The sequence below is a fragment of the Lytechinus pictus genome, chromosome 11 (assembly GCF_037042905.1).
Source record: "Lytechinus pictus isolate F3 Inbred chromosome 11, Lp3.0, whole genome shotgun sequence".
NCBI lineage: Eukaryota > Metazoa > Echinodermata > Echinoidea > Temnopleuroida > Toxopneustidae > Lytechinus > Lytechinus pictus.
In genome coordinates, this window is record NC_087255.1 from 7,811,210 (window position 1) to 7,868,497 (window position 57,288).

Here is a 57,288-nt window from a genome sequence, read left to right on the forward strand (position 1 = left end):
ATTATTAAGATATTCAGGTGCCAATTGATTTAGAGTTTTGTATACATATAAACAGACTTTAAATTGAATACGTTGGAATAGAGGTAGCCAGTGGAGTTCCTTAAGTAGGGGTGTAGTATGAGTTCGGATCCAAAGCCAAAAATTAATTGAGCGGCACGATTCTGGATAACCTCAAGTTTTCTTCTATCCCTAGCTGACAAAACAGTATATAAACTATTGCAGTAGAAAGAATAAGTGCTCGCACAACATGTCTTAAGATCAATGAATCTACGAATCCTCCACAAATTGCTGAGATGATAATTACAATTACTGATTTACTTGAGCAGACAGTGTGAACATGTTATCAATGCATACTCCAAGAACAGTAGTTTTTGTGGAGATGGGGATGCATTGACCATTAACATTAGGTCCTAAGCTGGATATGTGATATTGATTGCAGATGGCGGGCAGAAGAACAGAGAGCTATGAATTCAGTTTTGCTATTTATTTAGCTGGAGATAGTTAGATGACATCCACCTTATTATTTCTGAAATACAAAGAGAGGTTTTCTCAAGTGTTCATGCTGGATTAAAGATAATAGGTCAATTTTATAAAACATTCATTTTCTTATTTAAGCATGGGCCTGCCCATTGTGGGCCCAAACTCTCAAAAAGGAAATAAAATTAAAGTGAATGAAGACATAATTGGACTACGTACGTTATTCAACATAATAACGAAACTTGGATTGAGAGGTGTTGTGATGAGTGCTGAAAGAAAGCTCATATCTCTGGGTTCAATAGACCATATCGGATGAATACAATACGATTCGGTACTTTTTACATCATACTCATTTAAAGTGTCATTAAATTTTTTGCGGGACATGCTGTATTACTAGTGGTATTATTAAATTGAACTTATAGGCCCGTATTCTGATTTCTGAAGTCAGGTTTAACTTAGACCATGGTCTAACTCTGTGTTAAAATTATGGGAAGTTTACTGTGCTATTTCCTGATTCATGATGGTTAAGACAATCATCTATTTATACTTCCAAGACAATTATGAATGATTTGAGAGCCAAATGAGCTGAAATATGATACCTCTACTGTTAGTGATTTACAATTGGCTATCCATACTTAAACCACAACTTTAAACCTGAGTTTAAGTTAAACCCGACTTCAAAATACGGGCCATAGTCTGCTATAGATCGCTGTTTCTTTTGCTTGCTTTCTTTGCTCTCTTGTAAGTTTGTCTATGTATAATGCTGATGATAAATTAATGTCTTTATAAAAATAAAGTTGAAAATTGCTGATCATTAGTCTAGCCGCGTGTAATTTTGTTTTACAGGTTTCCCCACATGAATCATATATCCCGGTCATATATCAACAATTTTTAGATCCATTATGTCTCTGCAGACGCATTGGGTATGTTACATACAAAGGAATACTCCGGGCTGACAATAAATGTAAATCTGAAAAATATAGTAAAATTAACCAAGCAAAATGCTGAAATTTCATCAAAATCTGAAAACAAATAAGGAAGTTAATGAATTTAAAGTTTGGCAATATTTATGAAAACAGTTATGTGCACATTGTCATGAATATTCATTAGGTGGGCTGATGATGTCATGTCCCCACTTTCCTTTTTCCTATTTATTACATGAAATCATAATCATGTGCGTATAATATTTCTCCCTTATAATAAAATAAGTAGCAACAATGAATATCTAATGCACTACATCAGTTGTCAATTTATTATTTTTTAATTCTTGGAGGACAAAATTTTAAAACATAATTCCTTATAATAGGATACAAAGAGCAAGTGGGGTGTGACACCATTAATTTGCTCATTGCACGATATTCATGAAGACATGCAGAGAACTGTTTCACCGAAATAATGCAAATCCTTAAAATGTAACTTGTCCGTCTTTGATCAATATTTCAGTGTTCTGTTTGTCTGACTGCTCTCTGTTCGAATCATATTATTCATAGCCTGGAGTACCCGTTTAACAAGGGAGAAAAAAACATTTGCACAAAACGCTTCTTCTTGATGTCATATTTCCTGTCCAAATTATTTGTTTTTTACTAAAACTTAGGTTCCTTTCTTAATGTCAAATTTTGTATTTATCAAATTATTTTAGATATAGAATAATTTTCCATTCTCACTTAGGATCTTTAAAATGCTTTTGCAAACAAATTAAGTCAGATTTGATGGAGGTAGGACACCACCCGATTACTTACTAATGAACACGTTTCTTTTTATTCTAATAAAATTCCAACAACAACACCAACCACAGAAATATTGCGACCAACCACAAGTTTTATTGTTGCTCAACTATTCAACCTTTTGTTTCCAAAAAGGGTTTAGATCCATAAAAGTAATTCTTGGAGAGTTGTTTAAAAAAATTAGAAGACCGGTATATTTTTAAAAAGACTCGGTTTCACATTTACATGGTACAGTGTTGTGTCAGGACAAATTTGGTGAGCATAAACATGTTGCATTATGGGAGAAATAGAAAGAAAAAAGTTTTCCTCGAAATGATCTAAAGTGGATCTTACCCTTTTGCAAACAAACTTGAATGGATCTATCCTTTTAGCAAATGAAGATTTTTTATTTTGAAATTTTCCTTTCACTTAATGGGAATGTCAACTTTTATTGATATGAGATTGTTGAGTTAATAACATTTTAACCTAAGACCCCCCCCCCCCGAAGAAAAAAATATAATTAGATGAAAAATAGTTCTAACCCCTTTTGCAAATGAGCTCTTCAAATGCTGATGAAATTCTCTCCTCATCTTTCATATTTTCACCCTGTTGCTCTAAACCCATAAATTCTACCTTTACATGTTTAAAGGACAAGTCCATCCCAACAAAAAGTTGATTTGAATAAAAAGAAAAAAATCCAACAAGCTAACACCGAAAATTTCACCAAAATCGGATGTAAAATAAAAAAGTTATGACATTTTCAAGTTTCGCTTAATTTCACATAATAGTTATATCCACATCCTGGTTGGTATGCAAATGAGGGAACTGATGACATCACCCACTCACTTTTTCTTTTCTATTCATTATATGAAATATGAAATGTTATCATTTTCTCCTGATTATCCTGTGAAAAAAAGTTTTATTTCTCCCTGAACATGTGGAATTACCGTTGTTTAACACTATATGATTTAGTCAAGTTGGTTCTTATTGTCAAATCTGTAAAAATTGAAAAATTGTATAATTCAAACATAAATAAAAACAAAATAAATAGTGAGTGAGGGACATCATCGATTCTCTCATTTGCATGTGACTAGTAAACTATTTTGTGAAAAATAAGCGTAATTTAAATGTCATAACTTTCTTATTTTACATCCGATTTTGATGAAATTTTCAGCATTACGCTTGTCTGATTTGCTCTGTTGATTCAAATCAACATTTTTCTGAGGAGTACTTGACCTTTAAATTTTGGGTCATGACTATTATGAAACTGATGACAAATCTCTTTTATCTGCTCTCCCGATTTCTTCTATTCTCATTCCCTTGGTCTTCTCATCATAGCAAATGAGTTCATGATTAAGAAAAATAATGAAACATAATTGTATTAGTTTTTGCAAGTACAATACATGTATAACATTTTTATTAACATTTAAAAAATAATGTTCTTATTTTGTCTTATGCTTAGCTTGTTTGCTTATAGTTTTGGTTACCCTTTGTTACATTAATTTGAGTTGATTATCCATCCATCAATGAAGAGAGTTGACATTCGTCATGTAAAAATGGAATATCATAATCTTTGTTTTCCATGCGACTGTTCCAACATTTTTGTTATTTAGTTCAGATATAACATTTTTATTAAAATTTAAAAAATAATGTTCTTATTTTGTCTCATGCTTAGCTTGTTTGCTTATAGTTTTGGTTACCCTTTGTTACATTAATTTGAGTTGATTATCCATCCATCAATGAAGAGAGTTGACATTCGTCATGTAAAAATGGAATATCATAATCTTTGTTTTCCATGCGACTGTTCCAACATTTTTGTTATTTAGTTCAGATATAAAATTTTTATCAAAATTTAAAAAATAATGTTCTTATTTTGTCTCATGCTTAGCTTGTTTGCTTATAGTTTTGGTTACCCTTTGTTACATTAATTTGAGTTGATTATCCATCCATCAATGAAGAGAGTTAACATTCGTCATGTAAAAAATGGAATATCATAATCTTTGTTTTCCATGCGACTGTTCCAACATTTTTGTTATTTAGTTCAGATTTTTCCTTTGTTTTGTTCCGGTATTGTTTCTTTCAGTGTTATTGCTTTCTTCCCCCCTCCGTCAAATTCGTTATTTCTTTCATTTTTTTTGTTCTCTCTCTTCCATCAAATGTGTTGTTTCTTTCAATTTTCTTGCTTTCCCTCCCCACCATAAAATTTCTTGTTCCAGAGTTTTCAGATTCTCTTCCTCTAATGTCTCCATGCTTCGCTTATTGGTTCTTTCTTTATAGTTTTCCTGACACGTTAAAGTTGTCCTGGTTGGCTTTATCTTACCAAGTTTGCATTTTTTAAAAGATTTTTCATCAACAATTTCCTTTTCTTGATGAGGGCAGTTAATATCTCATTAGACTCATGATAGAACCAATTTCAGTTCCCACTACTTCCATGATCCTCTATACCTTCAGCCAACTCCAGCAACTTCCACCACTGCTTCTTCATTATTCTCTCCTCTCATCTGTAGGTTGATTCGACCATAATCTGCTTCCATGACATTGGGATGCACTGCTTCTGCGATACCTTGACCCTCTACGTCCTGCATCCCATTGCCTACGGCTATATCTCTAAGTTCCTGTTCATGGGGAACTTCTTCTCTAAGTATGTTCTCTCCACCATTACCTTCCTCCTCTACAGGCTCTCCTACTAGTTGGTCCATTAGTCTGTCTCCTTCCTGGTTCACGATGCCGTCTCCTCCTTGTCCTTCAATTCCCTCTTCATCTATTTCTTCCCCAGCTTCAACACCCCCTTCCTCAATTTGTCCCTCCTCGTGGACGTCATCTTCCAGTCCTTGATGTTCTCTGTCGCCCTCTTCACCTTCTGCTTGATGGCCACCTTCTTCATCCTCATCCTGGACTTCATCTTCCAGTCCTTGATGTTCTCTGACGCCCTCTTCACCTTCTGCTCGATGGCCACCTTCTTCCATCTCCTCCTCCTGGACGCCATCTTCCAGTCCTTGATGTTCTCTATCACCCTCTTCACCTTCTGCTTGATGACCACCTTCTTCAACCTCCTCCTCTTGGACATCATCTTCCAGTCCTTGATGTTCTCTGCAGTCCTGTTCACCTTCTGCTTCATGACCACCTTCTTCTCCCTCCTCTCCCTGGGATTCATCTTCATCAACACCTTTCCCTTCCTCCTGCTCCTCGTCTGTATCATCCTCTATCAACTCTCCTGCAAGCCGAGCGACTGTCTTGTGCTTCTCTTTGATATCAACTACGCCAGGAAGCACTTCTCCCAAGTCAGCTGGCCTATCCTTTGGATCTCCCTCACAGCACATGTCACCCAATTTTCGTAGGTCATCATCCTTGATGAATCTACCGATGCAATCCAGGATGTATCCTACAGAAAAGATATCAGAAGCCACTGACGCCTCACCGCCATTTAAGACCTCTGGTGCTGTATGGACGAAGTATACCCTCTCATTGGTAGACATGTTAGATCCTGAGAAATGCGGATAGGACATTGTGCTTATCATACCCAGGTCAATGATCACTCCAACCCAGCGATTCTGCCTGAACTCCAGAAGAACGTTGTCATCCTTCAGGTCATTGTGCAGGAGAGAACGGTCATGCAGGTCCATCATACCTCGAATGATGTCCTCACCGATGGCTACCAAGTTCCACTCTATCATCTTTGGCTCAGGATCGCACCCTTTCTCTGGAAAGATGGCATAGTAGAGAGGATAGGGTTTGCCTTGGATCTTGTCTCCGATGAATTCCGTGACGAGGCATTGATCTCCATTCATCAACACGATTCCCAAGAATCGAGGAAAGAACGGCGAGTCGGACATCACCAGACCCGCTCTGGCTTCCTTATCGAAGCGGATGTTTCGTCGTTCCCTTTGAAGATCCTGTTGTTCTGCAGCAAGGTTTTGTGTGACTAGCGCCCTCTTAACGGCCACAGGGTCCTTCTCTCCGTTAAGACGCCCAATCATTACCTCGCCAAAGCCACCCGTGCCAACCACACCCAGCCTGACCTGGCCCGATGATTGGTTGAAGGACATTAAGTCGTTGCTTGATAATTCTTTAGGTGTATATAAGTAAAGACAGGCAGAGACGACACGGGCTATTGTGATCCTCCTCTCACGCATGATCTCGATATCAGTGATCGTCTGCAGACTGAAAGAGTTTGATGACGTAACAATGTGTGATTTATTTGCCATTCATCCTTAGAATATAGTATCAAACATATTACATTAAAAAGAATCTTCAAAATCAAGAGGTGAATTGCAAAATTGTTAAGAAAAATACAGATACGTTCGTAGTTCATTGGAAAATTAGTAAATACGAAATATGTTTTAAACACAGATAAGAGAAAGTTTGCACATTATTAAGTAAATTATGCAAAATATCAGTAGTAGTCAGTATGACGACTTCAAATGCAAGGGTTTATGTGTTTGAAAAGTCTGAGTTAATGGGTATTATAGTAACAGGAATCACTTACTGGTCATTGATCTTATTGAGCTGACTGATCTCTTCATTCTTTAGATCAATTTCCTGTTTCATCAGACTAAGTTTTTCGATGACAGCTCTGTTGATCCGCTCCACGTACTCCCTCTTCCTCTCCGCTTCCTTCATCTTCTTCTCCATCTCCATCATCCTCTTCTCTACCTTGTCTTTATCCCTCTCCGCCTTCCCCTTCAGTCTCTCTGCCTTTGCCTTCTCTCCCTCAACCTTCTTCTTCTGCTTCTCTGCTTCCTTTCTTCCCTTTTCCATCTCCTTATGCTTCTGAGCCATCTCCTTGACCACCTTCTTCGTTGCGTCACTTGTTTCATTGAGCTTGCTTATCTGGATTTCCAGGGTGGCCTTTTCCTTCTGCAAAGAGCTGTACGGGATACCATTGGCAATATAACATGACATAAACAAGAACACAAAGAAGTAAACACAGGAAATAAAACTGTTGAAAAGGGAGCAAATCAAGACCTTTCTCCAGTATTTTGGGAAAATACATTGCAAAAAGCCGACGACACTAGTTTTATTTCACTCTGTACATTGTAAAAAAGCCCCGTAATTTTACAGGGAAAAAAAGATTTTGCAGAAAGCAATAACAGAATCATTTTGTGAATTCATAAAACATGAATTTTTTACAATTTAACAGAACATGTCTGTTTAAAAAGGGGAAAAGGAAATTTGTAAGATTCCATACACCAAATACCAATTTCCTGTAAGATTACGCAATCTGGTAAGATTACAGGTGTTCTCGAGACTCTGCTGCAGGAACTGCTTTTATTTTAAGGATAAATTTTCTAACAGTGTATAAATGGTATCAAATTGGTTTAAGATATTTTTAATTTAGAATTTTGAATAAGCTACCTTCTTACATTCACAATGCCACGTCTGTTAGTCAGTCTAAGACCCTACTCAATATTTAATAAATGATTTGTTGTGGGTCGGTCAATCGGAGGTGCACACCAGTTTTGATTATTAGTATTAGTTGTATTAGCTTTGTTATTTTCCCATTCCACTTTTTTTCTCCCTCGTATAAACTATAAACAGAACACGGTGCGCTTAGAAACACCCGTAGTAAGCGCCTTATAAATGTTAGGTATTATTATTATCATTAACCATGAGGAAGTGTCATCAAAATATTTTTCTGCCTTCATGTATAATTCCGTTACTTATTGACAAATTTCCCTAAAACCTTCACCAATATTTTTTTCACTAATTTCTCTCCTTTATCAAAATCAATTTATTGTCAGGGAGAACTTCCCCTTAAATAACTGAAATTCGTTTCATGAACATGATGAAACGCGCCTCTAAAATTAAGAAAGAGACGTGGTGTTTACCGTATGGTGGAATTCTGCTTGGCGAATTCGTCTGCGAAATGGGTCTCACAATCTGCAAATTGGTCATGCTGAAACAAAGGAACAGGGATTGAATATGAAGAAGATGAATAATCATGATAATAAAGTGGAAAAGAATTACTTTGTGATTCAAGGGACGGTGGTTTATTAGAAATAGAACAAAACTAGAACAGTCAGGGAGAAGACGAGAAAGATAAAAGATTTCAAAGCTGGCCGATTGTTGAGAGAGAGAGTGTGTGTGTGTGTGAGAGAGGGAAGAGAGTGAGAGAGGGGGAGAGGGGGGGGGGAGAGCGAGGGGGGTAGGGAGAGGGAAAGTTATTTAGAATGAAGTGAGAAAATTAATCATAAAAGTATGGTTAAATGTTTATTTTATACGAATGAAAGCAAGATTTTATTTTTAACTAACGGATGGAGCAAAAATGTACCTCATCAGAGGCCACGCCCACTTCGTTGTTATTCTTGACGACACCGCACAAGCAAAATCGGCGCCACCATTTTCTCTGATGTTTCTTACATGCCTTGAAAACACGATCCTTTCTCAGTTCACTCAACTGGTCTTCAAGGGTCTACGTCGATGACAGAATAAAAAGATGAAAGAATGGATGGAATGATAGATAAATTGATGAATGAATGGAAGAATGAATGATTAAATAAATTAATTTATAAATAAAAGTAATGATGGAAAGAAGAAAGGTAGAAATAAATGAGGGAATGAAAAAAAGGTTAAGGAAATGAAGGAAGAAAATGAATAAATTGGAGAATTGTTTAATGAAGAAACTAATGAATTAATAGTGAATTGATGCATGAATGAAACGATAAATGAGTAAAGTTATTGGCAAATGATTGAACGGGGTAAAGGAAGTTATACTCATTATTATAAACAATTTGATGAGTTGATAAAAATGAATGAACGGATTTACGATGTATGGAAGAATGGATGGACAGATGGACAAATATGAAAGTGATGGTAGAAAATTTTGACTTTAATGTACAAAGGACAATATCCAATTAGAATGGAATAGAAAACGATTTACACGATTTTCTGCATTGATATTGAATGTAAAAAATGTTTAAAATTGTTACAAATACCATTAGATTATTGATTTTCTTTCTCTAGTCACAATTTGTAGAATTATAACATAAACTAGATGTGTTTACAAACTAATTGACAAACTTGATAAATGAATAATAGCTTCATTTGGAATCGATTGAAATAAATAGAACACCTTGAGTGTTTCCTGTGTGTGATCCTTTTCCTTCTGGATCTGAGCGATCTTGGCCTTCATCTGGCGGACATCATCCTGCTTCTCCTCCCAAGCAGACAAGAGTCCCTTCGCCAGAACTCCCGCGGAGATGTCCTCTGTGGAACCGGTCAGGGATTTGGCTGCATCGAAGAGAGCTTTGAAGTCCTAGTGAAAAATGAAAAGGAAAATATTATACGATCCAGGAAACGGGTCTACCAATCAAAATGCAGAGTGATAAGAAAATAGGTAGGCCTACTTATTTTGGAAATCAGCCTACCTTGGCGAAGGTTAATATCGAACTAGTCTGAATATTTTCAGGTATTTTTTTTATAGGTGTACATTTTTTTAAGCATAGTACTTCTTATAATTTCATCGAAATTGAATGATAATATATGATATTTCCAATATTCAATTCATTTTCACAAAATAGTGATATGCGCCGCACATTGACGATAATGCGAATTCACTATTTTCCGTATTTTATTATTCAAAATGTAAAAATTGTCCTTGTTTTCTTCCAAAAATGTAAAACTTGATTTGATTAAAATTTGAACATGTTAAGTAGCCAGTAATATGCATCAGCAAAGAGCTTCTTTACTAAAATCTATTTAAATTAATCTCGGCCCTATTTGAAATCACAAAGGTCTACAAAATACAATTTGAATATGTTTGTAAAGCCACTGAGCGTGTGACATAATCGTTTGTCTTTCTTACAAGCAAGCAATTAACTTTACTGTTTTACATCAGTGTTATACCTGTTTGATATTTATGTATTTGCTATTTACAAAAAAATTAATAGCATCAAAAAGCCAATATTTGTGGTATTTGGGGATTATTTAACAATAAATATGTCATGAACAACAATATATTATTCTGTCACGTGAAAGTTGAAATTGTCAGAGAGGCAAACTGACCCTCGATTAATTTAGACACACATACAAAATTTGATTCTATGTTTTGATATTTTGTTTTAGTTTGTTTACCTTGAGTTGTGCATTTGCTGCTGTTAGCTGTTGCTCAAGGTTCTGTTTCTTACTCTCCCCGGCCTTTACACACACACAAAGAAAAATAAAATAAAAAGAAAAGTTACCTTCATTGTTCTTGTATTGTATTGTACTTTTCAAATTTATTCTGTTTCTATCGCTATAATGCAAAATGTAAAGTAAGGAAATGTTTTTTTTTTAATTAGTATTAGTTCTGTTAAGGTCCATAGTTCTGAAACCTGTTGTGATTTTTATCATCATAGTAAATAAACTTATCATTGTCATCGGTGCCAATGACGCCATCGTGGTCAATTAAAATCATCAGCAGGAGTAGATGCAGTTCTCATCATCATTATTATTATTATCATCATCATCATCATCACCTCCAGCATCATCATCATAATCATCAACACCATCATCTCCATATTTATAATAATGATAATAACCATTATCACCATTAACATCATCTTAATCGTCATCATCATCATCATCATCATTATCATCATACTCATCATCTTCATTATCTTCATTATTTAGTGCAATCAATCAATAACGTATCCATCTGTTGTACACTCGCAATCTCTCTTTATGACAATCTGTCTTTTTTTACTATCTCAATTCACCTCGTTGCTTTTCTCCTTTCTCTCTCCCTCTTTCCCCTCATTTCTCTCTCTTTGATTTTCGCTCAATTTCTCTCTCTTTCTAATTTCCATTGTAACTCTCTCTGTCCTTTGCTTTGAGTAAACAACTATTATTTCATTATAACATTTTTAATCAGGATTATTACGGGAAAGAAAACAAACGAGTCTTGCCATTCAGATGTTAATTTTTAATTAATCTGTACGATTTTTTAACAACATTTTACAACAAATGCATGTACTATCAGTATCAGTATCAATTTATTATTTAATTTAATTTATATCGTGATATAAGTGTATTTAAGATGTAGAATTCGTGTAAATTCAGTTGTTCTTTGTTTGATTTTGATTGTATTTTTTATGTAAATGATTGTAAAGGGTAATGCAATTCGGCTTTTCAGCCGCTATAGACACCCTTGTTGAATTAAACCGTTTTAAATAAATAAAAATAAAAAAATTATCATCATCATCATCAACATAATAGTCATCATCTTCATATTCATAATTACCATAATAACCATTATCATTACCATCACCGTCATCATCATCATCATCACCACCATTATCATCATCTTATTCATTGTAACCATCATCATCACCACCACCACCATCATCTTCATCATCATCATCATCATCATCATCATCACCACCACCACCACCACCATCATCATCATCATCATCATCATCACCACCACCACCACCATCATCATCATCATCATCATCATCATCATCATCACCATCTTTATCATCATCATCAACATCAACAAATGAGGATCGTGGCTGTCTATTTCTTCTTCTACTCCCATTCCTCTAATGATATCAAGATCTCCATCTTCATCCCTTCTCTTCTTTTCTTATCTCGATCACATCCATTATCAACAGCCATTATGCACCATCATCATGACATGTTTTATGTTTTTTTAACATTTATTTATCGGTAAATTATTTATTTTGATTACTATCTATTCTACAGTGAATTGTAATTATATAGAAGATTATATTTTCCTACCTCCATTACAATCCCGTCATCACCGTTGTCCTGGACAGTTGGGGCAACTTGATTGGTTGCCATAGCACCCGCATCACTGGCCCCTTCTACCAAAGCAGCATCCATCTCAGTTGCCATCTCAGCGGCGTGCTGTTCGTCTTGAGTGGCGGCTGGCTGGCGGCGAGGTCTGTTGAATCTACGCTGCGGGATGTCTTGCTGATCTGTTTCCTTGGTTAACTCAAGAATTTCTGGATTCTCCATAGTTCTAAAAACATTTTTTATTAAAACAAATAACAAATAAAGCCAAATAATTAGGGACAAACTCTTAGGAAAGCATTAGACGACATAATCCCAAGACTTTGACAAGATAATTTTTAAGAATAATCAAAGACAAGTTATAACTTTACTCATGAGAGAGCAATTTTGATTGCATGGACCTTTAAATATCGCAATAATTGATGAGTTTTAACCATCATTATAAATACTTTTTATCACGATTAAGCAAAAAATTATATAATATATAAATTACAACATTATCGTTCACTATACCTAATAATTCATAACGATCACTCACATCCACACACTCGATACGGAAAAGCAACGGGTTTTCATCCTCTCTACAACTTAAAGCATTTGCTGTACGTTCATAATGACACGCATTCACCATTAAATTAATTTTCAATTTTTTTCATTTCGTTCAGAAAAAATATAAATAACAATGTAACTATAAATACAACAAATGACCTCACCTTTAGTTTCCGATGGTTTGTTGAACAAGTTCTTCGAAATTCCGGAAAATTCGCAAACTAGAGCAACCGTATAGAACACGTATAGAAGATCAAACACATGTGAAGAATTGCATCTCTCATGTATATGTACGCAAGGCCGGCCAGGAGAAAGTTTGGCGCACGTTACTAAGCAATGACGTCATAGTCAAAACTTTTAACCAATCACCGCGCGCAGACTGGTTGCTTTTATTATCAGGGCATGCGCAGTCTCACTTACTGCTACCGCGTGGTGGCGCAATTCCGTATTAGTGGAGCAGAAATTTTTAGAGGGACCATCGACATCAAAACAGACCTATTTACATTTTATTATACCATGATTACTGTCTTCTGTTAGTTTTCGTTGATAATTACGTAACAGGGACGTCAAAATATATGTTTAGGGTGCAAACAACCTGAAGGAAAGTTGATATTTTCCCAAAAGAAATAATTAACAGCATCCTTCTTTCAATAATGTTTTCCTTTTCCTCTTTTTTTTTCTTACTTGAAAAGTCATAGGGCGATCTATTCCTTGAAGGATGGATCCAAGGCACGATGCCCCCTTAACCAATTATAAGGTTTGTTTTGCTTGCCTTTTCGGGGAGGGGGTGGGAGGCAATCGCCAGCGGTGTTGTGTGTTTATTTGTTTTACTTAGCAGATCTTTTTTGTACATCATTACATACCGCCCTCCGCCATTCCTATTGGTCAACCCTGGATTGCTATGGCATCCTGCCCCCGGAGAAAGGGCCCCGGAAAGCGCCCCTCCCCCATTAAATAAATATAATGAAAAGAAAGACCAAAAAATAAAAACGAAAAGACCAAAAAATAAAAACGAAAAGACCAACAACCAGAACATTCCATGCCTGATTTATTTTTTTTTCATTCATTATTATAACATATATATTAGGGTAGGGGCGGCTCCAGGCCTTGCCCTCCTAGGACACCCTTTATATTATTTTTTTGGTGGTTTGGCTGTTTTTCAATCTATTGGGGCAATTGCTCTTATGGTGGTGACTAATTTTCTTCCCTTTTTCATGGCAACAGAATTGTAATGACCTACACCACTGGATCTTTAGCCTGCAAACATTCTATTAGTACATAACAAGTGTTAGATTTTTCATTTTTATTTTGCAAACTTACGCTTGATTACAAATTATTGCTAATAATAAAAAAGTATAAAGTGAACAGGGGCAGATCGAGCTTTGGCCAATCGGGGGGGGGGGGGTAATTGCTTTCAGCCATATTTTCCCCGATCGGTAGCTTAAAACCTGACCTTTGTTGAGGTTTTTTTTTTTTTTTGGGGGGGGGGTGGGTGTGTCCTTCATAAAGACACGAGTTTTAACTATACAGCATAACTTTATTCTTACAAAAAAGATAAGATATGCCTAAAAGCCTTAATTAATAATGCGAGCGCGAAGCGCGGGCTCCAATTTTTTTTAATATTTCATGTATTCAGACCTGAAAATTGAATAATGTGAGCAACCTTTGTAATCATGTTCAATATATGCGTATCTAACTAAACAATTTATGTGAGCGGGAGGCGGAAGCTTGAATTTCTGTATACAATGACCTGAAATGGGACCTTTATGGGACAGTGACTCTACTGACTCAGGTAGAGGGTACACTCGCAACCCCCAAAAATACACGAGCAAAGCGCGAGCTGGAAACCTTTGATATTGCGACCTGAAAACTTGATATTCTGAGAAAAATAAGAAAGTTATGACATTTTAAAGTTTCGCTAAATTTCACAAAACAGTTATATTTATATCCTTGTAGGTATGAAAATGAGGAGACTGATGACATCACTCACTCACTATTTCTTTTGTATTTTATTATATGAAATATGAAATTTTCAAGTTTTCTCCCTGTTGTCTTGTTAAACAGCGATTAATTCCTCCCTGAACATGTGTAATTAGCATTGTTTAATACTATATGTTTCAATCAAGTTGGTCACCTCAAGGGGGTTCACCTCTGTTTTAATGGCATTTTTACATTACAAATTTTAATTTTGATTCTCAAAGTTCTTTTTTCTTTTGCACTTTTCTGGTTCCATATACTTTTAACAGGTCGAAATTGTTAGAATAGGGGCGGATCGCCAAATAGCATTTTGTCTTAATATCGTTATCATGTTAACTGCAGTATTGTTAACATAGTTAACGTTTTAACTATTCTTGAAATCATTAAGTATACACGTATAGGGCTTATCACGCGAAACGAACATTCACCTTTTAAAGACCATTAGTGTATTCTTTTACACTCTCATAACAAACTATTCAAATGTGAATAGAATCTATTCAAATTTGAATCGAAAAACTCATCCGAGGGACACTTACCAGATTCTATTCAAAATGAATAGAAAAATCTTGTCAAAAAAATTAGACCGAAATCTAGTCAAAATTTGAATCGAAAACTCATCAGTTTTTGACTAGTATACTGTTAATTAATGAATAGTTCATCGAATCAATCGACTGAATAGTTAACCTATTCATTTTGAATAGAAAAACTCTTTGTTTTGACAAGTTATAGATTCATTTAATGAATAGATTTTTGATTCATTTTGTTGAAAACTATTTACCTCATACGGTGGACAAACCCAGTAAAGAGTCCATTACAATGCTTGCTATGTTTTAAACTTCAATTTTTAATGCCATTAATCAACATCATCAATACAATCATAATGTAAATGTTATGAAGTTCATCAGCTCACACACAAACAAAATCTATTGGCATATAGCCAAAACATATGCAGCACATATCAACAAGGATAATATTAATCAATGATAATATCAATAATGAAATAATAAGACATAATATATATATATATATACAGTGCGTATTAAAAAAAAACAGGACAGTTTTGAAAATTCTTTAATTTTTTTTCTTCAAATTATGATATTTATATTTTGATGTTAAAATATGCTCTGAAATATTATCTTTGAAATGCCATTTAAAGAAATAATTTTTGTTCATGCTTGAGCAAACACGGGACGTTTTTAGCGCCAAAATGGCAGAATATGAGTAGTATGATGATCAGATTTCTTGCTAATCAGCAGACTTCCTCTTAACTTTTTCATTATCTGTGCCATAACTTTCGATTATGCGGTCAAACTTTATTTACAAATTTATTTATTTACTCGAGTTATTTTTTTTCATTTAAACTTCTTTTACCTTTGAATTTTCCTTCATAAGTAAGAAAAGAAGACCTTTTGCCAACCCATACAAGAAGATTTGCATTATTAATTGCGAAAACCTTTACTTATTCAAATCAAAGAAACAAATTATGTTATGGTACCCTTAAAAGACATGAATCCATTTTTCAAGGGGTTATTGATTTCTTGACCAAGTTTAATTATGTGCTTGACAGGATAACTAGGAAAGGATACATATCTTTCAATGGCAATGGTGTATTGAGTCAATTTTGAAGGAGCTAGGTATGGCAGATTGGGTAAAATGTATTAAAAAATTGTAAGCGAGCGGGGTGTGCAAGCAAAAATGTCCACCTTTTTATTAAACTATCCAATTTTGAGACAGATTCTGAAATAATATTCAGAAAATAATATCATATTTCACTTTCTATATTTCCTTTTATTTCCTTTCCACTTTTTTTCTTGGTCATTATTATTATTATTATTATTATTTTTTTTTTTTTTGGGGGGGGACATCCCCGAGCCCCCGCCCATCTGTATGGCACTGTTTAAAGGCACCATAACGTTTGTAGCACACAATGAAAGGATTTGAAAAAAAACACGCTTTCCCATACTTCGTTTGAAAAAAAAAAATGTTTTTGCTTAAAGAAGGAATATTCAAAGCTAAAAGAGAACATATTTAAAAAAAAATTAAAAAAATTAAAGCAAGTAAAGATTTGAAAATGAATTTTGACCGCATAATTAGAAAATTATGGCAGAGATAATGAAAAAGTTGAGAGGAGGTCTGCTGATTAGCAAGAAGTCCGATCATCATATTTTCATTTTATGCCATTTTTGCGCAAGCCTCCTTTTAAAAACCCAGACAAAAACATTCCGTGTTCGGTAAAGCATGAACAAAACTAATTTTTTTAATGGCATTTGAAAGATAAGACTTCAGAGCACCTATTAACACCAAAACATAGACATCACAATTTGAAACAAATGAAAATTTTAGACTTTTCTAGTGTGTCCGTTTTTTTATACGCACTGTATAAAGAGCAGCACTCTCGTTCTGGTGATGCCAAATTCAAATGTTAAAGTACACAATGAAAGAAAATTATAGCTACGGATAATTCATGTCTAAAAGTACCCTAATATCTTGTAGATAGCCTGAAGATTTCGGTAAATGTCATACCAGGTGCTAAAACAATTTAAATGAAATCGAAATTTTTATTAAGTACCAGAACATCGGAAGAAATACGGCAATGTTCTAATGATGCCACAGAAGGGAGTATACCAACCCAAGCAGACGATGTCTATAGCTTATGGATACATTTTCAGTGCTCTTAATTCTCTGAAAATAGGTTTATTTTATTGCAAACTTGGGTTTTTGCCTATGCCATTAGAAAGAAGTTTCACAGACCGTGGAAAGTAAAATGTACTGCTCAAAAACGTTCACTGCAAGGATAAATTACCTTTCTGAAAAGGTACAAATTCCACTTTCGCATTTAAAAGTCCCACAATACAATACGGTTGTATACTATAATGGTCACACCGCCATGGCCGCTGTACATGCAGTTTTCACCTAGTTACCTATGTCGAGAGCAAAGTCAGCGAATGCCGTCAATTATCCCTGTTCATCGGCCTGTTCAACACAAAAGTGAAATATCAGGGGTCTGTCTAAGTTTCTCTTTGCATTTGTTTCCCTTACACCTATGACAAACTAATTATACAGGATAAAACGTTGCTTTGAAATTGTGTACGTTATAGTAGGACGTCGTCTGCTTGGGGAAATTTGCTCCTTTCTGTGACGTCACACATTTCAACTGTGTTCGACAGGATTGGGCGTAGATCGGAACCCAGTGTTCACTATACATTTGAATCAGTATTATTTTTATACCTGATAATTTTCGAAGAGAAAATGCTTACCAATTGTGTCACTATGGTTACCCCCTAGTAATTTTGTTGCCAATTGATGCAGTTTTAAGTCTTCAGACTGCTATTTTAATGCCACATACAGATGAGTAAATAATTCATAATGGGGAATTAAACCCAGAAATCTACCTGTGACTATCAGAAGAGTACTTATATATACATAAATTAGTAAAAGTTTGAGCAAAATCAGATGAACAATTCAGGAGTTAAGGTCTTTAGAAGTTTGACACAACAACTACAGACACTTCGAAGATGATTTTAGACTAGTCATCCACTACTCAACTATCCCTTTAAAGTGCATCACATATTCATCAAAATTGTGACACACATCAACTTTAAAAAATTGTGATTTCCTACATTCATTCAAACATATATACATTTCTGCTCTGAAGTATTAAAAGGCTGAATCCGGTCCAGATTAAGTTAATTTCAGGAGAAAGAGTAACTATTTTCAAATAGATCAGTGAAAATTTGATTAAAATCGGATTAGAAATCAGGAAGTTATTAAATTTTGCAAATTTCGATGAAACATTTCTTGAAACATCAATATGAATATGCAAATGAGTGAGTTGATGTCATAGCCTCATAACTCGCCATATATTTTGTACAAACAAAATCTGAAAAATTAACCTTTTTAGCTATATCATGTGAAAGTCTCCCTCATAACAAAATATATTAGTTAACAATATTCTGCAACTATTTAGAGAGGAATTAAGGTGAGTTTAATATTCTCAAAGCTGAAATGTGAAATTTTTGTCATTTATTTGTAAAAAATGAATGGAAAATTGTCAGGCGATGATGTCATCAAGTCACTTATTTGCATATTCATATACAATCGTTGAAGAAGTTTCAAGAACTTCAAAATGTAATAACTTCCTTAATTTTAATCTAATTTACATCATTTTTTACTGCTGTGCTTGAAAATTTTTACCCTATTAAAATGAGCGTGAACCTGAAATGGATTTGGCCTTTAAATGTCCATAACATGTCTAACATACCGGTACATAGTTGGTGTACATAAAAACAAATTGTTGCTACTTTATTTCAACACATATACACTTTTGCTGTTGAAAACCACAACTGATAGGGCATGGACAGCACTTTTCTCAAACACTTATACTTTGAGATAATTCAATATGATGCATTCTCAATGGAACAATTCAGATTCAATATCATGGATAACCTAAAACAATTGTACCATTATATCTGTATCCTTCGCAAAAAAACACAGGTTGATCTCGTTCCTGTCAATTGGTATTAGCGAAATTCAGTGGATAAGGCTAAAATCTTAGGTGTGATTACCCAATCAAACCTGAAATGGGACTCCCACGTTTCTGAATTGTTAAAACGGTGTAAAAAAAAAAAACTGTACATGTTAAGATGCCTAAAGAAGTACCACTTACCTCTAGATGATTTCATCACAGTGTACACTGGGTAAAGAGTTGGAAATTTAGTTTTAAGAGTCAAAGAATTAGCTATCTAGGTTTGTGGGAGACACTTTTACTACGTCTGTGGGAGATGTTTTACTACATTTGTGTGAGTTGCTACATTTGTGGGCTGTACAAGGACTCATGCAGTACTTAGATTTATGCCATATGATTAATTACATTTGGTTTTCAAGGAAGTTTCGAAGGAGGGTTACTGCTGGAACTGATGAATCCCTTCCCTTCCCCTCCCCAAGCTTAAACATACACTTCTGAAGAAAATCCCAGACATGTTGACATTCCCAAGGGAACTCAACATCAAGTATGTAGATGAGCTTGAAGCATCTGTCTACTCCCTGAAGGAGATCAGAACAAGGGATGGTACATTGTTCCACGATGACAAACACTTGTTCTGGAAGCAGCATCCTATTGCCTAGGGCTAGGACAAACGGTTGTGCATGCCTGTTTTCCTCCAGGAATTGTGGGATGTTTGTTCCAATCTGCAATAACAAAAGCACAAAAAAAAAAAAAAAAAAAAAACAAGAGTAAATTACAATTGTACACTGACAGAAATAAGACTTTAAAAGTTTAATGGCTAAAACATTTGCATTCAAGATTTACTGCCAATAAGATGAAAACTCAATCAAAACGTTTAGATTTCATAAGGTAATTTCTATCAATACATAATTTTATTATTTAGGGAAACAATGTCATTTTTTTAATGTATAGCATATCAGGGAAGCTACAAGCAGGTGTCATTTCTTTAGCATGAAATACACGAACTAATAAGTCCAATAAAAAGGAATTTCTAACATGCCAAGATATCAAAAATAGACTGCCACTTTTTCCGGGCCACCTTGTACAGTATAGAAAGCAATACTCACTTCTCTTCGTTGTATGAATGAAGCACTTGCTTCCTGAACAGTTGCACGAACATATCTGCTTTTGGAAGACTTACTTCCTCTGATTTGGCCGGGTGGAAATAGAAAGGGAAGAACCAAAAAGGACAGGTTACATTTCTCTGCATCTGAAATTAGATGAGGACAAATACAAATAATTCATTCATCAAACCTAAATGTCTATCATGTTCATTACTATCATAATCTGATTTCATAGTATTTTTGTGTGCACCAGCATTAAAAAAAAAAAATATATTAGGCACTAAATTCCAATACAAAAATAAATTCATTAAACCTAAAAGTCTATCATGTTCACAACTATCATAATCTGATTTCATAGTATTTGTGTGTACACCAATATTCTAAAAAAATAAATAAAAATGAAATAAACTAGAAATGTGCACTGCACGCAACGCAAATGTATCCCCCGGCCCTAGAAGCAGTTTTTGCTGCATGCTTCAAGAAATGCAAGTGTAAGAAGCACACAAGTATGTCAACCAAAATATGACCTTTGACCCTATAAAAGACAGAACACTGGGGGCAGCACCACAAAAAACAAAAGGCGTGTAGATTATACCAAGATACGGCATCATAAAAAAAATTGAAAGAAATCTGTCCACAAATGCAGCAGTTAGAGCGCACACAAGAATGTGACACAGCGGCGGCGTAACGCTGCTGAATCCAAAGTATCCTCACCAAAGCACCAAATTCCAAACATTTATCTTCCCCCTAAATTTTAATTATTAAACTAAAGACATACCAGTTTTGGCTTCCTCGCATCGCAAGTGCTGCTCAAAGTTCTGCTTTTCAGCATATTTCAAGATGAGGTCAATGTACTTTGGCCATTTCACGAACAAGCCCTTACGAAAATGTCGTGTGGTATATCTGTGTGGTACCCGGCTTTACCACACGAATTACCACATGAATGTAGGTTACCACATGAACATCTGTGGTAATTTTCCATATCCTTGTGTGGTAACGTCAGCTGGTAGCTGTGGTAATTTGTTGTCTATGTGGTACTTCTGTGGTAAATCAAAATTACCACATGAATGCATGTTACCTCATGATGCCATTGTGTGGTAATGTAAATTCAAATATGTGGTATTTGTGTGGTATTGTTAAATTTCTGTGGTAAATCAAAATTACCACAGGAATGCATGTTACCTCATGATGCCATTGTGTGGTAATGTAAATTCAAATATGTGGTATTTGTGTGGTATTGTTAAATTTCTGTGGTAAATCAAAATTACCACAGGAATGCATGTTACCTCATGATGTCATTGTGTGGTAATGTAAATTCAAATATGTGGTATTTGTGTGGTATTGAATACTTCTGTGGTAAATCAAAATTACCACATGAATGCATTTACCTCACGATGCCATTGTGTGGTAATGTAAATTCAAATATGTGGTATTTGTGTGGTATTGTTATACTGTTGTGGTAAATCAAAATTCACATTTTCATGAGAATCTAACTTTGAGATATTTTGAAAATCATATTCAGTAAATAAAATATCCTACACTTTGCCTTTGCCTTTCATTTCTCCTTTTTTTGTTCTCGTTTGTAGAGCTTTTGGGGGCCAATATGGCCCAACCCTTCCATACTCATATACGGCAGTGCTGTGCGGTTGGGATCCGGGACGGGGCCCCTGGAACTTCTTAATATCAGAGCCATTTAAACCTATTTTAATCAAATCGCGGGTATATACAGAATATAGCTTTCACACAACACATTTATTCAACCCAGTTGCGTAATGAACCAAATATATTTGAGGGGGGCAAAACATAGCAATGAGGGAAAATTTACATCCTACATCCATGTTGGTTCTACTCTTTTTATTTGTCATTTTGATTTGTTTATGTATTGTTTTGATTGTTCATATGATATTGTATATTGTACCTTTTTAATGGATGTCAATAAAGTGAATTGAATTTAATTAAATTTTGTTAAAAGTCGCCAGCGTGCGAAGCGAGCTGGAAAAAAATTGCCTATTGAAATTAAATTCTAATTATTTGATAAATTTTTTCCATTATATTCAGCAAATAACACATTTCATTGTTTCCATTCATTTCATTATACTCTCCTATAATTTCTTTTATTTCCTCTTGGGTGTGGAACAATGACCCCCCCCCCCCCCTCCCCCGCGCCTGTACGCCAGTGATTGAACGGCGGGCATTATAGCGCCAATTTATGGTTATAGATGGGGTCCGCGCGGGGCAAAGCCCGGTAGCTTAATTATGATTTGCTTAAAATTTAACAAGCTTATAGCACAATGTTGTATGCAGCCCATCTTTGTCCCCGCTCTTTATTTTCAATCCTCGGCAGCCCGGTCGTGTTATTATTATTTTATTATTGTCCCTTTTCTTTGTTTTCTATAAATCTAGCTTTTGACTAATTCCATTCTACCTCAGTTTCTTTCTATTGTTTGCCATTGTCATCTTTTAATTTATTTCCCATCATGCTATTGCATCACATAAGCCTAATTCGGAATGATTTTTTCTTTGTCAAATGTTCTTCTTTCGTGCCTTTTCCCGCTTTTTTTCCTTTTCCATTAAAAGAAAATCGTTTTCTTTTCACTTTTCCTTTTCCCCTTTCCTTTCCCTTTCCCTTTCTTTCTCCCTCCCTTTTTTCTTTTTCCCTTTTTTTTAATTTTCCCGGTGAAATCCGCCAGGGGGGCACCATACCCCCCTGCCCCCCGCCTGTTACGCCACTGACATGATGCCATTGTGTGGTAATGTCAATTCAAATATGTGGTATTTGTGTGGTATTGTTATACTGCTGTGGTAAATCAAAATTACCACAAAAGCATGTTACCACATTAGCCCATTGTGTAGTAATGTCAATTCAAATATGTGGTATTTGTGTGTTATTGCATTTCTGTTGAAAAACAGAAATACCACACAAAAAAGTTATCAAACCCATAACTTAGACCCCCCTCAGCTCACCCCCTATCAAAATTAAAAATTGATTCGCCGGGGGGGGGGGGGGGGGTGGGCGGCGACAGGCTTGCGCATGCGCACTTACCGCCAACATTTGAAAAGAATTCCGTTTGCGTACGTTGCGTTGCAGTTTATTGAGCTCGATCGAGAAGTGTGACGAAGAAGGCCGTTAATAATTCAACTACTTAAAGAATACGGGTCAGATATGGACAACGACTTCGAACATATTTGCAGTATAGGCTAAACAGTAAGTTAGATAACCATTTTCTATGATTTTCTTTTCATAGTTTGTTAAATGCCCCGGCTTGCAACTAGCTTAAGATTTCGTCAATGAAAATGACATGACACTGGCAATCCCATCCTGTCTAACCGGGCGCTCGCCCGGCCCCGAGCGCCTGCTCGCTGCTGTGATGTGGACCACTGGCTGGTGTTCTCAAGTCTGCACACAGCACACCTAAACGATTTGAGTTTAGATTTAACGTGAATTTCCTGTTATTTTACAAAATCTTTCAATTGATGATGTTCCTTGTATTCTTATGAGTAAGTGTGCAAAAATTCTCATAAAAATTAAGAGAAATAATTAATGAATCAAATAATTGATTTTCTTGGGAAAATATCTCGGCCAGTCATGGTCATTTAGGCCTAGCCCTAGGCCTACTTACATTTTGATTGAACAAAATTAAGTTAGTGGTAGGATGGGGGTCTGGTGTCCGGACACTTTATATTTTTGAAGCCTTCTTTTTTGTTTTTGGATTACACACAAAATATAAATTCAACAGTTGTAATCATTTTCTTGTTTGTTTATAATATTTCCTAACATTTTGTACTAAAAATTGATGAAACTTCGCTTGTAATTTTTTCCAAATGACTTTCTAAAATTGATCGTCCGGACACACAACCTGTCCGGACCCACAACAACTGGGTATACCGTATGGTGAGACTACCACATATCGACCACCTTGCGCACGTTAAAATTATTGCGTATTACAAACGATACGCGCGGGAGAGTAGGCGCAGTGTCCATAGAAACGGTAAGAATCAATTTTACGACAAAAAAATGGAACAAAGAGTAAAATTTTAGTAGAATTAATCAAAATTGTATTGACCAGACCCAAACCCCGCTGAAAAACCAAGAAATCCGATAGGAAATGGCTTTAGAACAAATATCCGTCATCAATCGTCGAATCATGTGCCGGAGCTCGCAGTGGAAGTAGTGAGACGATTATTAAGCATGTTGACATCGTAGAATTTATTTGGAAGAATAAAAATATTTCGCCACCGTGACTAGAATCGGCCGTAAACTTGGTGTACGGCGGGTGGTCGGTTTCAAAAGACGGGTGCAAATGAGCAAATGTAAAATCGTCGTATTTGTTGTTCGTCCATATATACACGGGTTGAATCGGGGTCGCCGAGCGAAACATGGAAATCTGATCTGCTCAATTTTCTGCACAAATGAGACGAAAACTGGGTAAAATCAATGAATATTTTCGCAGATATGATGCTTAGAAGATTAGGTGGTCGATAAGGGGTAGTTCCAACCATACTGGTACTAGGATGGGGTCGGGTGTCCGGACAGTTTATCTTTTTGAAGCCCTCTTTTTATCTTTGGATTACACTAAAAATATGAATTCAATACTTGTTATCATCTTCTATTTTGTTCTTTATAATATTTCCTAATATTTTGTACTAAAAATTGATGGAACTTTGCTTGTAATTTTTTCCAAATGACTTTCTAAAATTGATCGTCCGGACACACAACCTGTCCGTACACACAACAACTGGGTAATACTAATAGTGGCCGATGTCTGCGCACCTATTCACTTTACACAGACCTATTACACATGATGCGAAGATTTCGATAAGAAAGCACAGTCACAGAGGCTGCATTTTTAGGACGTCACATGAAATGCCCTGGTAAGAGTTCCATATGCAATTCCAATGTACCCCCCACCAACATGATAAAAAATAATATTGTTGAGACTTAATTCCATTCCAGTTCGTTCACTTCAGATTTTTCTATATTTTTTTTTACCCTTGTGTTGGCACCTTAGTTGGGACTTGAGATCACCTCGTTTTATTTGCTAGCGAGAAGTGCTGATGCCGGAAGGGGTATTTTAACGATTATCAGCCAATAGTTCGCCTAGACTTGACTCACAGACCCTTGAGTAAATAAACCGATGTCTATGGACAATTACACACACTAGATACATCCATACATGCTCGAAATTTGGCGGAATAAAGCCATATTTTTTAGTATGTATTTCCACTCCTAGTACTATCCACTCCCCCATCATATATGTTTCATATTGTGCTCGATATATTATTCTGAACCTTCATGTTTTTATTTTCAATTTTAGTGGGGGTGCATATGGAACTCTTGCCAATGCCCTAAATTCATTATTTTCCCACGATTTTAAGTCAGATTTTTTATGAATAGATCTGTTTATGACATTTCAGGAGAAAGAGAGGGAGACCCAAAACTACCTGTCCTGGCTTCACATTTGAGGAGGAGATGAAGTCGGAGAATATGACCTAGCCCGGGGGAGTTTCCAGAAGACGGTCCAGAACCACTGGCAGCCAGAAGTGGAGGTCCTTTGTTGTTGCTCTACATGTCAGGAGGCATCGGGCAGTACATGTAGGTAAGACAATGTAAGTACAGTACATGTAGGCTCTTTCAGGTGTAAAGTTTATTTTTTGTTTGGAGTCGTTGCGTATCTTCCATTATCAGAATCGCGCAGATTCGGATGAGCGCAATCTTGGGGCACCTTATCTGTCAATGGTCCTAACTGTACTTAGAGGATTCTGTGATGATATTTTTATCATTTTTACATTGTACTAGGGGTATTTTCATTCACGGAGCCTGTAGAACTCGGTACACAAAGATGGATTTCCCTTAAAAAATCCACCTTTCCCACAATAATTTTTGGGCAAACATTTAATTTTTCCAATTGTAAGCCTTTGTAATCTAAATATACAAAATTAAGGCTTAAGAAATGTTAATTTTAAGCAGGTAAACATTTCAAAGGATCACTTGCTTGCAATTCCCTAGCTATATAACACAATGACATGACCTTTAAGTCGAGAGACGTCCACATGCAAGAAAATACAGAGGGAATTGGTGCAAATGCATAGCTGATTGTGCAAGTACTAGATTCCAGGCTGACGTGTATCGGTTTGGACGTTCTAATGACAAATTTAGAGTGTAATTTGGCGCTAATAGAGTTTCACAACGGTTGATCTGGCGATTCCAGAAAACTAATTTTACCTCAAAATTTGTTAGATTTTTTGTCAAATATCTATTCAATTTAATGTGTTCTAAAACTGCTAAAGATAAAGTATAAGAATAATAATATATTCATAGGCCTACCGATAGTAAAATAAAATAAAAATAATGTAAGGCCTAAACTTAACCACATTTAGGGCCTATTACTATTGTATATTTAAAGCTTTTATACAGATTGTCTTTAATTTGTGGAAGTTAAAAATCAAGATGATGATTAGATCTAGAATTCTCAAATCTGAAAGTTAGACCATAACTTACCTGAAAAATCCTGCAGAGTTTTCTAAATGCCTCATTTTGCCAGCCATATTTGAAAGGGTTCCTGCCCATTCCGAAAGCTATGCACTTTAAAAGATTCATATTATTATTGGTAAAAAGACAAAAATGAAGTGACATAAAGTAAGCTGCAGACAGTTGCTGGATACTCTTTGCATTAATATGTTCCTCACACTGACACTGCTGTCACAGTTTCATGTAAAAATTGAACATTGAAATTGCATACATTAATGAGTGGCACATGCAAAGAATTACTTGTAGGACCCTTAGGCTTACTTCACCATATATTTTACGTCTTACCTACTGTGCATGTGCCATGGCTGGGACATGTACTTGTAGATTTTGCAATTTCTTGGCATGATTGAGGTTAACATTTTATTTTTTTTCTCTCTTTTGCAGCCCTGGTATAAGCACCATCTTGATACCATCATTCAAACTCTCATCAGCTGTATCATTATAGGTGGACTAAAAGAACAATATTCATGCAGATATAATGGTGTGTACAAATTTATCCTTTTTGGAAGGTATTTTTTTATAATTATTGTGTTATTTTGATTATTTACATGTGCATGAACATGAGATGCAGTTGAATAATTTTGATTTTGTAACCACTCTGATACAAAGCTTGTCTAATAATTAATGCTCTTACAAGGTTCATGCTGTTGTCAATTCAAACGTAATAGATAGGCATAAGTGAAACATCAACACCTAACATGCATTTATTATCACATCAGAATTGATCTTCATTGGCAACTTGTAATTTCTTATTCAAACTGATGGAATTATCCCATAACCATTTAAAACACATTTTAAAAAAGCATGAATTAAAATCATGTTTGATTAAAATAAATATTTAAAAAAAATTACTTTAAAATGTCCTTCCCTATACAGAGATGGTTTGGAGGTGCAGCAGATCTTCAGGGCATCAAGCCCCCCTCCCCCGACTTGACTTTACATGTTAATATTTGAAGTATAAATATGTAACAAACCCCACATTGTTTTTTAATCATTTTTTTTTAAAGTTTGGAAATTGATATTGAAACCATGTAGTTTTTAATGAATATTAAATAGTTAATGCAGGAAAGGCTTTATGTTGATCTTCTTCTGTTATTTTTGCAGATGCCTTAAGTTGAAATGGAAGGTGTCCTGAATATGCACCAATTCATCTGGTTTCGTAACTCCTTTCATACTGCTATTGGAACCTGCTCCCTACCAGTATAACATCAAACAGATTGGAAGAATAAAGGCCAATGGGTAGTGCCTTTTATATTTCTACTTGCCACAAAGCAGTCCATGGTTTAGCGCAATCTAAACTGGACTATTGTAATGCTCTTCGTGCTTGAATTAGGGCGATCTGGACTGACTGCAGATAGTACAGAATGCTGCATCTATTGTGCCATTTGCCATACGCCAACTTCGCTGGCTGCAAGTCAAGGAAAGGATATACATGAACATCAGTGTCCCTCTCCTGATTTTCAAAGTCAATGACAGAGATCCAGATTACATGTATTCTAAGGAATCCCTTGTGCGTCATTTTCATTCCAGGCGCACTTGCCTTTTTATTTTTGTGATCATTACGCACCTACAAATTAGCTACTGGTGATGCAACTTTCTCCACTACTGCTCCAAGGCCATGGAATTAGCTCCTTCCTCTCCTCCAGTTGTCAACAACCTCAATCCAAATACAATTTGAGAAGACCTACCATATTCCTGATCTTTGCTCTGTACTTCCAACAATACTGTCACTGCCTGGTAATTTGATTTTTTTTTAATCTCATGGATGGCATCTCAAAGCGCTTTGTATCTCGCAAAATAATGTGTTGTGTAAAATCGAACACGCATTGAGGTCAAGCATAAGGGTAACCATGGATATTGCCTTTTATTACTTTTTAACAAAAGTGAAAAATTAATCCAAATTAGACAAGGGATAATAAAGTAATGTATGACATTCTAACCTCTGCATTATTTTGGTGAAAGAGCTCTAAGCATATGCAAGTAGCAAGCTGATGATGTCATACTGACGTACATTGTACGTGTACATGTATCCCCAACCTATTATTTTGTATATAAAATTGTGCATTTAATTTTGTTTACCAAGAATGAAACAAATCGGATTGTAAACTGTATTGATGTGACTTACCTGTATTGATTATTGCTGGAAGTTCTTTTGCTACATGGGATTGGAAGACATACCTATTACACACATGAAGTAAATTATTATTTTATCTGGTAACATGAAAACAATAAAAATGTGGGCATGATATCATAAACTTACATGTATCTACTTGCATGTGTTGATGACCAATATTTTTGTAAATATTTTATTAATTTTATCTGGTTTTGATAAAATTTTCACTATTTTGCATGGTAAAAATTACTTTATTTTAGATTATGTTGAGCCCGTATCATATACAAATATACCTTTAAAGATAAATTACCAGTTGAAGTAACAATCTTAACCCTTTGCGTGCGACGGGCTTCCACAGAAGCCCAGCGAGTCGTTCACTTAGCTACGACGGGCTTCTACAGAAGCCGAGAAATGTTTGGTTTAATTCAATTAAGTTTTTCAGCTTTTTCGTAATTGTTATGTACTAAAACCTCTGCCACTATTTCCTTCATAAACCTATTTCGATAACAGATTGAAAAAAATATACAGCTACGTGGGGAAAAATCCCTAAAATAGGAAATCATTTCAACTTTACCCGATTTTTTCGTTGGAGTCGGACGGGGAGGATAAATTTTGTGACGAGCACGTACGCGCGCGCATAAGGCCTGATCACGTGATTTGTTCTTATCACGTGATTTGTTCTGATCACATGATTTGATCCATATCGTTGTTCTGATAGATATACGCTAACATCTTTTCTGCAAGATCGTCACGTAATAAGCTACGCGTTTATTCACCATTTTCGTCTTACACTGTATTTGTTTAATCAAGAAGATATCACTCTAGATTGAATGATATCTCCTTGGTTTCATCGATCGATTGCATTTTCAGAAAAGCAAAAAGCTTGTAATGTCTTAGTACTTTGAGCTGATCTCGGTGCACTTTTGAACTTTTTTCCTCCCCATCATCCTTCTTCTTCTCATTATTTTTGTCTACTATTCTGAAAAAAAGGAGAAAAGAAAGCAATTTAGCACACCATTCATCTTCTGCTCTTTTCAAAAGGGGAACGTCCATGTAGTTCATGATATCGGCACTACCCGAACAAAAGAATGTCTGGGCGGCCACTCAAACAATTTCCTACCGAAAAGAGCAGGATACAGATGGTCAACGCCCCGAACAAAAGGAAGATTAGTGTTTATCGGCAGGATGACCCATTGAACGCTTTTCGTACTTAGCAATACAAAAAGCTTTTATGAAACCCTTTTTTCGACCAACATACCGTATCTAAAAAAAAAATGTCTCATTACCGACAACACAGGTGCTTATGACATTCGTCAGTGATTCATATTGCAAAAAGGTGCTTCCCCTGGGTGATGATGCATATAAGGATGAACGAATAATTATTTAGGGAAATTATCGAAAAAATATGTTCAAATGTCTGGGAGGACGAGAGAGAATGAGAGACAGAGATAAAAGGGGAAACAGACAAGTGCGCTTTTGCTAAAATTCCATGAATATCTACTTAAACGAATTACAACATTACTTTATTTTTTGGTTAGATTACTTTTAAAAAATCCCACAATGTTTGTTTGTTGCAACTCGGTCCTCAGACCCTTGCCAAACTGATGACTTTTTATCATTGTTCTTGTTTGACCCCCCCCCCCTTCCCGATGGAAATGTTCTGACCTACACTCTAATATTGCTTGTTTGTCTCCTCTCTCCGATTTTATGTTTTTAATTGCGAGTAACGCGGTAGAAAAGATAAGAATAAAGACCGTCCTGTCCTTTTCCCCCGTTACGACAAAAAAAAAATGCATTTTGGGCGCTTACCATGGTTAGCATCTAAACCAAAATGTTTGGAAAAAGATGTTATACAGGGACAGCAATGTTTTTATGGTGCAGGTGTTGAGCTGTGGGACGGGGATGAAGCGGCTAAAAAAATTTGTTAATTCATGTCATTTTACAGAATGAATTTATAATAGGTTAGGTTTTAAAATATCTTCATTTTATTTCCTTTTCTCACCCAGATGAAAACATTTGCATTGAAAAGTTGACAGAAACATAATTACTTCAAATGATAAAACCAATAATGAACTAAAAGTTTCCTCTCGCGAAATGGAGGAAACAGAATGATACAGGGTGATAAATTACGCTAAGGCACCCCCTATAAAGAAAACCCGTTTGTATGGCGTGTCACCCGATAGAATCCTGTCAATCCTACAAACTTTTATTCATGTGTAACCTACACCCCCCCAAAAAAAATGTTAATACCGACCCAAATTTTATTGATTTTTCTACTTTTTTGCCAATTTCTTTCTCATTTTTTAAACTGGCGAATAGCGTGGTAGAAAAGATTCATAGTGGAAAAAAATGTTTCCGTGACTGAATGTGGGAGGGAGTGGACCGGCCGAAAAAAAAAATCAGAAATTTATATAGACTTCGGATTTTTTGTACATTGCTGAAAGCTGAAAGGGGTGAGGACGGTGAGGACTGAAACTTCCTACGAACTCTGCCGCCTCTGTACTATTAGATTCAACGATTAAAACGATAGAGACATAATGAATTCTAACTATTGTGAATGTTTTTTTTTAATGATTTATTATCGGTTGTGAAATCAAGGAGACAATAGAGCAAAACGAAAGAACAAATAAAAAAAAAACACTTATGATTGCGGATGCTATAATATATTCAAGAAAAAATACTTTCTTTTACTTTAAATAATTGCTTTGCTCTTTTTGAGGGAATAGTAAGATAAAGAAATGTAGAAAGTGACATGAAGAGAGTTGGGAGGTATGATTTCAGACTTACAATTTTAGTCACTTTTATTCGTTTAACTCTTTGAAATAATTTCAGGATATTACAAATCCAATACCGATGCGCAAACTTCAAGAACAAAATTATTTTATTACTAACTATAATATCTGCGTGGGAAATCGAATTAAATGAAACATATAATTTATAAAAAAATCTTAAAAGGAAAATTACTTTTAGTGAAAGCTTGAGGCCTCTGTCTTGCCATAAACCTAAGCCCCAGGTTCACAAAAAAAATAGTTTAGTCGTGCATTTTTATACGATGATGATGATGATCATCATCATATTGTTTTTTGCGAAAGATATCTACCCACTTTATCAATATAGAAAATGGAAGATGATATAGAATTTATTGTGAAATGACAGTTACAATAGTAATTTTAGAAGGTTTTTCGGGACATTATTTGAGAAACAGGGAAAAAAAACCCCAAAATTTTCGACATGACCACGATACAATAGGACGAGAGGCCCACAAATGCAACCATCTCCGATCAATACAAGTTGGCAAAAACGAGGCATTCTCTCGGAACCGTTACCGATGAAGAGAGAGAGAGAGGAGGGGGGGAGATGTTAGATGTAATGTAAAATGACAGGTACTGAGAAGAAAAAATCAGAAAGAAAGGATTGAGGAGGGGGTGGGGGCGGATATATACCTCGTAATCCAAATTGGGAAGAAAGAAGACGATACAGATATAATTCAAATGAGAAGAACTCAGAGAAAAAAGGTGTAGAAGGGAGGGGATATAGATAGACGATAGATATAAGGGAATGAAAGCGGTAGATAATACATTCAGTTACAGGTTAGAAACCAGAGAAAGGGAAAACGAGGAAATCCCTAATTGGTACCGTTTTATAAATACATTATACATGCACATGTTATATTGAAAATGCGCAATAATTTAAACAAATTTACCATCCGCCAGTCAAATAGAATGATATAGCTTTCAAGTGTTATTGAAAATTTGTAAACAAATTTTGTATAAAACGGGCCCCTTCGCTCTTTGAAATTACAACAGGAAAACAAATCGAACACTGGTATGCAATCTTCAGGAACAAAATTATTTTTATTACAAACTGTAATTTATGAAAAGAAGAAACCAAAGGCGATTTTTAGTGAAACATTGAGGCCACCGTCTTGAAGCCCAGAAGCCAAAAATCACAAAATAGTTTCGGACTTTTGTTGCGCAGCATCGTCATTCTGGAAAATAAAGGTATTTGGTATGCTGTGATTTCACCCAAAACGGATTATCGTCGTAATTACGGTATACACTTTGCAAATGATCTGAATACAAGGGGGTAAAGAGACCATTCATGAGTAGCGTTACAAATTACAATAGGCAATGAAAAAGCACTAGAGCAGACAACAAAGCGGTATCGATCGAACCCGACTTGTCCGCGCGTGCTGATTGCCCTTACGCATTTTTGTACACAGTGCCTATTGATTTGGGAAAAAGCGAAGATTTGACAAAATAACACGACTTTTTCTTCGTAAATTTCTTAACTATTCTGTTGATTTGAGAAGCGAGACCTTTAATTCTAGAAAGAAAAATGTCTGATCTTTCATCTTTACATTTACTAAAAATCCTGAAAATACTTCAGTTTGGTGCAATTAGCAATAGATTAGGAAAACACCGCCACAGATCCAAATACCAGCAATGTACAAAAACGGCTCCGCCGCAGGGAGAGGTATCCGGTTTCGCGGTCCCGCACGCAAAGGGTTAAGATGAGTTCGAACAGAATCCAATAGAATTACCAGCAAAATATAAAAGATATGTGCCAGAATTATAGCTCGGGAAGAAAATGTGAAATTGCTGAAAAATAAGCATGTAATTCTATCAAATGTCAGGTATTTTTCAAATCAATCATAATACACTGTCCTGTCCCACATATGCTTTTCTGTGTTAGTGATCATCAGAATAATTGATTTTAACTTCATAATTAGTGATTTTACAAAGATACAAGTTTACATTAATGTACCAGCTAGATCTAGAGATTATGTACAATATTTTGACAATTTCTCATGAAATAATTGTTTGCTGCAACTGCTGTCTTTTTAATACCTCTAAGTGATAGTGTAATACAACCACAAACTTTTCTTAAGAATTAATGTACATGTATGATTCTTTCACCCAAATTTACATGCATTAATACTGTAGACTACTTGCCAAAAGTTCCTGCCAAAAGCCTTTTTTAACGATGTACATGCTTTTATAGACGACCTGCCAATATATTCAAGGACCAACCAAAAAGAGATGAGTAAAATGTTTGAAGGAAATTGAAATTAACTTTAAAAATGATAGCTGTCAATGCAGTATTATTACAGGGTTCCCACAGTCATGGAAAATCCTGGAAAAAAATTGGTCATGGAAAGTCAGGGATATGTGAAAAGTCGTGGAATTGCATTTACCTCTTGGCTATGACAGCTTTCTAGTTTTTTATGTCTCGCACCTCTCATACTCTGTGATGCACTCTACTATTATAATTGGTGTTCATGATCATAACATGTCTGATTTTGTAAACTGTGCCAGAAAGGAATTAAGTCATGGAAAGCATCAATTTAGTCATGGAGAGGTCATGGAATCCTGTTTTCAAATTTCTGTGAGAACCCTGAATAGGTTTGTGCACTTGACACAGTGTGCACTACAGATGAACTTTGTAATGCCATGATATAAACCAGTACAATATCTTAAAGGAAAATAAAACCCAAAATATAATACCACATGATACCATTGATAAATACAGGACAATGAAAATGAATCCACTCATATACCCCTAAACCGATTTCCCAGTATGGAGTACCACCTTTTCAAAGTTGGCATCTTCTGGTTCGAAGTCTATGGATGGAGATTATTCCGTCAGCGACGAACTACATCTCTAAACGTTTGAGCATTATATATTCTATTTCATCGATAATAAATCAAATGTACAGATAAAACTCATAAAATATTATTAAAATTTGTTTAATATTATATGATAGGTTCAAATTACGACTTGATGAGTTTTAATGATAAAAATTACACCCTAATCTACGATTTACAAATTGGCAGCGCAAATTGGGGTGTAAATCTTATCATTAAAACTCATCAAATTGTATTTTGAACCTACCGTATATTAAACAAATTTTAACTAATATTTTTATGAGTTTTATCTGTACATTTGATTTGTTATTGATAAAATAGAATATATAATGCCTAAACGTTTAGAGATGTAGTTCGTCGCTGATGTAATAATTTTCTAACTAACCCCGCGAAAATGGCGACCTCCATCCAGAAACTTCAAACCACACTGTAAGAGGCCAACTTTGAAAAGGTGGTACTCTGTAATTGGATTAGGGTATGAGTGGATTCATTTTGATTGTCCTGTATTTATCAATGGGATCATGTGGTATTATGTTTTGGGTGTTATTTTCCTTTAATTCAGATATTACATGCCAGGGTATTGTCCTAGTTTTCATTTTTGGTGAGTAAATTGATCAAATTATTCGTTCCTTTGAACACTATTCTAAACTGAGTGGACTCCAAATACATATTATCATCTCTCGTCTATTTCTACTTGCCCTTCGGCCTTGAAGTAAACTTGTGATAATTATGCATTTTGTTATACGCAATTTTGAGTACAGTGCACTTTGACGCAGCTACTTATATGATATTACCTATTGTAGACACATCCTTATGTTTTGTTCATTTTCTTAAAAACGATTAAGAGTTTAATCATTTTTGTCTTTAAGCATAAAACAAAGAGTAATCAGTCCATTCTGTATGTGTAACCTGCAAAAAAACCTACAATGGTCGTTAATTTGGTTTGCTGAAAAGCCTGATAGCCTTTGAGGTAACTTTTTTAAGTATTTAGAAGAAATGTATCTTTTTTAAAAAGTATTTATATGCACTGTAATTTCTTTGATAGTTACTGTTATGTTACACTGTTTGTTGAGTAAAGCAGCTGTTATACATTTTTTGTCAATAGCAAATGTAAATCAGTATTGTAAATTGATGACTCTATGAGCTAAATACCAGTACTTTCTATATCACTTGTAAAATCATTTGTTATTTGTTCATTGAAGGTGTTGTATTTTCTTAATCTTATAAAAGTCCATAGGGTCATGAATACATTCTACTGCTACCAAATTCATACCCATGATCTGTGATGTATCTAACCAGTTACCACACACATTGCAACACACCAGTTGCTACATACATTATCATGCATCAGTTATCACACATACCATCACACTAGTTACCACACACATTTTGGGTAATGACTCTGATGCATGGTATTATGTGTAGTATGTACAATATGTGTGGTAACGTGTGTGGTAATTGTAATGCATGTGGTAACTGGTGAGTGTTTACTACACACCATTTACCACACGAATTACCTCATATTTTACCACACACCAGTTACCACATGCATTACCACACACCAGTTACGTAACTGGTGTGTGGTGGTGTATGTGGTAAATCGTGTGTAGTAATGCATGTGGTAACCGGTGTGTGGTAAAATGTGACATAATTTGTGTGGTAAGGCGTGTTGGAAAATGTGAGGTAATTCGTGTGGTAAATGATGTGTGGTAACGGGTGTGGTAACTGGTGTGTGGTAAAATGTGAGGTAATTTGTGTGGTAAATGGTGTGTGGTAATGCATGTGGTAACTGGTGTGTGGTAAATGGTGTGGTAACTGTCGTGTGGTAATCTATGTGGTAAATGGTGTGTGGTAATCTATGTGGTAAATGGTGTGTGGTAATGCATGTGGTAACTGGTGTGTGGTAACCGGTATGTGGTAAAAATTGTTACCATAAATTAATCCCTTGTGTGGTAAATGTTACCGTATATTAATCCATTCATGTGGTATTCCTGTGGTAATGTTGTGTGGTAAATGTTCCAATTTACCACAGGACAATACCACACGACATTACCACACATTACCACACAATACCACAGGACAATAAAACATAGCATTACCACACAACAATATATGTGGTAATTGTGTGGTAAAGTCCTATGGTAATTATATGGTATTACCACAGGACATTTTTGTAAGGGAGGCATCAGCTGACTTCGGGAACAGGATTCGGAAGTCCTGATCCACCTGAAGATAAAAGTTATAAAGATCATATTCAAAGTCTATACATCTTAAAACCTTATAAGAATTTATGAAACCCTGTAATGCTGTCTATATATCTTAATAATTTTCATAATGTGACAAAAAGTGTTTGTCAGTATGTTTATAAAGCCATGGAAGGAATGCAGTTTTGTCGATCCTGATTAATTTTGCTACCCTCCCCCCTCAACACACACACAAACACACATTCTAGGGAAAATAAATCTAAAGAGCTTTTTTTTTGGGGGGGGGTTGTGACTTTTGCCATTGCTTTAAGAATGCGGTTGATTGTGATTATCACCTCGAAACACTCCTCATACTGTGTTATTACCTGTCTCAACTTCCTCAGGAGCAAACCAACCAATCAGCTCTTATACTGCCTACCAGACAAATGAATATCCTAAGAACACAACTAAGATTCCCATTTGCTTCTGGGTGAATTAATTAATTGACAGCAGGTTTAGAGCACATAAACTTTAATTTTAAAACCAAATGTTCTACAGCAGTTTTACAGATGATATCCCATAAAATCCCTGAAAGAGCCTCTACAATATTTCCTAACAACATACCATGCCATCACTGTCAATAAGACGTGGAAATCTTTCAAGAAGATCCTTTGCAGGAAGGCCTTTGTTTTCCCGGATAAATGAGGCCCGTGCTGTGCATGTTTCTTGCATCCAAGTTTTCACTTGCTGTTTTGGCTCTGTGTGGTGTTTCAGCCACTTTATTACTACTGCCTTGTGGTCGTGATCATAATTAGCAATCAATCAGTACACGATCAGTCACAGATTGATCTTTTAAGCTTTGTTTTAGCAGATCGCTATCTTTCTCAACTGCAATATTTATGATTTTATTGAGTAAGATTCCTGTGGGTGAAATAAAACTATTTGAGAATATATTTTTTGAGGATTTTTTTATGAATGTATATTAATTTGGCAATAATGCTTGTACACTCTGAAATACGTTTGGCCAAAGTAACCAACCTGTTAGTGAATATGATAAAACCGGTCAATTTTCTGAAAGATTTTTAAAACCAATTTTTATCAATTGATTTTGCCCATTTCTATCGTTCGGACACGTATTTACCTATAAATATATTTTGAGCATTTTTTAAGAGTGTACGGTAGAAGATATTTATATGCAATTGGCTAATTACATAACAGTTTACACAGCATCTTCTTATCTGTCACAGTGGTATAAATGTGTATTCGCCATTCTTTAACGCAATAGTCGCTACTGAGGAAAGTAAATGCACTCATCACTGGTGTGAATCCAAGGGGTGAACCTGTATTGTTCGGGGGGGGGGGGGGAGGTGATCTATTGTTTCATTCCCCCACTTGAATAGTATGACGTCACGGATTAAGGCTGACGCAGTGAACCTGTTAGGCCTAAATATGATAGTTCTAATTACATTTTTATTACTGATAACAGTATGATATCAGGGCATTTCAAACCCAGCTTAAATTCATGTCAGCCTGCACCTTCGATTTGAATGCAGCCATTATTCGAATTAAGGATTTTTTAATCATTATTATTCTGACGTAACTGAAAATAAATCTTTGTCTAAATTCGATTTATTACAATTTCTATTGCCTTTAAGTCATGATGTATATATCTCTTTATGATTTCTTTGTCTTATCAATGGATTAATTTCCATCTCATTTCTTCCATTTCTTGATCAAATTATATTGTGCCTGTGCAATGTTTTACTCAATCCTCTTGAAAAGGGTGCCGAAATGTTCTTGACTTTATTTGAGGATCAAATGACTCATTGACTAAATTTAAAACTTATATTTCATCCTATACTATTTTCCTGTATCTAATTTTGCTTTTAAATGAGACTGGTGTTCTAATTGATTTTCCCAAAAGAATATATCATCATGATTGTATTTTCAGGTTTGTAGTTACTGGCCCGTATTCTGAACTCAGGTTTAAATTAAACCCTGTTTTAAAGATGTGGTTTAAGTATGGAGAGCCAATTGGGGTACGAATCCTTAACAGTATATATACACATCCAGTTTATTAACTCATTTGACACTCAAATTGTTCATAATTGTCTGGGAATGATAACTGAAGGATTTTTCTTCATTGTGAAATCAAAATGAAACAAAATAGTAAAAATAAGAACTATACAATATAAACAGAATTTTTGAATTTTTGGCTCCCCATAATTTTAGCACAGAGTTAGACAGTGGTCTAAGTTAAACCCGACTTCAGAATACGGGACACTGAGTCTATTGCAGGTCTGCCTCCTACAAAGATATCCAATGTGTGTGATGCAAAACAAAGATTTAGTAAAATGGGCAGAAAGACTAACAGTGTTCGCATTAATCTCGTGAAACAGACAATAAGCCCATTACTTCCTTCTTAACTCATGGCAAAATAATGAAGGAAATGCAATCAAAAGACTTCTTTACTGATCATGCTGATATTGCGATTATAAATTTATCTTTATTAAAAAGAATATTTTGTTAATGTTGATTTTAATGTTAGGACCATGATGTTAAACAACCATTGGCTGTTTTATGTTTCTTTTTTTTTCTGATAAATATGGTATAATAATAATTGTTTAAAAAAACAAAATCAGGCATGGAATGATATGATTTTTGGTCTTCTCGTTTTCATATAAACTTTGTAAAGGCCAAGGAATTATGTAAATAAATTCCTTGATGTTTGATGTAGGCGAGGTCTAGCTGTTTAATGGGGGAGGGAAGCTTTCCGGGCCCTTCATCTGGGGGCAGGGTGCCATGGCGAATCCAGAATTGACCAATAGGAAAGGGGGAGAGCGGTAGATAATGATGTACAAAAAGATCTGCTAAGCAAAACAAACAGACAAACAAAAGACTGCTGGCGATTGCCCCCCAAAAAAAGCAAGCAAAATAAACCTTATAAAAGGAAAATTTGAAAATGATTGAAAGGAGGGTGATGTTCTGTTGTTTTTTTCATTTGGGAAAACATTAACTTCGGGTCGTTTTGCATCCTAAATATATGTTTTGTCGCCCCTGCTACGCAATTATCAACGGAAACTAAGAGGAGACAGTAATATAAAATGTCAATAGGTCTGTTTTGATGTCAATGGTCCCTCAAAGAATGGCTGCTCCACTAATCACAGAGATACGATCTTACGTATAAGCTCCCGAAGGGAGCTAGAGAGGGAACTCTTTCCGCGCGTTTTTATTTCCCATAGGTTTTGTACATAGCCAACATGGCTGCCGGCGGACAATTTGAAGGTTGATTTTGGAGGGTCAATGTTTTATTCATGAGAATGACGTCAAAATACGCATAATGCACTTGTATGATTGGATAAAACGCTAATGTTTTATTCATGTACTCATGCATTAAACATTTTTTTCCGTCCCACAATTCCCTACGATATCTGTGCGAAGTGTCGTTCTTTTGGACTCTGCGAATTCCAAGTTTCTGAAACGAAATAGCTAGACTAATTATCTGTTTATAGAATTGATGTTCGAAATCATGGTTTCTGAGTGAACTTCATTGGAGCAGAAAATCTTGGAGGGAACATCAATACTATTCTAATGACATTCCATTTGAATAAGAGTAAGTTACGCTCATTTTCATTTTTTGATCTCACTTGCAAATTGTAATGTGTTTGCCGGGGTTCGGGACTCATCCTGTATTACGTACTATGTAAACCTCAATTTCAATATTTCTTTTGCCTGACTTCCAAATAAGTGTGATCATTGAGACTTTCTCAAAAATACTATCTTTAGGGGTCTAGTATAGAGTATAGTTTGTCGTACATCTAGACATTCATCGGAATGCTTCATGTAGGTCCAAAGTAAACCTGTATTTCAGTTTTATTGTGATTAGACAATTATCAGGGGTAGATGTGAACTTGTTTTCCGACCTCCTGTTGTCGATTTTAGGCCTATTCAAATTTAGGTCAATGTAGGGATATGGTCAGAGCGGGATCCGGCCTTTGATATCGCCGGTGCTAGCCGGCTAGCAAGATTGTCGATGTAGTCATGGGGTATGAGAATCGCGGGGACGGACTAGGCCCATGCAAACTTGAAGTTGAAGTTTAGCACTTTAGGCCTAGTCCGTCCCCGCTATTTCATCTTCATATGAATACGTATACCATACCCAGTTGTGTGTCCGGACGATTAATTTTAGAAAGTCATTTGGAAAAATTTACAAGCGAAGTTTCATCAATTTTTAGTACAAAATGTATTATAGAGAACAAAATAGAAGATGATTACAACTATTGAATTCATATTTTTAGTGTAATCCAAAGACAAAAAAGAAGGCTTCAAAAATGTAAAGTGTCTGGACACCCGACCCCCATCCTATAATTCTCAGCAGTTTCTTTTATTCAGGAACGTTTTACTTCAGAATAATTGATTTAGCATGTGTTAGTCTTAGATTTAAATGAAATGGCGTAGCCTGCCCTAGACCTAAATCAAGTCTCTATTTGAACAGGATACCCTGGGCCTGGCCTGGGGTAGTATTCTGAAAACAATACTTCATTCAAATGTGATGTGATTCTTTATTATACTGGCCCAGCATAGACCAGGTCCTGATTCAGCTATACAGCTGTAGCAATATGTGGTTGGAATCATTTTACTTTTATAAACAGAGTGAGGTAGGCCTATAGTATATGCCTCTATGAGTATGACTACGTGAACCTTTATGATAGAGAATGAAGTTTTGGGTCCAGATTAAAAAAAATTCTAGTTTGGAATATTCATACATAGGCCTGAGATATGGGCAGCTGGAAATTTTAAAAATATTGTTTAAGAAGAGTAATTTTATTTATCTCCTCTAAAACTCTAAACTTTAAATTGTTAATTGCAGATCCAATGGGACCAAGTTCTTAGCAGTTCACACCCAGTCAGAAGGACAAAATTGAGAACCATGCAGATCAGCAAGTGTGAGTTACAATCTAATGAGGAACATGATATCTGAATGGAAAAATTGCAAGGTATGCTTGCTGTTTTGATAATATACAGGCTGTATAAGCTCATCACCCCCCCCCCAAAAAAAATATTCCCCCTTTTTTTTAGGGGGGGGGGGTTATGGCCAATTGTGCTGAAACATGATGCGATATCATGTAATGTTAAAGTTCCATTGCGAGTTAATATTTGTTTGAATTCTGATTCACCAGTATTTTCATTTTCACCACTGCATACTAATTATCCATATCTCCTGTCTATACATACATGTGCATAAAAACCCAGATATTAACTGTTTTCACAAAATTCTGATAAATATTTGAATTAATTTGCACTCTTTATTATCAAAACATACTGTAAATAGTTATAATGATCTATGAATTTATCTGGATGTAAGACAAAAGTGACTGCATGTGCTAAACTTGTTTTATCACTGAAGAGTATAAAATAGAGTTTACATCTTTTTAATAAACTGGACTAGATGAGTAAGAATAATTTACAGCTTATTTTGTTCTTTTCTCTTTTTTTTACCATGCAGGTTTCTCACTTCCCAAGCTGTTTAAGTACTGGTATCACAACAAGTGCCAAGAAGAAATATGAAGGTCAAGTTAATAAAAAGTAGTTACTTCATTGCGATAACACATTAAAAATGAATTAATTTGAAATAAATATATTAATAAAGCATTGAATGTTACTTAAACTACACATCTGTAGAAAAGAGTGCAGTACAGTTCAGGTTCATCACAGGGGCTGCAGAACGGTTTTCAAAGTGGGAGGGGGGGGGGCTGACCATGCAAAAAATCACAATCGTATGGTCATTTTTACGTTTTTGTACATGGTTTTGGAAGCCCCCCCCCCCCCCCCCACTACCGCGGCCCCTGCATCACCGGGCAATGACATTGAAGTACCGTATACAAGTTTTGGTACAAAATTTCACACAAAATACAAGTAAGAAATATTTTTCCAACGGGCAAATGTATCACCTTTTATTGATATTTTATACTTCTACTAGTTCTTAGTAGTTTTCATGAAAATAAATATTATTTTCCAGTCTAAAGGCCTATTCAATATCAGAATATGTCTTTCTTTAGTGACATACTTAGGGTTGTAAATAAGACAAAAAATATTGTATTTTCAAAAAAAATCATGCATAGCTAAATGATAATAAAGGTGATCTGAAGATTAAGAAATAATGTTAGTATCACTCCTGGACTTCATTTCATAAACAAGTTATTACTATTGTAATCTTGTCATGACAATTATCATTGTAACAGGGCTGAGCAAATAATTAAGGTTTTTATGTTAGCTGCAACAGGCTGGGGGCAAAGTTACCATGATTACAAGTCTTCATAATGCTTGAATAATTATGTAGGGTTATTAAGTTGCATTTATTGTTATCTAACTTATTAAAAAACATTTGAAGTGGGTTACCACTGCAAAAATATATAAATGAAGAGTTGTGTTGCAAAAGGGATTAGGTCCACCTTGGACCATTCCGAGGAAAAAACATGTTTTTTAAATTTTCACTTATTGCAATATTCTTATGATATATTTTTTTAAAAATTATCATTGTGGACCTAACCCCTTTTGCAAGTAAACTGAAATGAATCCAATCTCTTTTTATTAAAAAAGTGATTTTTCTTTGCCACTTTCATTCACGTTTTCATTTGAATTTCAAATTGTCTTTGGTATCATCAGAGTGACTAAAAACTTAGAGGTTTAGAGACAGAAAACAATAAAATTTATGAAAAATGGACCTAACCCCTTTTGACAAATGAATTCTTCAGAAGAGTTTAGTTGCAAAAGGGGTTAGGTCCACTAATTTTTTAATTCTCCCATATTGCAATATTCTTATGCGAAACTAAATTTTCATGATACCATACCATGAGAACATAAAATTGGGTATAAAAGAAATTTACCTGTCTTCATATTTTTCAGATATTCTTTAAAAAAAAATCCTGTGTGGACCTAACCCCTTTTGCAACTAAACTGAAATGGACCTAACCCCTTTTGAAAAAAAGTGATTTTTCTTTGCCATTTTAGTTCACTTTTTAATAGGAATTTCAACTTTTCTTTGGTATCATCTTGTAGAGCTACTAAAAATCTATACATTAAGACATAAAAATCAAATTTGATGAAGAATGGACCTAATCCCTTTTGCAAGTGAGCTCTTCAAATATACTATATTTTAAAAATAGATTGAATTCTAACCACAGTGACAGCAGACAAAATCAAATTTTGTTAATGATTGGCTAATGTATTAATTCGGGAAGGCACTCTTTAGGTAGATTCTGGCATTGTGCCCCCCCCCCCTTTTTTACGAGGAGTGCTCTCACATCAGTAGACCATTTCTTGTCAGCAAATTTGAAAGGAATTTACCAAATTTTTTTAGTGACAAACTTTTTTGGAAAAAAATAAACGAATATCAAAGATTTTCATGCTCTTTTATGAAATCTTGGATACATCCCTGATATCAACTATAGGCTCATCGAGATTCTTTGAATGAAATTTTAACAAACATTGTACAATTTAGAAAAATGTACCCACCCCATACTACCCCCACCCAGTAACAGCCTTTTTTTTTAGCTACGCATTGCCTTTATTCTTTAAAATACAATTGAATGCTTGGTAGACTGTAATTATTATTGTTATGTTAATGTCAATGTTTTCGAAAATGGATTCCTTAATAAACATATTAATTTTGAATTAAATTATTTGATCTTGGTAATTTTCATTTATCAATTAATTTAATGATATATTGCTGCCGAAATATGTTATGCTCAAATGGTACAAGGTGTTGCACTGTACTGAAATGTGATGATGCTACTGTTACATGAGATCAAACAGCAGTCAATTAAAATATTATTCAAGAGAAATAAGGATAAAAGTGGGAAATAGAAGTAAAATGACAGGAGAATTGTTTACTTGTATGCATATAGTTGTATGTGTCAGTTTCTGAGAGAGACAGATCGACAGACAAAAAGAGAGAGAGAAGGGGGGGGGGGGGGCGTTTGTGAAAAATCTGTTGTTTTGAAAGAAATTGCAGAAAAATTCCTGTTTTATGAATTTACAGAATGATTCTGTTATTGCTTCCTGCAAAATATTTTTTCCCTGTAAAATCAGGTTTTTTTTAAACAGTGTAGCCTACGATCGGTTTGCTCTCTTGCCTATTTAATTTTGAGAACCCCGTCCCCCCTGTAAACTATGGTATATACCTAGGTCATACCGAGGTTTTTTACCTGACTGCTAAGAAAGCACAAATGCCTGTGAGCAAGCAACCAGGGGACCAACGGCTTAAGGTCCTCTCCGAGGGACCTGGTAATGAGGATAAATGCCTTACCAAAGGGCACTAGCGCACTACTTGGGAATCGAACCCGGGTCACCGGAATCCGAAACCCCCGCTCTACCGACTGAGCTATGTCATGATTATTGATGTTTGACATAGAAGTTGCCATTTAAAATTAGGTGCTCCGAGGACTGCTATTCATAATAGGACATATATTTGAGACTACAATTATGGAAAAGGATTTAATTTGTTCTTATTTTTGTTCACATTATGAAATAAAGGTTCATTTCGTTTTCTGCAATAAAAAGAAAAAAATAAGTGCTCCTGAAACATAAAGAGATGTCATCGTAATTACATTGAACTATTATTGTCAACCGAGGAACACTTACACGATTTAAGGGAAACAATTATCATGGCAACATTTTCTTTGGGAACCTCTTCTGTAATATTTTTTAAAGCAAAGATCCTGGCCATTTGCAGCTAAAATAAATCAAAGATGCAGTAATAATCGTGAGAGGCAAGAATAAATAGATCAATAAAACTAGATCACTCTTAGGAGAAAAAAAGAAGGAATGAGTGACATGATGTATTATAATCACAGACACCAACGATATTCAATCAGGTCGCGCATTATGCTAATTAGTGACAAAATGCTTATTTACATATTTTACGCTATGCGCGAAGGACGTTTCATGACCACGCCTCCATTTCGCTGGTGTACCAATACAGAGGCGGTGTCCATAGGCTTGTACATGAAAAATGGGAGCAGTGTGCACTTTTGACCCTCCAAAATTTTCCCCAATTCTGACCGGATGCAGAAGCGAAGTTTCACCCCCCTGCCACTAATACCAAGGCCCTATATAAACATGTTTATATAGGGCCTTGACTAATACAGAACTGCGCCATCATGCGGTCGAAGTATAAGTGAGACTGCGCATGCGCTAGTAATAGAAAAAAAAGAGACAACGTGCGCGCGGTGATTGGTTAAAAGTTTTGACTATGACGTCATTGCTTAGTAACGTGCTCCAAACTTGCATTGCGGTATGAGAGATGCAATTCTTCACATGTGTTTGATCTTCTATACCTGTTCGATACGGTTGCTCTAGTTTGCGAATTTTCCGGAATTCCGAAGAACTTGTTAAACAAACCATCGGAAACTAAGGTGAGGTCAATTGCTGTATTTATGATTACATTATTATTGATATTTTTCTGAACGAAATGGAATGTGAAATTTTATTTCATGGTTAATCCGTGACAATGAGTACGAAACCCCATTGCTTTTCTGCATCGAGTGCGTGAGTGATCGTTATGAATAATTAGGCAAAGTGAAAGATATGTTGTAAGATATAAAATGTTCATGCTTAATGAGGATAAAACTCATTAATCACTATAATTTAAAGGTCTATGAATTAATATTGCCGACTCATGCGAACAATTTTAGTAATTCTTAACTAGTCAAGGTCTTATGATGATATCATCTAATGCCTTCCTAGGAGTTTGTTCCCAATTACTTGGCTTTATTTTTAAATATTTTAATTAAAATCTTATTTTTAGAACTATGGAGAATCCAGAAATTCTTGAGTTAACCGAGGAAACAGATCAGCAAGGCATCCCGCAGCGTAGATTCAACAGACCTCGCCGCCAGCCAGCCACTACCCAAGGCGACCAGCAGACCGCTGATATGGCGACTGAGATGGATGCTGCTCTCGCAGAAGGGGCTAGTGATGCGGGTACTATGGCAACCAATCGAGTTGCCCCAACTGTCCAGGACAACGGTGATGACGGGGTTGTAATGGAGGTATGAAAATATAATCTTCTTTATAATTATAATTCAATTTAGAAAAGATAAAAGTCAATGATTTACCGATAGATAAATGTAAATACTTGAATTAAACATGGCATGATAATGATGCATAATGGTTGTTGATAATGGATGTGATCGAGATAACAAAGAAAAAGAAGGAATGAAGATGGATATTTTTATATTATTGGAGGAGTGGGGGTAGATGAAGGAAGAAATAGATAACCACGATCCCTATTTGTTCTTAATGATGATGATGATGATAATGATGATGATGGTGATGATGATGATAATGGTGGTGGTGGTGATGGTTGTTGATGTTGTTGATGGTGATGATGATGATAAGAACTACAAATTAGTATTTCATGATAAACTGGGCAATAGTAGCGAAAACAAAGTGGAGAAGTACATCTAATTGATTCATGATACAGATAACCTTTTGGAGGAAATAGATTACGACTAAAATGAGTGAGAATTTTTGAGATAGAAACACTTATTTTTATAAGTATGAAGTTGATTTTTGGCTTGTTAATATATATCAATGAACCACAACGTTCTCCAAAGTATAGACAAATATTCATTATAGTGTCCACAAATGTTTTTACTCCTTTTTCATTGCACAATATAAGTTATGACGGGAGCCTTCTTGTTGATAATTTCACACAATAAAAATATCCTAATATTGCATACCGAAGAAGTAAATGAGGAAAAAAAAAACCCGAAGATAAGATAGTGAAAGTGTTAGAGATGATGATGACGATGATGATGATATGGTTGATGATATTGATGATGATGATGTTGTTGATGATAATGATGACGATGATGATGATAACCAGTAGCGGACCGTGACCCGGAGGAGACAAAGCATTGGAGGGGCACTGTATTGTTTGTGAACAATGCTCTGCCCCCCCATGCTTTGTCTCCTCCGGGTCACGGTCCGCTACTGATGATAACGATGTTGATGATGACGGTGAAGATGATGACATGGATGATGATGATGATGTCGATGATGGGGATTATGATGATGATGATGATGACGACGATGATGGGGATGATGATGATGTTGATGATGACAGCAATCACTGCTCTACTCCTGCTGATGATTATAATGAGGACGTGGTGTAGACCACGATGATGATAAATGATTATCATTATAAGAAGGATGTGTCAGTAGCACCAAAAATGATGACAGTCCTATTCAACATGATGAAAATTCAGTTGCAAAAGACTAAAGAACTAAATCTTATTAAACAAAACAATCTTACTTAAGGTAGAAACAAATAATACATGGGAAAAGGTACAAGTACGAAGAAGACAACTATGTTTTAAATCGTTTTTTGTGTAAAAAAAAACCCTTTTGTTTCTATTCTACTGATTTGTAATATATCGGTAGAAACAATTTCAATTCAATTCAATTAAATTCAAGGTTTATGAAAAACATGAGTCACAACCAAACGACTGAATTGGTCATGTATACAAAGTAAAAATAATTAAGACTCATTACATATTTAAAAAGCAGTAACCTTTGTAAAAACTGACATAAGAAATATGAATATAGTTAATAAGGCAATAATACTTAGGCAATGAAATTTAATATACTGTACATAAGATAATGAGAAATTGGTAAATTAAGAATTGAGAATAAATAAAGAACAATACAAGAGCACTGAAGATAACAATTTTTTTACATTTTTCTGTATGAAATTAACCCATTTCTTACAATACAACTTGCATTATAGCGTTATCAACAAAGAATAAATCAGAAATGTACAATAAAAGCCAATGAATATAACCCATTTCTTTATCCTTTTGTGAAAGGCCGGAGAGAGTACGAAACAGAACCTTGAACAACAGCTAACAGTAGCAAATGCACAACTCAAGGTAAAAAAAAATAAATAACAAAATATACCCTCACTTGCCACGTAATCATATTGTCCCATTTATGCGAATCGTTAATTTGGGATTATTATTATTGTTATTTATTTTTTCATCTTTCTTTTTTTGTCTGTGGCGGCGTTTTGTTCCGAGTCATTAAATGCGTGGCTGTGATTTCGGTATCAACAAAACTATTCTTGACATGTCATGTACCTGATGAAAAGATTTAGAATCATGTACTATAAAGTCATTAAAACTTCATTTTTTGACATGTGTATTGTGTAATTCATTAAGTAAATGGGATAATATATATGACAAGTGAGGGTATAGTAATTTTTATGTGTGTGTCTATATTATCATTTTTTTTTTAAATATGAACTTTCATGAAATAGAAAAATAATATAAGAATAAGTTGTTCATGTGATATGCTGATATGTTGGTAGAATCCCCACGTACCTTTAAATTGACTTTTGGACGCTATAACTTACCATTGGTTATTTTTATTAGAAAATAGAGAAATATCAAATAGGTGTAACACTGAAATTGGGTATTTATGATATATGACGTGTTTAATTTTTGCTCATTTCATTAAGCAGTTTTATGGAATCCATTGACGATGTAGGCATGCAAATTTGAAAGTCATTCGATGGTGTCTCATATTCGCTGGCTTAAAAAAAATGTACTATTATGTGCGTGATTTAAAAAAAGTTTAAATTTTACAGATATTTTAACATTCTCTTCAGTTATTCATCATAATGATGGCTTAATAATATATTCCATGAGCAATCAAAACACGTTTTACGTTATTTAAGGGACACAATGAAAATGTTGACAATTCAAATAACATAAAGAAAATAGTCAATATATGACATCATCGCCTCCCTCATATACTTACCATCAATAATGGGCATATCATATGTTGTGAAAATAAAGTGAAGATATATCGAAAATGTCATTAACTTCATCCGATGCGATAAAATTATCAGGGCTATGCTAACAAAAATCTTACCACTCGACCTTTTGTTGAGGTAGACGTATAAATAGGCTCTATATATGCAGGCCTTTGAAAAAAAATATTAAGGCCAATTACATTTAAACCTTCGTCATTGTAGGCCATTAAAAAAATATATATACATTCTGCATTTATCTTGGATTGGTAAATCCTTTTCCCAATTGTATGCTATTTCCCTTTTCATTTTTCACTAGGACTTCAAAGCTCTCTTCGATGCAGCCAAATCCCTGACCGGTTCCACAGAGGACATCCCCGCCGGAGTTCTGGCGAAGGGACTCTTGTCTGCTTGGGAGGAGAAGCAGGATGATGTCCGCCAGATGAAGGCCAAGATCGCTCAGATCCAGAAGGAAAAGGATCACACACAGGAAACACTCAAGGTGTTTTATTTATTTCAATTGATTAAAAATGAAGCTATCATTCATTGATAAATTTTTGTTAATTGGTTTGTAAGCACATCTGGTTTATGATATAATAAATAACCTAATTGCATTTGTAACAGTTTCAATGTTATTTTAACATTCAATATCTATGCAGAAAATCGTGAAGATTGTTTTCTATTCCATTCTTATTGCATGTTGTCCTCCGTTCATTGTAGTCAAATTTCTCCACCATCACTTTCACATTTGTCCATCTATCCATCCATCCATACATTTTTACAACTGTTTTTCCTTTCATTCATTCATTCGTTCGTTCGTTCATTAATTTCTTATCAACTCATCAAATGGTTTATAAGAATGATAATAATATCCTTTACCACGTTCAATCATTTGCCAATAATTTTGCTCATTTATTTTTTCATTCAGGCATCAATTCACTATTAATTAATTAATTAATTAATTTCTTCATTATGTCATTTTCCAACCCTTTTCTCCCTTCATTTAATTAACAATTTATTATTTATTCCTACCTTCCTTCTTTCCATCATTACTTTTATTTATCAAATTATTCAACCATTCATTATTCCATTCAAACCTTCATTCAATAAATCCTTGATCATTAACTTGTATATTTTGCATCCATTATTTCATTCTTTTATTTCTCATTCCACGTAGACCCTTGAAGACCAGTTGAGTGAACTGAGAAAGGATCGTGTTTTCAAGGCTTGTAAGAAACATCAGAGAAAATGGTGGCGCCGATTCTGCTTGTGTGGTGTCGTCAAGAAGAACAACAAAGTGGGCGTGGCCCCTGATGAAGTATGTTATCCTTCATCTGTTTTTAGAAATACAATAATTATTTTAGAGTTAGTTACAAAAAGGAGAGTTTTTATATAATATTTATTTGCATGATTTTTTTTTACGTGGGTGAGATTATTTAACAATACTTTACATTCATGATTTTGTCTTTACCCCCCCTGCCTTTTCCCCTTTTCTATCTTTCTCAACAATTCTTGTATCTATCTCGTTTTCTCTCTAGCTGTTCTAGTTTCCTTCTCTTCTCCTTCTTTTTATAAATCTAATCAATCCTTTGCCTTGACTCATGAATCAATTTATTCCTATTGTACCATGACCATTCATCTCCTTTCGTAAACCTTTATTTCATCCCTGTTTCCTTGGTGTAGGATGACTACTTTGCAGATTGGGAGACCCATTTCGCAGACGAATTCGCCAAGCAGAATTCTACCATACGGTAAACACCGCGTCACGTTTCGTGAAACTAACTTCAATTAGAATAAAGGGAAGTTCTCCCTGACAATAAGTTCGTTTTAAATAAAAGCAGAGAAATTAGAGAAAATATTGGTGAATGTTGAATGATTACAAGGCTGACAAATGTTGATGAAACACACCTTTATGTTTGCAATTCTAAATCCGGTAACAAAAACAACGTGAGCCTTTTCGATACCATGTAAACAGAAAGTTACATTAATTTTGATATTCATGTCGTTGGCTGTCAAATGAATTGTACCAAAAGTATGGAGAAAGGTTTTGCTTTAACAATATTTTCAAAACTATTTGTGTTCAAAAAGTTAGTTTGTTCTTGTGGATGTTATGCTAAATTGTCAATGTTATCCCGTACAGCTCTTTGCAGAAGGAAAAGGCCATCCTGGAAACTCAGATAAGCAAGCTTAATGATACAAGTGACGCAACGAAGAAGATGGTCAAGGAGATGGCTCAGAAGCATAAGGAGATGGAAAAGGGAAGAAAGGAAGCAGAGAAGCAGAAGAAGAAGATTGAGGGAGAGAAGGCAAAGGCAGAGAGACTGAAGGGGAAGGCGGAGAGGGATAAAGACAAGGTAGAGAAGAGGATGATGGAGATGGAGAAGAAGATGAAGGAAGCGGAGAGGAAGAGGGAGTACGTGGAGCGGATCAACAGAGCTGTCATCGAAAAACTTAGTCTGATGAAACAGGAAATTGATCTAAAGAATGAAAAGATCAGTCAGCTCAATAAGATCAATGACCAGTAAGTGATTCCTGTTTCTACACTAACTCAGACGTTTTAAACACTTCTAATACATGTATCAGAAAAAAGGGGGGAAAAACCCTTGCATATGAAGTCGTCATGCTTACTGCTTCTAATTATTTGCATAAATGTATCCAACAATGTGAAACTTTCTCACATCTGTGTTTAAAATATTACTAATTTCCCAGTGAAATATGAACTTAATTGTATATTTCTTGATGATACTGCAATTCACCTCTTGATCTTGAAGGATTTTTTTTTTTTAATGTAATCTGTTTGATAATATACTCTAAGGATGAATGGCAGATAAATCACACATTGTTACGTCACCAAACTCTTTCAGCTTGCAGACGATCACTGATATCGAGATCATGCGTGAGAGGAGGACCACCATAGACCGTATCGTCTCTGCCTGTCTCTACTTTTATACACCTAAAGAATTATCAAGCAACGACTTGATGTCCTTCAACCAATCATCAGGTCCGGTCATGCTAGATGTGGTTGGCACGGGTGGGTTTGGTGAAGTAATGATTGGGCGTCTCAACGGAGAGAAGAACCCTGTGGCCGTTAAGAGGGCGCTAGTCACACAAAACCTGACTGCAGAACAACAGGATCTTCAAAGGGAACGACGAAACATCCGCTTCGAGAAGGAAGCCAGAGCAGGTCTGGTGATGTCCGAATCGTCGTACTTTCCTCGATTCTTGGGAATCGTGTTGATGAATGGAGATCAATGCCTCGTCACGGAATTCATCGGAGACAAGATCCAAGGCAAACCCTATCCTCTCTTCTATGCCATCTTTCCAGAGAAAGGGTGCGATCCTGAGCCAAAGATGATAGAGTGGAACTTGGTAGCCATCGGTGAGGACATCATTCGAGGTATAATAGACCTGCATGACCGTTGTCTCCTGCACAATGACCTGAAGGATGACAACATTCTTCTGGAGTTCAGGCAGAATCGCTGGGTTGGAGTGATCATTGACTTGGGTATGATGAGCACAATGTCCTATCCGCATTTCTCAGGATCTAACATGTCTACCCATGAGAGGAATTACTTCATCCATACAGCACCAGAGGTCTTAAATGGCTGTGAAGCGTCAGTGGCTTCTGATATCTTCTCTGTTGGATACATCCTGGATTGCATCGGTAGATTCATCAAGGATGATAGCCTACGCAAAGTGGGTGACATGTGCTGTGAGGGAGATCCAAAGGATAGGCCAGCTGGTTTGAGAGAAGTGCTTCCTGGCGTAGTTGATATCAAAGAGAAGCACAAGACAGTCGCTCGGCTTGCAGGAGAGTTGATAGAGGATGATACAGATGAGGAGCAGGAGGAAGGAAAAGGTGTTGATGAAGATGAAGACTTCCTAACTGAGGAAGAATCCCAGGGAGAGGAAAGAGAAGAAGGTGGCCATCAAGCAGAAGGTGAAGAGGGCGACAGAGAACATCAAGGACTGGAAGATGACGTCCAGGAGGAGGGACAAATCGAGGAAGGAGGTGTTGAATCTGGGGAAGAAATAGAGGAAGAGGGGATTGAAGAGGAAAAGAGGGAAGAAGAAAGAGGGCACCATGAAAATGATTAATATGCATGGGATGACGATGGAGGGCAAGGTGGAGATGGCATCGTGAACCAGGAAGAAAGAGACAGAATAATGGACCAACTAGTAGGAGAGCCTGTAGAGGTGGAAGGTAATGGTGAAGAAGACATTCTTAATAAGAGAAGAAGCTCCACATGACCAGGAACTTAGAGATATAGCCGTAGGCAATGGGATGCAGGACGTAGAGGGTCAAGGTATCGTAGAAGTAGTGCATCCCAATGTTATGGAAGCAGATCACGGTCGAATCAACCTACAGATAGGAGGAGAGAATAATGAAGAAGCAGTAGAGGAAGTTGCTGGAGCTGGCTGAAGGAATAGAGGATCATCATGGAAGAAGTGGGTTGGTTCTGAATAACTTACAGAATAATGGAGGTATTTCGTGCATAACGGTATTATGAATCCGATGAGATATTATCAACCAACATAAAGATAAGGAAATTATCGATGAAAGAACAAATGTCTAAAGGAAACGCCAAATCTCATGAAGAGGGAGAAAGCAGGAAAAATGAAAGAAATCAGAAATTTGATGCAGGGGGGAAGAAAGCAAGAAAACTGAAAGAAACGACAAATATGGTGGAGGGGGATGGAAAGCAAGAAAATTGAAAGAAATCACAAATTTGATGGAGGGGAAAGGCCGCAGGAAAACTGAAAGAAACCACACATTATTGATGGAGGAGGAAAGAAAGCAAGAAAACTGAAAGAAATCACAAATTTGATGGAGGGGATAGAAAGCAGGACAAATCTGAAAACAACAAATTTGATGACAGGCATTTTGAAAAAAATCCAGAAAAACTGTTAGAAATAACAAATTTGATTGACGGAACAGATCAAAAGATTATGATATTCTTTTTTTTATGAATATCAAGTCTCTTCTATATATATTGATGGATGGATAATCAATTAAAAATAATGTAACCAAGGGTAACCAAAAATTATAAGCAAATAAGCTAAGCACAAGACAAAATAAGAACATCTTTTAAATATTTAATAAAAATGTTATATTGTACTTGCAAAAACTATAGCAATTATGTTGCATTATTATCTTAATCATGTACTCATAATGAAAACCATATGATAAAAAGAGATATTTGATGAATTGATATTTGCTATGATAAGAAGACCAAGGAGATGAGAAAAGAGAAAACCAGGAAATCAAATAAAAATATTAATTTTTCATCATTCTAATATAGACATGACCCCATAATTTAAAGATAGAATTGATGGGTGGATATGCGCAATGATGAGTTAGAGCAACAGGGTGGAAATAGGAGAGATGAAGAGAGAGTCTCATCAACATTTGTAGAGTTCATTTACAGAAGGGGTTAGATCCATTTTTCATGAAATTCGATTTTTTTTTTTTTTTTTTTTTGGGGGGGGGGGTTCCAATAAAAAGCAATAAAAAGCAATAAAAGTTGATAGATCCATTTCAGTTTGTTTGCAAAAGGGGTTAGATCTACTTTAGACCATTTCACTTGAAGGAAAACATCATTTTTTCTATTTCTTCCTTAATGCAATGTGTTTATGCCAACCAAATTTGTTCTGATACACCATTCTACCATGTCAATGTAAAACGGAGTCTTGAAAAAATTTGCCGGTCTTCACAACTTTTAAATAACTTTCCAAGAATTACTTTTATGGATCTAACCCCTTTTGGAAACAAACTATTGAACATTTGAGCAATAATGAAACGAGTGGGTGGTCACAATTTTTTTTTTCATGGTTGACATTTAATCAAAGTTAAAAGAAACTTGTTCATAATAAGTGATTGGGTTATGTCCAACCTCTTTCAAATCTGACAGATGGTTATTTATCCATTGATAAAGCGGTACTAAAGGTTGAAAATAAAATGATTTGAAATAATAAAGAAAAATCAGACAAACAAAACATTGAAAGTTTGTACAATATCGGACAAGGAATAACAAAGTTATGACAGTCTAAAGATTTGCTTTATTTCGGTAAAACATTTCTCTGCCTGCTTTCATGAATATTCAATGAGCAAGTTGGTGATGTCACATTCAAATTTGGGTTAAATAATTCAAATTTGTCTTCCACGAGTAAAAAAAAAATGGATTGAAAACTGATATAATACATTACATATTTATTGATGGATCTTACTTTATCATAAGGGAGACATAATACATACATAATTAGAATTTTTTGTAATAACATAAGGAAAAAAGTGAGGACATAAAATCATCCGCCCTTACTAATATTAATGACGATGTGCTTATAATTGCTTTCATAAAATATTTCTTAAAACTTAAAAATTCAATAACTTCATTATTTGTTATCAGAATAAATAACGTATATACAAAATTGCAAGCGACCGAAAACGTTGGCCCTTTTTTTCTTGGTCTTGGGACTTTCGAGGTGCGTATTCCCAGGCCCCCACTCTATACACCACGTGGCACCATCCCCTTCATCCTCATCATCGCGGATCCCGTGTTAACTCACAGTGACGTCATCCGATCTCCGTGGAGGGGCGTCGTTTTAATATTGCGTCGACGAATAGGTAGCTGGAAAACACTACGCAACTTACCACGGAAAACACCCCCATCGCTATGAAGACGGTTTTAAAAGACCCGAAGTGCTCATAGAACAGACCTGACAAGAAAAGGTGAAACACGATCTCATTGGCAATTGGGAAAACCTTGAAGTTACATACAAAGGTTATTATAATGTGTTTTAACGTCTGCTAATAACAGTTCAATGATTGTACATTGTCGCTAAGTCATCTGTATGATTAGATCATATAATTTCAGATTACAGTTGATAGTTCTAAAGGGTGTCAGAACAGAAAACTGAGAGAATTGATCATTTATGGAAATATGAATGCTAGTATCGTTACATGTTTTGCCCCGTGTTGCAGAGCTCAGAGCTGCTTGGTGACTACTGATACACCCGTCTCCCTTCTTTTATTGGCGTATTTTAGCATCCAATTCGCAGACACTTTCTGCAACTTTCAGAATCTATTGAAAATGCCCGTCAAATCACAATGGACAGATTAGAGGTCATTGTAAAAAGTTGGTGGGCCGGAACAGTACATCGCCTTAAGATTCAGACCAGACAAAAATTGGCAAATATATCGTTTGTCCAGAGTCCATGACGACACAGCTGTTTTGATTCACCGATTTTCGACAAAGACTGCTTTGTTACGAGGGCTCTCTGCGTTAAAGAAAGCGTCTGCAAGGTGATGGCTAAAATTCCTTATTGATATCTGAAGGGGTTTTCGTTGAAACTACTGCCACTATTCATCAATGTTTTAGTGAGTCCTATGGTAGTTTCCAATCTATTTCCAATAACTGAACATTCAGTAATCTCCGAAGTGCTTCATGATACGTCAGTAAATTTCAAAACAATTCAAAAGTATCTTGTACAGGTACGATTTTTTATCTTCAAAGATTGAGAACCCTTGAGGTCTTGGTCGGTCGTAAAGACCACCTTGGGCTTAAGTCTAGAACATCTCATTAAGTCTGTCGAGTAATCCTCTTTCGGTGGCTTCCCAGTGCTCCTATCGGTATTTCGATGATCAGTTCCCGATCATTAGAATTCGCATAAGTCTCTAAGAAATTCGCGGTCAATATCTACAGGTATTTTGACATCTCTCAGTGATCGATCTTTCGTGATTTTGTTTTGTTTCAAAGTCATCCTACAGAAACACTATTTTCCTAGTCATCGATGCTAAAAGATAACTTGCAAATTTGTGTTTTTTCCCCCAGCATTCTTTCAAGTATCCCCGCTTTTTGGAATAGATGCTTTGGCCTACTTACCTGCCAGTGTTCCAGATAGAAGAAGCACGACTCCACTCGTCATAAAAGTGATCGCAGAGGCAATGGGGAAGTTATCGTTCTTTAATCTCAAAGCTAAAATAGCGTA

General features: G+C 35.5%; 2 protein-coding genes and 1 long non-coding RNA gene across 3 annotated transcripts; 2 read left to right on the plus strand and 1 right to left on the minus strand.

The window, feature by feature from the left end:
* Nucleotides 1-18,831: 18,831 nt before the first annotated feature.
* On the minus strand, nt 18,832-21,082 carry LOC135153062 (uncharacterized). Its single transcript, XM_064106596.1, has 4 exons — nt 20,964-21,082; nt 20,788-20,927; nt 20,013-20,155; nt 18,832-19,628 (listed from the first exon to the last, which is right to left on the minus strand). Exons 1-4 carry the CDS (start codon nt 21,080-21,082, stop codon nt 19,308-19,310), a joined length of 723 nt encoding a protein of 240 aa, XP_063962666.1. The 3' UTR covers nt 18,832-19,307.
* Nucleotides 21,083-23,059: 1,977 nt separating this feature from the next.
* Nucleotides 23,060-32,140, plus strand: LOC135155950 (uncharacterized). Its single transcript, XR_010295094.1, has 4 exons — nt 23,060-23,214; nt 25,425-25,616; nt 26,923-27,019; nt 27,643-32,140. It is a non-coding gene; the product is annotated as an uncharacterized LOC135155950 (long non-coding RNA).
* Nucleotides 32,141-46,294: 14,154 nt separating this feature from the next.
* On the plus strand, nt 46,295-51,824 carry LOC129271445 (uncharacterized). The gene is made up of 6 exons (XM_054908798.2): nt 46,295-46,534; nt 48,356-48,418; nt 49,619-49,801; nt 50,477-50,617; nt 50,983-51,050; nt 51,440-51,824. Exons 1-6 carry the CDS (start codon nt 46,295-46,297, stop codon nt 51,822-51,824), a joined length of 1,080 nt encoding a protein of 359 aa, XP_054764773.2.
* The last annotated feature ends 5,464 nt before the right edge of the window (nt 51,825-57,288 follow it).

What these genes read in the sequence shown, in the direction of transcription:
- LOC135153062 (XM_064106596.1), bottom strand. Translation starts at nt 21,082, where the DNA reads ATGCATTCATGTGGTAATTTTGATTTACCACAGAAGTACCACATAGAC. An exon ending in TTACCACAGATGTTCATGTG is followed by an intron (nt 20,928 to 20,963) that starts GTAACCTACATT and finishes CGTGTGGTAAAG; the next exon opens with CCGGGTACCACACAGATATA. An exon ending in CATTCATACAACGAAGAGAA is followed by an intron (nt 19,629 to 20,012) that starts GTGAGTATTGCT and finishes TTGTTATTGCAG; the next exon opens with ATTGGAACAAACATCCCACA.
- LOC129271445 (XM_054908798.2), top strand. Translation starts at nt 46,295, where the DNA reads ATGGAGAATCCAGAAATTCTTGAGTTAACCGAGGAAACAGATCAGCAA. An exon ending in ATGACGGGGTTGTAATGGAG is followed by an intron (nt 46,535 to 48,355) that starts GTATGAAAATAT and finishes CTTTTGTGAAAG; the next exon opens with GCCGGAGAGAGTACGAAACA. An exon ending in TAGCAAATGCACAACTCAAG is followed by an intron (nt 48,419 to 49,618) that starts GTAAAAAAAAAT and finishes ATTTTTCACTAG; the next exon opens with GACTTCAAAGCTCTCTTCGA.